We start from the raw sequence: 60,948 nt of genomic DNA, 5'->3' as shown, positions 1-60,948 counted from the left end.
GGGGGCATGGGTTCAATCCCTGGCCTAGAAAGTAACATCCCACGTGTCACGTGGTGTTGCTCACCCCAGCCCCCCCAAAAAAAGCACATCATCTTTGCATTCCAGGAGGTTACAGTTTGCCACCCAGAAAGGAGTAAAAATATGCCAAAATAAATATGCTGAAAGAAATATGCCGAATTGTTAAACAGCAATTAAGTCTAGATTCCCAGGTGGCAGTGTTGTAGCTACGCGTTCTGGGAAACAAACTCACTCAGAAGGACAATGCAGATAGTGGAGTGCAGTTTGTAACACCGGCGGGCCCAAGGCAGAGTCTCCTCTTAGCTAAGGACCAGGACCCTGAGCAGTTTTTGTGAAAACCTCATATACCCTAAGTGTATGTGCTCAAACCCACCTCCCCAAATTCCTTGAAACTAGTCTGGACAAGGTAAAAGGGAGATACAATCAAAGTTAACCCATGATTCATGTGTCACAAGACTAGATAAACAGTGGGTATTTATCAATAGGCCTGTGGTCATATCCAGATAAATGTAATGGAATTTACCACTTTGTTCTATTACAGAGATAATTAGCATGTTCTTCTAGGCAATGGAAAGTCCAGGGTACAAGTGCTAAGGCTCTTTTATCTGGGGGCTCTGGTTTCCATTTGTATGCCATTTCTATAGACACCAGGCACAAAGTTTAGAGTCCATTAGGAGGGTGACCATGCGTGTAGCCTGATGTTCGGAGCCTGGCCTAAGATGGAGTCCGGCTCTGTCTGTTTCCTCCTTCAGCAGTAGTGGTAAAGAACCTGTTTGCCAATGCAGGAGACCTAAAAGATGTGGGTTTGATCCCTGGGTCAGGAAGATCCCCTGGAGAAGGAAATGGTAACCCAATCCAGTATTCTTGTCTGAAGAATCCCCTGGACAGAGGAGCCTGGGGGCCATAGTTCATAGCGTCGCACAGAGTCAGACATCACTGAAGCAACTTAGCATGCACACATGCATGGGTGGAAAATGGAATATGGGTGATACTTTATCTTTTCATACTGTATCTTAGCTTTCAAAAACAAGAATTTAAATATCACGACTTCGTGGTGTTATTAATAGGGGTATAATCAACAAACTGTGGGAGCATGTTTGGGGACCACTACTCGTCCTGTGGGCCCCTGAGAGAGCTCGCCACTCGAGTGTGCTGAGGGCAAGGGCAGGAGAAGGAAGGACTTTACAGTGGAGGAGAGGCTTGTGCCAGGGCAGGAAGCGGGGATGGTAGCCTTGTTTGGGGCTAAGCTTGAGACTCTGTTCTTCAGTCTAAATGTTTAATCAGGGACTTCCTGATTAAAGGAAGTCCCTGATTAAAGGATTAAAGGTGGTCCAGTGGTTTGGACTCTGCATTTCTACTTCAGGGGATACAAATTCAATCCCTGGTCTGGGAACTAAGATCCTGTATGACGTACAATGCGGTAAAAAAAAAAAAAGTCTAGTCACTTGAAGGATCAAACCCAGAGGAATGGGTCTCTAGGCATCAAGGAATAGGATCAGAGACATTTTATGGGGGCTAGACAAGGCATTCAGCAAGTTGAAATCATATCAAGTAGCTTCAGACTTGGTGACTGGGAGGATGTGCTTATGAAGTAGTTGTTTAAAGCTTGGGCTTTTCTGCTTTTCCCTCCTGTTTCTTACAGTACTGAGTGGGCAGAGCCCTGGTCCCCATATAGGGTCCTTGTATTTTGCAGGAGGATTTGTTTCCCTTGCTAGGGGTGGAGTGTTTTTGTTTTTTCTCTCACCAGCACTCGGGGAAATTACTGATAGGGTGACTTCTTTTTTCTACTAACAGTACAGTCATAAAACAGAGCCACTGAATCTCATCCTGTATCCTCCACCCTCCAGGGAGCCGCTCCTTTTCCTGGTCCTCCTAGATCCTGGGGGACTCAGAGGCCTATGTGAGGAATTAAAAACAAAACAAAAAACCCCAATAAAAAACAAAAGCCAGGGATGAGTAAGAACTGTTGTCATGCCCTTATTTCCTTCAAGCATGTGTTTCTTTCTCTTTTTCTCCCTTCTCCGCTCTGGTACTTTCAGGTCAAGTCCTGATCTCTGGCGTAGAACTGTTTTCCCCAATTCTGCTGTGGTTGGGTTCCACCCATGAGAACAATGGGTCTGTTTTTCTTTTGTTTTTTTCTTCTATAGTCAAAGGCCCTCGTGTTTGTCCTCAGGAGTTGCCACCTTGAAACTGGTGCCATGGTTTGAGCTTCCCTGTTCTGCTTCTTCCAGATCACATTAGAATCTGTAGGCTTGTGGGATGGTGTAGGGGGTTCCTGAGTTGTGAGCAGGAGAAGGGGAAGGTTGTGGAAATCCCGGTCAGTTGCACTTGGGAGAGTTTTCTAGGCCCTGTTGGCAGAGCAGAACTGTGGGCCAGGAAACCTGGGCCCTGGGGCTGGTGACTAAGCTCTGATCCTGAATTAGTAGCTTAACTTTTCTAGGCTTTACCTTTGCCTGGAGCTTCCCAGGTCAATCAGTGGTAAAGAATCTCCCTGCCATTGCAGGGAGACACACGAGGCTCAGATTCGGTCCCTGGGTCGGGAAGATCCCCTGGAGGAGGAAATGGCAACCCACTCCAGTATTCTTGCCTGGAGAATCCCACCAGTCTATAGTCCATGGGGTCTCAAAAGAGTTGAATAGGACTGGAGTGACTGAGCATGCATGCATGCTGCAAAATGAGATTTCACTAGATGAACTCAAAGCCTACGGCCTGAACGCCCTGCCAGGCCTTTTCTTTCCTGCTTCTTACTGAAATCTTCCAAGGATCTACTCTGAGATCGAATAAATCTGGCTAATAATATCTGTATGGGAGGGCCCCACTCCCAGCTATTAAGTTGGATGCTGGATTTTTAGAGTAGAGTGAAGGGGGTGGATATCTTGGGCCTGGTCTTATCTGGCACCCTCTTTGATGGCAGGAGGGGTGGGGTCCTTTGAAACTGTGGAAGTCTTGGCTGGCAGCCTAAGGAGTTTAGACTCTTGTGAGAGGGGAACTACACGTGGCCTGGTCAGATCTGCGTTTCAGGACGTGCTCTCTGGCAGCTGTTACGCTGGGAGAACTGTGGCCGTGGAGAGTCCCCATGAGAATCTGAACTGGGGCAGCAGAGGACACAGAGAGCAGGGGCCAGGAGGGTGTTCTGAAGCACTGGCAGGCCTGGGGAGTGACCAGAGAGGAGAGGGTAGTGAGGGCGGAGGTCTGAAGGCAAGCGGGAGCCGCGTCCTGTTTGGGTTCTTGGGTGATCAGCTGTCATGAGCCCCGAGAGAAGGATTAGGGCTGGTTGCCTAGGCACTGAGATGCTAACTCAGAGTCGGGTGTGTTTATTTTTTATTGTTAAACTCACCTTATTTATTTATTTTTAGTTGTGCTGGGTTTTCATTGCTGCTTAGGCTTTTCTCTAGTGAGCAGGGGCTCCTCTCTAGTTGTGGTGCGTGGGCTTCTCATTGCGGTGGCTTCTCGTTGCAGAGTACGGCTGCAGAACACACGGGCTTCAGTAGTTGGGGCACGCAGGCTCTAGAGCACAGGCTCAGTAGTTGTGGCTCGTGGGTTTAGTTGCTCTTAGGCATGTGGGATCTTCCCAGACCAGGGATAAAACCCATGCCCCTGCACTGGCAGGCAAATTCTTTACTGAGCCACCAGGGGACCCCAATTCGGATGTTTAGATGAGATGCCTGTGGCTCGTGCAGGTGGAGATCCCCTATGGGCAGTGGGAAGAAGCTCCCCAGGGAGGCGGGGGCTGCAGCGGGTGTGCGAGGCCAGGGTGGAGAAGAGGGAGCCAGCCCAGAGGCTGGCCTGTGTAGTACAGCTCTCCTCGTCTCCTCGTCACAAGTTCCAGGGCTGCGTTCTATTCTTCATCACCCTTTTTTCTCTGGTCAGGGTGACTTTTCAGAGTTTTGCTTAGATTGGTATTCTTGATGTATGGCAATTAGATAGGTATTCTTAACCTGGGGGTCACATACTAACCACCTGAAAGTCTTTTGGAGAATACGAGCTGTTAATTGATGAAGGGGGAGGCGGAGAGGATGGGGGAAAGGAAGGCCTTCTGGAGAGGATGCAGGAGAGGGCAGCACTCAGCACACACCATGAAGCACTTTAACGTTGGTGATGAAGCGCAGGGCACAGGGTGAATGTCAGGTTTTGTGAGAGCGCCATGTCCAGGGACAGAAGAGAGGGGTGAGACTAAGGCGGGGGTTAGGGGGGTGCCTCAGAAGGATGAAGCTGGTAACTGGGCTACAGGGTCTACAAACCTTGGAAAGCTCCTTTTTGCTTAAAGATTCCTTGACCTGTCAATTCCTTGGGAGTAGTGAGTTTTATGTGCACGCATTGTGTCATGAACTCCTATCAGTCAATAAATTCTGTGATTTATTATTGCTTGCTAATAATGACAGTACAGTTGACAGCTAGTACTGCTAGTCGTGTATGAAGAGAACAGCTAATCATCAACAAACATTGTGTGCTTAATGCAGGCCAGGCACATGCTAAATACTTTAATAATGAGACGAGCTCACTTGATCCTCACAAGGGCGCATGCAGTGGGCACTTTATTAGCCCTTTTTAACAATGAGGGGATTAAGGTGTGGTCTGTTGCGCAGGGTACTGCAGGTACAGGACTTGAGCCAGAACTTGAAGGAAGACACGTCACCGGGGGTGGGGGGGGCAGGTGTGGGGAACTTTCTATTGTAGTTCACTCACTAAGTTGTGTCTGACTCTTTGCGACCCCATGAACTACAGCACACCAGGCTTCCCTGTCCTTCAATATCTCCCAGTTTGCTCAAACATGTGTCCATTGAGTCAGTGATGCCATCCAACCATCTCATCCTCTGTTGCCCCCTTCTCCTCCTGCCCTCAGTCTTTCCCAGCATCAGGATCTTTTCCAATGAGTTGGTTCTTCGCATCAGGTGGGATTTTCTACTTGTGCTCTTCACCTCTCAGCCATCCTGTGGGGAAGTGACGAGGTGGGACCTCTCCTAGGGTGGTCCTCAGACCGTCTGCGTCAGAGTTACCTGGGACGTTTGTCAAAAACTGAGATGTTCAAGTCTCATCTTGGAGCAAACGGAAACAGAATCTCAAACATGGATATTTGCGACTGAGCTGGGGTTGGATGTCTGATTCTGAAAAGTATGGACTCCTGCCTTCTCCAGCTGCCTGCACCCTGGGCTCTTGCCCCTCTTTGAGGTGGACAGGGCAGGCTCTGCTTTCTTTCCTTCTCTGGGCTGCAGGAGGGTGTGTTTCATTTTGAGAGTGGAGGAAATTGTGCTAACATCTACGCTAGAGGAGGCGCTTCGAGACAGTGGCTTTTATTCTCGTTTTCCCTGCACCGTTCATTCGCTTCTCTCCTCTCTGACAGCCCCTCCCCACCCACTCCCTCTCCGGGGTGGGTTTCGCTTCTCTGCCTGTCCCTGGGTGGCTCAGCACCTGACTGGGACAGAACAGGGGGCGGGCGCGGCAGCGTCTGTGTGGTTCCGTGCTCAGGGGGATGAGCACGGGGACGGGAGCAGTGGCCCCGCGGGTCCTTTCAGGCCCAGCCCCACTGGAGGTGGAGGCAGAGGCGGCACTTTCCATGAGGTGCAGCTGTTTCACTCCACGAAGGGCGGGGACGTCTGAGAGCAGTGGCAGGCATGGTGGAGCTGCAGCCTGGCATGTGAAGTGGAAATCCTGTCACCCACACACCAGGCTGCGTGCTCCCCATTTCTTCTGAAATGGAGGGTTAATCTCCCTTCAGGCTCCCAGCCAGTCAGTGCAGATGAACAGAAGGACGTATGAACCTTCCACTACATGTTTAGAGAGCTGATCCAGTTCCACTCCCTGTCTTGAGTGAGGACTCTAGAGTTCAATTGAGGGGATGTTCACACACTGGGTCTCTGGGGACATCCAGAGGTGGGGTAGGGCCCTGGGCTGGGAGAGAGGAGAGAGGAGTTCTTTTTTTTTTGTAATTTTAAATTTTTAACTGAAGGATAATTGCTTTACAGGACTTTCCTGGTGGCTCAGCAGTAAAGAATCTGCCTGCAATGCAGGAGACATGGGTTGAATCCCTGGGTCGGGAAGATCCCCTGGAAAAGGATATGGTAACTTACTCCAGCATTCTTGCCTGGGAAATCCCATGGTCAGAGGAGTCTGGCGGGCTACAGTCCATGGGGTTGCAGAGTACGCCACAACTCAGCGACTAAACAACAGTCGCTCTACAGTGTTGTGCTGGTTTCTCCCGTACAACAATGCAAATCAGTCGTCATTATATATATCCCCTCCCCTCCCCCTCCCATCTCACAGAGTGCCTAGCTGGGCTTCCTGTGCTACGCAGCAGCTTCCCACTCGTTATTTTATATATGGTAGTGTGTGCTGAAGCGCATGCGGTTGCAAAGACTTGGACGTCACTTAGCGACTGAATGACAAGTGTACATTTGTCAGTGCTGCTTTCTCAATTCATCCTACGGGAGAGCTGGTTCTGAGTCAGCTAAGGGACCAGCTCCATTTAGTCACATGCTCACTCTGGACGTGAGTTTGTTGTGTGGAAATTGCTGGGTTTGGGTGAGATGATCTGATCTCAGGTCAGCCGCAGGGGAGTCAGGGCAGGGGTGGAAGGGACCTGCATTCTCCTTTCTTGGGGTCTCACATGCCTGCCTCCCCCCTCGCCCCCCAAGTGAGCAGGTGGTGAGTTCTGTTTGTGCTTCTCCCTCCCCAGCTCTGTGTCTTGGTACCCTGAAGGCGTCGTCCACTGAGGGTGTGGTGAGGAGGGTCTGTGGAGCCCGGAGCCCCTGAGGCTCCTGGGGAAGCAGGGTAGGTTCCCTGCCCTCTCGGAGAGTTGTCCTGTTTGGGGGGGGGGTGATACGACTTCCTTTTCTGTTCTCCCACCTCCTCCCCAACCTACCCCCCTGCACTTCCCCTCTCCAGAGTCTCACATTCAGTTTCCAGAGTGGGCTATGATTGTTGATAACCTTCCCGGCTGTTTCCTGCCTGCGGTTTCCTGTAACAAATAGCAGGAAGTTTATTTCATGGTCCCCAGTCCTCTGCTTCATGTTTTCCTCTTCCCTCATAAGGCCTGAGGGAACACACAGGGGGTGCACAGGCATAGGGCCTGCTCCAGCTCTCTGTATTCCTGTATGCTGAAGGGCGGGCTTATGTTCTTAATGTTGTCCAGGGGCCTGCATAACACATATGTGCAGCCGTGTGGAGTCCTAATGTCTTCTGTGTTGCTGCCACTTAGGAGTGGAGTGTGGGTGCTGTATTTGAGCAGGAGTGTATTACATTACCTATGCCTGGGGCTGTGCATGTGGGTCAGAGTCAGGGGATGGGGGGCAATGGCAGTTGATGGGGAGAAGAAGTGATTCAGGAGCTGGGTTTGCTCTGTTTATGTTTCTGCTTTTTATGCAAATTACTGGTAACTCGTATTATCAGAGGACTGATTAAAAAAATATATGAAATTTCCTTAATATGGTCTGAAATTCACTTTATTTATTTATTTTTGGCCATGCCACATGGCATGTGAAATCTTAGTTCCCCAACCAGGGATCAAACCTGCACCCCTCTGCATTGGTAGGTGAAATCTTAACTGCTGGACCACCCCACTTTGTTTTATTCTTGGATGTGTAAGATGTGAGGGTGTGGAGAGCGGAGGATGAAATGCCAGGCCATCTTGAACAGCCTGAGGTCAGCTCTCAGAAATTAGATGTTGAGTATTTAGCCATCACCACCCATGTCACGACTGAGCTACTGAACTGAACCCATGTATTTGTGGGCTTCCCAGGTTACGCTGGTGGTAAAGAATACCTGCCAGTCCTGCAGACATAAGAGACTTGAGTTCAATCCCTGGGTCGGGAAGATCCCCTGGAGAAGGGCACAGCAGCCCACTCCAGTATTCTTGCCTGGAGAATCCCAATGGACAGAGGAGCCTGGAGGGCCACAGTCCATGAGGCCTCAAAAGAGTTGAACAGGACTGAAGTGACTTAGTATACATGCATACTGCATGGTGTGGCCAAAATTTTTTTTTAAAAAGAAAAGACCACCATAATATTGTAAAGTAATTAGCCTCCAATTAAAATAAATTAAATAATTTTAAAAAAATTGTAGTTTCCTAGAGACAATTCCAGATGTATTAATACAAATTGGGTTTCAAAGAGGCAGAGGAACCAGAAATCAAATTGCCAACATTCCTTGGATCATGGAGAAAGCAAGGGAGTGCCAGAAAAACATCTACTTCTGCTTCATTGACTATGCTAAAGCCTTTGACCGTGTGGATTGCAACAAGCTGTGAAAAATACTTAAAGAGATGGGAATACCAGAGCACCTTACCTGTCTTCTGAGAAACCTGTATGCGGGCCAAGAAGCAACAGTTAGAACCAAACATGGAACAACTGACTGGTTCAAAATTGGGAAAGGAGCATGCCAAGACTCTATATTTCCACCCTGCTTATGTAACTTATATGCATAGTTATTGTTGAGTGGCTCAGTCGTGTCTGATTCTTTATAACTCCGTGGACTGCAGCACTCCAGGCTCCCCTGTCCTCCACTATCTCTCAGAGTTTGCTTAAATTCATGTCCATTGAGTCGGGGATGCTATCTATCCATCTCATCCTCTGGACCACCACAAAAGTCCCATGAACTACAATTTCTTTACCTGTTCTGAACAGGAGTTTGGGCAGGAGTTAAGGATGGAGTAGAGAGAAAGATGCACAAAAATGCTCAGAGCAGCTGTGCCAGTTTTTTCCCCTGAGGCTCCCATACTAAGTTCGGATCCCCTTGACCATACCAAAACACCAGGCCAACTCAGTGGGACTCCATTCTGCTAAGGCTTCGTGGTGTGCCACGTGACTTCTCTTCCCCTTCAACACTGCCTTTGATGTTAGCCTGAAGCACTTGTGTAAGATCACAGGGATTAGGGTGTGTGAAAATTTTTCCAGACCCCACATTCCTAGGGTTGGCTCTGGGCCTTGCACATTTCTGCTTCTCCAGGATGACTCCAGGAACTTAACCAAAACCTGGGTTCTACTGTATCTCTTTCACCACCCAGCTGCTCCCTAAGGACAGTTTACCAAGAGACAGAGACAGACAGAGGCTTCAGGCACTGAGATGTGTCAGGTGTCCATGTACTTCTGGAATCAGGTAGATCAGATCTGGATTTAAATCCATGCTTTGTCTTCCCAGGTGGCTCAGATGGTAGAATCTCCCTGCAATGTAGGAGACCCAGGTTTGATCCCTGGCTCAGGAAGATCCCCTGGAGAAGGGAATGGCTACCCACTCCAGTATCCTTGGCTGGAGAAGTCCATGGACAGAGAAGCCTGGTGGGCTGTAGTCCATGGGGTCGCAAAGAATCAGACACAACTGAGCAGCTGACACACATTGTCTTTCATTAACTGTGTGACCTTGGCAAGTGACTTAAACACTCTCCAAGACTCAGCTGCTACATCCGTCAAACACAGATGATGCCCACGTAATAGTTATTACTGTAGGTGACATGTATTGAGCACTTTATACTTATTGAGTTAATCCTTATATGTTTCTAGGATCTAATTTGTAGGGTAGCCGTCATTTGTCAGATGAGAAACTGAGGTACAGAAAATTTAAGTAGCAGGTCCAAGGTAGTGTAACGCATAAGTAATGGAGCTGGGGTGCTGAGTTTGGGCTGTCTGACCCCAGGGCCTGTGTTTAACTACTGCAATGGACTGTGTAGTTCACAAAATGTTAATAAGAATTAATTGAGAAGAACATTTAAAGCCCCAGGTAGGGACTTCCCTGATTGGTCAAGTGGTTAAGAATCTGCCTTCCAATGCAGGGGACTCTTTTGATTCCTGGTCAGGGAACAAAGATCCCACATGCCACACGGCAACTAAACCCGCGGGCTGCAACTAGAAAGAAGCCGGCATGCTGCAACTAAGACCTGACACAGCCAAAAATAATAAATAAATATTTTTTAAAGTTTAATTACCTCTAATTAAAAAAAAATAAAGCCCTGGGTATAGTGCTTGGCAGGGCTCCCCTGGTGGCTCAAAGAATCTACCTGCCAATGCAGGAGACACAAGGGACTCTGGTTCAATCCCTGGGTCAGGAAGATCCCCTGGAAGAGGAAATGGCAACTCCATTTTTCTTGTCTGGAACATCCCATGGACAGAGGAGCCTGGCGGGCCACAGTCCATGGGGCCCACAAAAGAGTCAGACAAGGACAGCAGCACAGTGGTTGGCACAATAGACACTCAGTAAACGATAGTTGTTGCCAGCAGAGCAGGGCAGTCCGCCTGCACCTGGGCACGTGGAAGACACGGCCCTGGGTCAGGCAGAGAGACACAGGTCCTCCTGCCAACTCGAGGTTTGCATAACGTCAGGGCCTCTTCCAACCTGCTCTGTTACGGCTTTTGGGCACAGTTTGTCCCTGTGCAAAGAAATCCCAAAGTTATCTGACGGGCCCCAAAAGGAAAACACAGGAGCTGAAACTGGGTGGCCATAGGGAGGGGCTCCTGGTGGGGCTCCCCCACAGGGAACCAGCTGCTGGAGAATCACCTTTCTGACTCTGCTTCAGAGGAACGTGGCTTTTCATTTCCGGCCATCTCACTCATTTGGTCAGAGCTCCTAGGTGAGCCACCTGTGAAACAGAGCAGCACAGCTGCCCGGCTTGGCCCCAGGTGAGGAGTTAATGCCAGGAAGCTCGGGGGACCCTGCAAGGACCCTGGGAAACCTGGCTGTGGGCTCAGCAGAGGGGTGTGTCAAACTCCCTCTGTATCTTTTCATGTGTATGTATCTTGGCTTCCTGCCTGACCCAGGACTGACTCTGTTGGCAGCAAGCAGTTCCGGCCCACCCATCCTCTCAAGGCGCCAGCTGGGATGGGGGCAATGTGGTTTATGACTATGCATGCACGTGTTTGGGGCTTCCTGGATGGCTCAGTGGTAAATAATCCACCTGCAATGCAGGAGACACAGGAGATGCAGATTCAATCCCTGGGTTGGGACGATCCCCTGGAGGAGGAAATGGTAACCCACTCCAGCATTCTTGTCTGAAGAATCCCATGGACAGAGGAGCCTGTCAGGCTGCAATCCATGGGGTTGCAAAGAGTCAGACAAGATTGAGCACAGCACACATACACACACACACACACACACACACACATGCACACACACACACACACACACCCCATGTTTATTACAGAAACTTTGCAAAGTTTAAGATTTTCCTGTGTGGGAATGAATGTAAATTGATAAAGCCACTATAGAGAACAGTATGACAGTTCCTTAAAAAACTAGGAATAAAACTACCATGCTTGCATGCTCAGTCGCTCGGTCATATCGACTCGTTGCGACCCCATGGACTATAGCCCACCAGGGTCCTCTGTTCATGAAACTTTCCAGGCAAGACTACTGGAGTGGGTTGCCATTGCCTACTCTAGGCGATCTTCCCCACCCGTGGATCAAACCCATGTCTCCTGCATTGGCAGGTGGATTCTTGACCATTTCGACACCCGGGAAGCCCAAAACTATCATATGACCCAGCAATCCCACTACCAGGCATATACCCTGAGAAAACCATGGTTCAAAAAGACACATGTACCCTGATGTTCATTGTAGCACTATTTACAATAGCCAAGACATGAAACCAACCTAGATGTCCATCAACAGATGAATGGATGAAGAAGTTGCAGTACATGTATACAATGGAATATTACTCAGCCATAAAAAAGAATGAATGTGAGTGAGTCAGTTGAACTGAGGTGGGTACACCTAGAGCCTGTTATACAGAGTGAAGTGAGTCAGAAAGAGAAAAACAAATATCATAGATTAATGCATATATGTGGAATCTAGAAAAATGGTACTGGTGAAGCTATTTGAAGGGTGGGAATAGAGATGCAGACATAGAGAACAGACTTACGGACTCAGTGGGGGAAGGAGAGGGTGGGAGGAATTGAGAGAGCAGAACTGACATATATATACTACCGTGTGTAAAGTAGCTAGCTAGTAGGAAGCTGCTGTTTAGCATAGGAAGCCCGGCTGGGCACACTGTGGACCCAGAGGAGTGTGACGGGTGGGTGGAAGGGAGGTTCAAAAGGGAGGGGATATATGTATACTACTTATGGCTGATTCACCTTGTTGTATGGCAGAAATCAACATGACATTGTAAAGGAATTATCCTCCAATAAAAAAATAAAAAGATTTTCCTCATCATACACCCTGGAGAGACATGGTTGTGTTTAGACTTTCCTTTGCCCATTTTTCTACTTACTGAGATCACACTATGTATACAACTTGGAAAACTGACTTTTTTCAGTCAATATGAATGTTTTCATGTTATTTAAATTTTAACAAACAGTTAAAAGACTGTATATTATATTAATGAATAATTCACAACATACTTAACAGTCTCCCTATGGTTGGGTATTTGGGTTATTTCCAATTTTTTTCTGTTTTAAATATTTCTACCATGAATGTGATTTCATTGTTTGTTTTATATTCTAGTTATTTCCCTGGGCTTTATTTTTGAATGTGAACAGATAATTTGGTCAAAAGAGTTACTTGGGTTCTTGACAGATATTGCCACATCATTTCCCAAAACTTGATAGAATTATCTGTCATCGCATGGGCATTGCATGAGTGCAGCTTGCTGCTGCTGCTGCTGCTAAGTCGCTTCAGTCGTGTCTGACTCTGTGCGACCCCATAGACGGCAGTCCACCAGGTTCTGCCGTCCCTGGGATTTTCCAGGCAAGAACACTGGAGTGGGTTGCCATTTCCTTCTCCAATGCATGAAAGTGAAAAGTGAAACTGAAGTTGCTCAGTCATGTTTGACTCTTAGCGACCCCATGGACTGCAGCCTACCAGGCTCCTCCATCCATGAGATTTTCCAGGCAAGAGTACTGGAGTGGGGTGCCATTGCCTTCTCCAATGAATGCAGCTTAGGGGTTCTGAAATAGGAAAAGAAGCTGTTTTCTATTGTTTTGGCAAGGGTGGCCATGATGGAGACCTCTGAAAGCTGAGCCTGTCGTTGAAGCCTGGCCCTGATCTTGGTGAAAATAGTAAAACACCCTAAAGGGGTGTCCTTGACAAAGATCAGGCTAAGGCATATATTCCACAGAGGTTTTAAAATGTATTTATTTAATTGGAGGATAATTACTTTACAGTACTATGATGGCCTCTGCCATACATCAACATGAATCAGCCATAGGTACACCTGTGTCCCCTCCCTCCTGAACCCCTCTCCCATCTCCCTCCCTACCCTGTCCCTCCAGGTTGTCACAGAGTACCAGCTTTGGGTTCCCTGAGTCACACATAAAACTCCCACTGGCTATCTATTTCACATACGGTAATGTGTATGTTTCAATCCTACTCTCTCAAATCATCCCACCCTCCCCTTCTCCCACTGTGTGCAAAAAGTCCCACTGAGTTTTTTTTTTTTTTTTAATTAAAAAAGAGAAAAGGTGTGTTTCAGGCAGCAGAAGACATTCCAGGGCCTCGAAATTAGAGTGATTTAGAGGTAGAGCAAAGGAAGCTGCTGCCAAGTAGGTTCTGTTGTTGTTCAGTCAGTAAGTCGCATCCAACTCTTTGTGACCCCGTGGACTGCAGCATGCCAGGCTCCTCTGTCCTCCACTATCTCCAGGAGATTGCTCAAATTCATGTCGATTGCCAGGTGGGTTCAGATGAGGCTAAAGTTTAGGAGAGGAGTGCAGAAAACAGAGAGGGTGGCTCTCCTCCCAGGGCTATCAGGACCTGCAAGTTCAGCATCGCCCCGGGGTTAATGAAAGGGAGGGCAAAGTGAGTTGGGCTAATCCCTCGGAACTAGTCGGGAGCCAGATCTGTTTTCCAAGGAAGTTCAGACAAGGCCAGAGGCATCCAGTGAGAAATCTCTGGCTAGGCTTCAGTTATACTTGGCTGACTGTTTTTATCTTAAAAAAAAAAAAAAAAAAATCTCTTGTACTTTTCTTGTTCCTGTTGTTAGCTCCTACTGAAAGGTTAGTCCAGACTTGGCTGAACTAAGTAGAAATTATTCATTCTTGCCCAGACACATTGCCTCAGTTGTGTCTGAATCTTTATGACCCCAAGGACTGTAGCCCATTAGGCTCTTCTGTCCATGGGATTCTCCAGGCAAGAATACTGGAATGGGTCGCCACGCCCTCCTCCAGGGGATCTTTCCAACCCAGGGATCGAACCTGCGTCTTCCTCACTGGCAGGCGGATTCTTCACCACAGAGTCACCAGGGAAGCCCAGCACCATAACTAGAGTGGTTGAAACAGCAACTCTAGAAAACAGGTGGTGGTCCTGTGGTCATACCATAGCCTTGTTTTTTTAAACTTTAATGGCACCTGTTGCATTGTCATTATGCCTTGTTCTTTATCTGAGTACATATTTACCCACTGTCTTCTAAAAGCAGCTTAAGGATAAAAACTACGTCTTTGTTTCTGATTTTTTTTTTTTTTTTGAGATCTATTTACTTTTGTGTTCGGTCTTTGTTGCTGCATGGGCTTTTTCTAGTTGCAGCGAGCAGGAGCTACTCTCTAGTTGCAATGAGTGGGCTTCTCATTGTGGTGGCTTCTCTTGTTGGGCAGTACCGGCTCTAGAGCACAGGCTCAGTAGTTGTGGCACACAGGCTTGCTTGCTCCTCAGCATGTGGAGTCTTCCCGGACCAGGGATCGAACCCATGTCCCCTGCATTGGCAGGCAGATTCCCAACCACTGGACCAACAGGGAATTCTTTAGCAACCGAAGAACTGATGTAAGCAAATTTCTTTACTAATGTAAACTATCCCCCTAAAGGCACAAAGTCTAACATCTCAGTGTAGGGTAATAAAGCCCTTCTTGGGTTTAAATGGAAGTGGAAGCCTTTAGTGTCTGTTTCTGCCCATTTCCACTCCCATTTCACTTCACTGTGGACCACGGTGACAGAGCCGGGGGACAATATTACCCAGAAAAGCTCCAGCTGGGAAAGGGGGCGATTCTCTGATTTTAGTCGCAATTAGCACAGTGCTTTCATCTCTGAAATTTACTGTTCCTTTGTATTCCTCTTTCCTTTGGGGCTTCTTTTTTCTTATCCACACATCTCTGCCACCATCTATACTTCTTCCCTCCCCCCTCCACCCCAGTTTTTCTTTTCTCCTCAAACTCCTGGTTGCATCAAACTGTTTTTTTTCAGTCCTGTGCATAATAAGTTAAAGACAAAGTTATGAGACTCAAATGAGTTTTAGGATTCCTTTTACAAGTATGTCAAATCCAAATAAGTATGGGCACCTTAAAAGTAGTTGTCCTAATATCATATATTAAGGCATATGTATGTAATCTAGAAAAAGGTACTGATAAACCTATTTGCAAGGCAGGAATAGAGACACAGATGTTGAGAAAGGACTTGTGGGCACAGTGGGGGAAGGAGGGTGGGACGAATTGAGAGAGTAGTATTGATATATACGCATCAGCATGTGTAAAATAGATAGCTGGTGGGAAGCTGCTGTAGAGCATCGGGAACTTAGCTCTGTGATGACCTAGAGAAGTGGGAGGGTGCGGAGCGGCTGGGAGGGAGGCTCAAAAAGGGAGGGAATTTATGTATAGTTGTGACTGATTCATGGTGTTGTATGGCAGAAACCACACAGCATTGTTAAGCGATTATCCTCCAATTAAAAACAAAGAAAACAAAAGCAGGAAAAAAAAGTAGCTTTCCTAGCTGACTACCTATTTATTCCAGAAGTTCTGTCATTACTCAAAGATTTCAGTCAGTTATTATGTTGAGCTGCTGAAAGGCCAGTTTCACTTCCTTATAACCACACTGAGTATTTCAGGAGTCTTGCCACTCTGCTTTTCTCATTTGTCTTCCTGTTTCCAGTTCTCTTTTTAATGTGTTGCTCTAGTCCCCAAGCAAGAAGAGTTCTGGGTTCAGTGGGGCTCAAAGTACAGGGCAGGGCTTAAGGTCATAGAGAGCCCAGCAGGGAAGGGAAGTTGGCCTGGGTCAAAAAGCCTTGACCTTTAAACAAAGCATGCTTAAACAGCTCTTTTTAGTCTGTCCTTTCCTATGTCCCATTTCTGCTCTGTGATTCCTCACCCTCCTTTATAACAGATAAGAACCATCAAATCCTAGGGCTGGGTCACAGCCTTGAATTGCCTAACTCTCAGGCGTAACGGGGAGAACCGTAGAGAGAGGCCTTTCTGAGGCTCCCTTTCCTTCTGCCCCTGGGTGGTTAGTTAATGTCCTACCAGCACTTCCTACTTGTTGGGGACCAGGACTGTGCTCCAGCCCCACATCACTGCTCAGGGCAGAGGGCACTTTGTCCAGACAGCCTCTGAGCTTCACACTTCCCCTTAGAGTCTGTGTCCGTTGTGGTCTTGTATCTTCTCAGGTCTCAGGCTCTGGCTCTTCACAGTCTCTTCTTCTCTTCCTCACTGTTCTTGGGGGGTGAAAATGAAGATGTCTGCTAATGGAGGAAAAAGAAATCAGTTTGCACAGCAAATAACAACCTAAAGCTGGGCTCCCTGCCCATTGTGACTCCCTCTCCTTCCCAGAAGTTTCTGAGCACCAAACCCCAGTGAGATGTGAGCTGATTGTACCAATATGTCTTCAGGATCTCCTCGGTGATGAGACTATGTTTGAAGAGTTTATGTTCTGGGTATCCTCAGAACTGGACTAGCACTTTTTGTATATTTTGTTAAATTACTTAGCAATATATTTGTTGGGATATCTGCTCTTGTGTTATAAGCTTCTGGAGAGCAAGGGCTTTTTTGTCTTAAAAATGTCAAATAGATGCAAAAGTAAAGCTAATAATACAGTGAATCTACATGTACTCATCATGTAATTTCAGCAATTATTTCATGGCCAATCTTGTTGCTTCTATACTCCCCTCTCCAACCTGGAATGCTTTATTTTTTTAATTTATTTTTAATTGGAGGGTAATTGCTTTACACGGTTATGTTGGCTTCTGCCACAGGACAGCATGAATCAGCTGTGCACGCATGCGTATGTGCTCTTAGCCACTCGGTCGTTTTGGGACCCCATCCACTGTAGCTTACCAGGCTCCTCTGTCCATGGGATTATCCCAGCAAGAATCCTGGAGCAGGTTGCTATTTCCTCCTCCAGGGGATCTTCCCAACCCAGGGACTGAACTTGAACCTGCATCTCTTGTGGCTCCTGAATTGACAGTCGGATTCTTTACCCCTGAGCCACCTAAGTATACATATATCCCCTCCCTATTGAGCCTCTCTCCCAACTTGCCCCCATCCCACCCACTCATCTTGGTCATCAAAGAGCACAAGACTAAGCTCCCTGTGTTATACAGCAACTTCCCACTAGCTTCCAAGTCTGGATTGTTTTGAAGCAGATCCTAGATATCAAATCATTGCATCTGTAAATATTTCAGTTGTATTACTAAAATGTAAGGGCTCTTTGAAAAATACAATCACAGTACCATTGTCACAGTAAGAAGTCATGCTTCCTCAGTGCCATAAAGTTTTCTGTATTCAAATTTCTGCAATTACCTCATTTCCCCCTTTCATTCCTTGCACATTTTTGTTACTCCTGCATTTGTTTTTGTGTCTCCCCTGCTTTTTCTTTTTCTTTTTTTTTTAGTAGAATTTTTTGAATAACAATCCAAATAAGGGCTTTATTTTGTAATCATCACATTGTTCTCAGCAAGTGACTTCAGTTCAGTTCAGTCGCTCAGTCGTGTCCGACTCTTTGCGACCCCCTGAATCGCAGCATGCCAGGCCTCCCTGTCCATCACCAACTCCTGGAGTTCACTCAGACTCATATCCATCGAGTCAGTGATGCCATCCAGCCATCTCATCCTCTGTCGTCCCCTTCTCTTGCCCCCAATCCCTCTCAGCATCAGAGTCTTTTCCAATGAGTCAACTCTTTGCATGAGGTGGCCAAGATACTGCAGTTTCAGCTTCAGCATCATTCCTTCCAAAGAAATCCCAGGGCTGATCTCCTTCAGAATGGACTGGTTGGATCTCCTTGCAGTCCAAGGGACTCTCAAGACTCTTCTCCAACACCACAGTTCAAAAGCATCAATTCTTCGGCACTCAGCCTTCTTCACAGTCCAACTCTCACATCCATACATGACCACAGGAAAAACCATAGCCTTGATTAGACGAACCTTTGTTGGCAAAGTAATGTCTCTGCTTTTGAATATGCTATCTAGGTTGGTCATAACTTTCCTTCCAAGGAGTAAGCGTCTTTTAATTTCATGGCTGCAGTCACCATCTGCAGTGATTTTGGAGCCCCCAAAAATAAAGTCTGACACTGTTTCCCCATCTATTTGCCATGAAGTGATGGCACCAGATGCCATGATCTTCGTTTTCTGAATGTTGAGCTTTAAGCCAACTTTTCCACTCTCCTCTTTCACTTTCATCAAGATGCTTTTGAGTTCCTCTTCACTTTCTGCCATAAGGGTGGTGTCATCTGCATATCTGAGGTTATTGATATTTCTCCTGGCAATCTTGATTCCAGCTTGTGTTCTTCCAGTCCAACGTTTCTCATGATGTACTCTGCATAGAAGTTAAATAAGCAGGGTGACAATATCCAGCCTTGATGTACTCCTTTTCCTATTTGGAACCAGTCTGTTGTTCCATGTCCCGTTCTAACTGTTGCTTCCTGACCTGCATACAAATTTCTCAAGAGGCAGATCAGGTGGTTTGGTATTCCCATCTCTTTCAGAATTTTCCACAGTTTATTGTGATCCACAAGTGACTTACTGCTTGTCATATAGTAAATCCTCAGTAAATGATGATGAATGAATGAATCATCAGAAGTCTGTAACATCTCATGGTTGAATATAGTGCAGCCTTACTGTCGCTTTTGGTTGGTTTGTCGATGTGGCTTTTGGTTTCTGATGACTTTAGCTAGGAGTTAACTTTGGTGCTCAGAGAAGGCAATGGCAACCCACTCCAGTACTCTTGCCTGGAAAATCCCATGGGCGGAGGAGCCTGGTAGGCTGCAGTCCATGGGGTCGCTGGGAGTCGGACACGATTGAGCGACTTCACTTTCACTTTTCGCTTTCATGCATTGGAGAAGGAAATGGCAACCCACTCCAGTGTTCTTGCCTGGAGAATCCCAGGGACGAGGGAACCTGGTGGGCTGCCGTCTATGGGGTCGCACAAGAGTCGGACACGACTGAAGCGATTTAGCAGCAGCAGCAGCAGGGAAGGGGCCCTTGCTTTCTTATCTCTGTTTTTTGTCTTCAGTGTCTTATAATATCAACTTGACTTTGGACCAAACACATGTGGCTTTTTTTGTTGCTTCTATAGAACAGAGCCCCTGAAGGAGCTCCCTGAGAACAAGAACAGCTTCCGTGTGATGCTGTTGTAGGCAACATTCTAGGATGGAGCCTCAAGACTTACTCCTAATCCCTGGACTGTGAATATGTGATGCGTAATCATGTGGGTGATTGTTACCTTACGTGGCAAAAGGGATTTTGCAGATGTACAGTAAATATGGTTACTCGTCAGTTGACTTTAACAAAAAGAGATGTGATCTAAGTGGGCTTAATGTAATCACAGGAGCACTTTGAAAAACAACTGTTTTTTTCCTAGCTGGTCTCAGAATCGGAAATATAAGAGGGATTAAAGGGTCTTCCCTAGTGACTCAGTGCTAAAGAATCTGCCTGCCAATCCAGGAGACACGTGTTTGACCCCTGGTCTGGGAAAATCCCACATGTCCACATGTGGGGCAGCTAAACCCATGTGCCACAAGTGTTGAACCTGTGCTCTAGAGCCAGGAAACTGCAACTACTGAGCCTGTGCACCTCAACTGCTGAGGCCCAGATGCTCTAGAGCCTGCGCTCTGCAAAAAGAGAAGCTGGACTGCAACTGGAGAGTAGCCCCCCTTGCCGCAACTAGAGAAAAGCCTCCACAGCAATGAAGACCCAGGTCCTCTAGGAACTGCGAGTATTTGTACTAGGGGGATGGGGACCTCAGGCTTATAACTTCAAGGACCTGAATTTGTGAGCTAAAGAATGGGTGTTGTTTTAAGTCACTAAATTTGTTGTAGTTTGGCAAAAGTAGAAAATGAATACAGATGCTTTGTACCTGATAGGTTGAATAAACTGCTCCTTTGTTTATTTTTTAAAATTCAAATAAAATTAAAATCCATAATAGAAGGAACATACCTCAACATAATAAAAGCTATATATGACAAACCCACAGCAAACATTATCCTCAATGGTGAAAAATTGAAAGCATTTCCTCAAAAGTCAGGAACAAGACAAGGGTGCCCACTTTCACCATTACTATTCAACATAGTTTTGGAAGTTTTGGCCATAGCAATCAGAGCAGAAAAAGAAATAAAAGGAATCCAAATTGGAAAAGAAGAAGTAAAACTCTCACTATTTGCAGATGACATGATCCTCTACATAGAAAACCCTAAAGACTCCACCAGAAAATTACTAGAACTAATCAATGACTAATAGTAAAGTTGCAGGATATAAAATCAACACCCAGAAATCCCTTGCATTCCTATACACTAATAATGAGAAAACAGAAAGAGAAATTAAGGAAACAATTCCATTCACCATTGCAACGGAAAGAATAAAATACTTAGGAATATATCTACCTAAAGAAACTAAAGACCTATATATAGAAAACTATAAGACACTGGTGAAAGAAATCAAAGAGGACACTAATAGATGGAGAAATATACCATGTTCATGGATTGGAAGAATCAATATAGTGAAAATGAGTATACTACCCAAAGCAATTTATAGATTCAATGCAATCCCTATCAAGCTACCAACAGTATTCTTCACAGAGCTAGAACAAATAATTTCACAATTTGCATGGAAATACAAAAAACCTCGAATAGCCAAAGCAATCTTGATAAAGAAGAATGGAACTGGAGGAATCAACCTACCTGACTTCAGGCTGTACTACAAAGCCACAGTTATCAAGAAAGTATGGTACTGGCACAAAGACAGAAATATAGATCAATGGAACAAAATAGAAAGCCCAGAGATAAATCCACGCACATATGGACACCTTATCTTTGACAAAGGAGGCAAGAATATACAATGGATTAAAGACAATCTCTTTAACAAGTGGTGCTGGGAAATCTGGTCAACCACTTGTAAAAGAATGAAACTAGAACACTTTCTAACACCATACACAAAAATAAACTCAAAATGGATTAAAGATCTAAACATAAGACCAGAAACTATAAAACTCCTAGAGGAGAACATAGGCAAAACACTCTCTGACGTACATCACAGCAGGATCCTCTATGACCCACCTCCCAGAATATTGGAAATAAAAGCAAAAATAAACAAATGGGACCTAATTAACCTTAAAAGCTTCTGCACATCAAAGGAAACTATTAGCAAGGTGAAAAGACAGCCTTCAGAATGGGAGAAGATAATAGCAAATGAAGCAACTGACAAACAACTAATCTCAAAAATATACAAGCAACTCCTACAGCTCAACTCCAGAAAAATAAATGACCCAACCAAAAAATGGGCCAAAGAACTAAATAGACATTTCTCCAAAGAAGACATACAGATGGCTAACAAACACATGAAAAGATGCTCAACATCACTCATTATCAGAGAAATGCAAATCAAAACCACTATGAGGTACCATTTCACACCAGTCAGAATGGCTGCGATCCAAAAGTCTACAAGTAATAAATGCTGGAGAGGGTGTGGAGAAAAGGGAACCCTCTTACACTGTTGGTGGGAATGCAAACTAGTACAGCCACTATGGAGAACAGTGTGGAGATTCCTTAAAAAACTGGAAATAGAACTGCCTTATGATCCAGCAATCCCACTGCTGGGCATACACACTGAGGAAACCAGAATTGAAAGAGACACGTGTACCCCCATGTTCATCGCAGCACTGTTTATAATAGCCAGGACATGGAAGCAACCTAGATGTCCATCAGCAGATGAATGGATAAGAAAGCTGTGGTACATATACACAATGGAGTATTACTCAGCCATTAAAAAGAATACATTTGAATCAGTTCTAATGAGGTGGATGAAACTGGAGCCTATTATACAGAGTGAAGTAAGCCAGAAAGAAAAACACCAATACAGTATACTAACGCATATATATGGAATTTAGAAAGATGGTAACAATAACCCTGTGTACGAGACAGCAAAAGAGACACTGATGTATAGAACAGTCTTATGGACTCTGTGGGAGAGGGAGAGGGTGGGAAGATTTGGGAGAATGGCATTGAAACATGTAAAATATCATGTATGAAACGAGTTGCCAGTCCAGGTTCGATGCACGATACTGGATGCTTGGGGCTAGTGCACTGGGACGACACAGAGGGATGGTATGGGGAGGGAGGAGGGAGGAGGGTTCAGGGTGGGGAACACATGTATACCTGTGGTGGATTCATTTTTGATATTTGGCAAAACTAATACAATTATGTAAAGTTTAAAAATAAAATAAAATTAAAAAAATAAAATAAAATAAAATCCATGAGAAAGCACACAGATCTTAAGTATATAATTTGATTTTTGGTAACTGTACACGCCCATGTGATCATCACCTGAATTGAGATGTAGAATGTTTCCATTACCCCCAAGAGCCCTCATGTGCACCTTTGTAGTTGATTCTACCCTCTAAGGCGAATTCTCACACCATTGAGTGCATGCGTGCATGTGCGCTAAGTCACTTCAGTCGTGTCTGCCTCTTTGAGACCCTATGAACAGTAGCCCACCAGGCTCCTCTGTCCATGGGATTCTCTAGGCAAGAACACTGGAGTGGGTTGTCATGTCCTCCTCCAGGGGATCTTCCTGACCCAGGGATCAAACCCTTGTCTCTTACATGTCCTGCATTGGTGGTTGGGTTCTTTATACCACTAGCACCACCTGGGAAGTCCAAGGCCATCAATGACTACTGCTAATTAAAAATTAATAAAGTATTTATTTATTTACTTATTTTTGGCTGATCTTCATTGCTTCACGGGCTTTTCTCTAGTTGCGGAGAGTGAGGGCTGTCCCTCTAGTTGTGGTGGGTGGACTTCTCATTGCGGTGGCTTCTCTTGTTGCGGAGCACAGGCTCAGTAGTTGAGGCAGATGGACTTAGTTGCTCCATGCATGTGGGATCTTCTTGGACCAGGGAATCAACCAGTGGCCCCTGCAGTGGAAGGTGGATTCTTTACCGCCAGGGAAGCCCCCTGGGTACTGATTTTAGTGCTGCTTCCAGTGGTCTTGGGAACAAGGCACCACAGCAGAGGGCCAGGGGAAATCAGGGGGTGAGGAGGGGAAAGACAGCACATGTTCCAATTGCTTGGAAGTGAAGGGGAAATGAGAAGACAGGCTAATTCTTGGTGGAATTAATAAAGGAAGGTTATCCTGATTGGAAGAGCTCTGATTCTCTGAGGGGCAGAAAAAGGGACAGGGAACAAGGAGGTTGGACGTGCTGGAGAGATTTCTATACACCTGAGCCCATGGAGACTGTGGGAGTGAACGCTGGATCAGGCATGGGACGCACTGGAGCCATCTGCGTGGGCAGTGCAGTGTGTCCCTAGTGAAGAGCCCAGCAGACCTTTTACTCATGAAATCATCTTCTCTCCTTCTCTCCTCAGAGGAGGACAGGCAGGTCCTTCCAGGCAGGTTGCAGCAGTGGCCTGTGGCTCTAGGTGGACGCACTTTCTCAGCAGGTGTGCACATGAATTTATCGAGCTCTCGGATCCCAGGATCAAATACCTCTGGACTTAGAAACAGGCTCACTCTGACTCCCTGTGGAGCAATTCTATTTCTTCTGCCTGTAAAGAAGGCAATGCAGAAAGCAGTACCAACTGCGAGGCAGCATGTTGATATCTGATATACAATATTTATTATAAATATAGAGCAATTTTTACAAATCATTCAGAAGTGGCCTTAGCCAGGCAAAATTAAATTACACAGAAGTGCTTGCATGAGGGGAGGTGTACACAGTCTGTATCAGGGTGAGAAAACCCTGAAAGAGTTACCTGAGTACAGAGCGCTCCCAGCCACCCCTCTCTGGCGGGCCAGTTCCACACAGCAGGAGGTCCATCATGAAGGTGGAATAAAGCCTTTCTCTCGGCAGCCCAAGGAGGCCCCATCTGTGCAGAAGGCTGGTGGGGAGCAGGCGCACCTCTCCTCCTCCCGTCCTTCCTTTCTATGCGTCCCGTGCACCCCATGGGAAAAGAATTCCAGAGGCTCTTCAAGAAACCCAGGCCTGAATCATAATCTGCACCTTATGTCCTAAGGAGCATGTACACCACTGCGGCTTCCTGGACTGTAAACAATGCTAACAGTGCAAGGGGCCGTGCTCCCTTCAGGGCACTCCTGCTTCTCAAGAAGGCGTCCTGAGAAGGTAAGAGGGGCAGACAGACTGAACAGGCACAGGCGGGAACACGGAAGAGAAGGGGGTTGATGACTGGCCTGAGATGTCTAGAAACGGAGTGAGACCCATTTCTGGCTGTGCCCCTGACACAAAAGGCTTGGGGAGCTCATGGCCAGAGGGACATGAGGGGCTTTGGTAGGTTCTTCTCCCTAAAGTGGTCAGATTGGCTTATGCAGAAAATTAAACAGAACCCCTTTCACATAAACAAGCAGTTACAAAAATTAAAATGGCAGAATGTCTCAGAAGGAAGGGAAAAAACAACCAATACCCCCAAATTGTACATTCTTTGACCATTATTTAAATAATCTCTGCAGGGTAAATTTCTGAGTCCTTTCCCCAATCCCAGCAGATTGTATCTGGTAAGAGCTGACTGCCCCATAAACCGATGACCCCTCAATCTCCGGGCATTGCCTTGAATAAAGCCCATAGCATTATTAAAACAGTATGTGCATTTTTTTTTTTTTTTTGCAGTTTCCATCAAGATACACTTATGAACGCTGAGAAGTTGTTTTCTAGTTACTTCTAGTGGGCTCTCTGAAGGCATGCTTTCAAAGGTTTAGATGGTATTCTAGCTAAATAGTAAGTTTCTTAGTCCCTGATCCTGCAGGTAGACAACCCTGAAAGTGGACAAAGGTGTAGAACTTCCCAGCTCAGAGCTGGTCATGTATGTGTCTTCCTGTGAATGGTGGGTTCACACTGGGCTTCAGAGTGCAGAAGCTCTTCCTTTTCCTTCTCCTTGCTCTTCTTTTCTGGCACAGGCATTTCAGTGGATAAGAAATAATTCTCCAGGTTATGGCAAATTCAAGTTAGACTCCAATAGGACAGGACTAAGGTGGGAAGGAATGAACATGTTCTGAATACACAAGTTTACAACTGGTCTAGGTCAGCAAATGGGGAGGGGCAGAGGTTCTGGCAACTTTCTTCCAAGGTCTGCTTTGCTAGATTTCAATGACCAGGAAGTTTTGGTTTCCTACAGACCTCCTCGTGGATGTGCCTTTTCAGCTGCTGACACTGAAGGAAGGGGCTGTGACCAGGCAGCCTGGAGGAGCCTCATTAAGGGTCGAAGGAGCCGGGGGAAGACTCTCTTCTCATTTTCCCTGAGGGCAGAGGGATCTCCTGGCGATGGGGATGAGAAGCTTGGAATAAGTCAACAGTGCAACAAGCAGGACAGGTTCCATTACTGTTTTTTCACTTCTGAATAAATTGTTTCTGTCTTTGTTGGAGATGGGGAGGCTGAAGTTGCTTTATTTTTTAATTCCTGGGCATTGAAGTTCAGGGAGGAATATTCAACTTCATCAACCTGAAAGGCATGAGCAGCAATCAGTTAAATCAGCATCCATCATAGGCCAGACCCTCACCTTGTCCAGGGTGACTCAGCACCCCATGCTCTTACCACTTTGGAACTTTTAGCTTCAGAAAAGGGCTTTTATTACCTATTCTCTCTGCTTAGTATAATCCTATTGAATAATCATTAGAACATTATGATTATGGAATTCTACAATGGAATATGATGGCATTGCAATAAGAATAAATAGACAATAAAGGCACACAACCATATGAATGAATCTTGCAAAACAATTTTGAATGAAAGAAGCCAGACCCATGTACACAGAGTGTTTTTCAGTTATGTAAGCACATAATCAGGTAAAAGTAATCTAATGCCTTGGAAGTGAAGATAGTCCTTACTCTTCAGAGGGAAGTAACTGGAGCATTGTGTGTGTGTGTGTGTGTGTGTGTGTGTGTGTGTGTATGTATATGTGTTGAGGGGGGTTGATTTTTAAAAAATGATTGGGTACTGTTTACATAGATATGAACAACTTGTGGAAACTTACTGTTAAAATTATTAAGTTGGTCAAAAAGCTCATTCAGGTTTTTCCATAAGATCTCACGAAAAAACTCGAACAAACTTTGGTCAACCCAGTACTTATGATTGAAGCATTTTTCAGTTTATATGTGTATTCTGTTGAAGATTAAGATGAGAAAAATTCAGTAAAAGTATTAGAAGGTAAAGGAATCAAGACCTCAGGTCTCTAAGATTGGAAATGATCATTTGTCAGTAAGAGCAGAGTCAGACTGGAGGCAGAAGAGGGAGAATGATCTAGTGCCTTTCTTGCTCTGGCCACTGTGCTGAGTGCTTTACCTTTGTTATGTCATTTAATTCCTTGACCTCTTCTGTAAAGTATGCAGCACACCCATTTTACAGAGCATTCAGCTGAGGCTCTATGAGGTTGAGTTACTGGTCCATGGTCCCAGCCGGGATCGAGTCCAGTGAGGTGGACTCGTGGGAGTAATGCTTCTTTGTTGCTGCAGTGAGGAACTTTGACCCAAACTTGATTTCACATTTGTGTCTACGAGACTAACCCATTCTACACAGAGATATTTCCATGAGAAAAGGAGTCAGTGAAACTGGCTGTGCTTACCTTTCCAGGTGAACTGTCAGAGTGACCTTGACCTGGGGAAATGAAGGAGAGTCATCAACCCATGAAAATGCAGAGTTGCCTTATGGTCTCAGAACAGGCTGTTCCTAAGCTGATGTGACTTCTAGCTGAAGGAGGTGGCAGGTGGTGGGAGGGTTGGGGGCCCATGATTAAGACTTAAGGATTTCGCCCTCAGTCTGTGGTCCAGACCCCAGTGCATTAGACCGAGGTGGTGGTGGGGCAGGGTAGGGGGATTGAGGGGAGGCCTCAGTGCACTTCTGAAGATTTGTGCCAGTTCACAAGGCCTGAGTTTTGCCCAGGTGTGTCTCACAGGTGTGTGTCTTGGCAGCAGGCTCCAGAGGCAGGAGGGGCTGAAGCCCACAGCACCCAGAGCACCAGAGACAGGGAAAGTCTCACCATAGGAGATGCCCGCATCCATAACAGAGGCAGGAGGGGGAAGGAGGCAGGATGAGGAAAGGGCTCCTGGAAGCTCGGCCATCTCATGGCTGCCTGGCTTCTGTGGCCTCGGAGGGGCCATGTCTCCAGGGACTCTTACATGACCAGGAAGGGTGTGAGGACCTGTGCCAGACTGAGGGTGGGGACTGAGATCACCTCTCATATTTCAGAAGGTAGGGATTCCCTGGTCGGTCAGGGCACGTGGTGGAACAAACCAGCTCTCACTGAGTGAGTGGCTCTACTTACTGTGCTTGTGATCTGAGGATTTGTGCTCTGTGAGATCGCGCTGGTCACTTGCCCTAAATAAATATCAGACACAGTGACTACTATTCTCAGGCACAGGATCTTTGCTCCTTGAATTAGGAAGCGCAATGTCGGCATGATTCCCTGGGGCTCCTCCATGTTCATTTTTACCTTGGTTGGTCCTCTTTCCTCCTAGGACCTCCGTCTTTGATCTACCCATTACCCCTTCTCATGGTTACTCCTCTCTGGTTTACTGGCTCTTCAGAACATTTACAGCCATTCATCTCAACTGCTTCTATTTCCACCCAGACATCTTTTCCCTTTTGTAGGTAGATGCTGGCTATTTCTCACTTTATTTATTGCCCAGGAGGCCTTGGGTTGTTCCTGCTTTTCTTAGGTTCTCTTCCAGTCCTATCCCTCCCTCCTCCTGCTCTTGTGGTTGACAGAGCACAGGACTCCCTTCCTCCTGCTCCTCCTTTCATGTCCTCATTAGTTTTCCTTCGTGGACCTTGGTTTCCCTGCCTGGGACAGAGGAACACAATTGGCTCTGCCCCCTCTAAACCAGATGGAGATGGGAATAGCCATGTCCAAGAGAGAGGGGGGTACAGGAAACATGAAGACCAGGGAAGAGGAGACCCATAAAAATCAGTGCCGAAAGCAGGAAGACTGAGAAGCAGACCTAGGCCAGAGACAGAGACGAAGTCTCCTTCCCTCTCCCAAGCAGGGCAGTCAGCCTCAGAGAAAGTGGAACAAGAGGAAAGGCGGCATACCCTCTAGTACTTATGACGTACACAAAATACACCAGGGCTCCTATCAGAGCCACCCCAGCCATGGCTCCAATCACGATACCGACAATGGCACCAGCTGAGAGGTCAGAGGAGCTTTCTGGTGTCAATTTATCTGTTGTAGAAAGAAAAGAGAAGAATGAATGAATGAAGGCGACATTATTTTACAGTGGGAGAGGCTCTGGGAAATAACTCAATATGAAATAGTCTCTACTTGTTCCTTCAAGGTATAAACTTTCTGTGCAAGGTTGCTGTGAGGTGACTAACCAACTATATCCTTGTGATTTTTTTCCTCTCTGATTGTATTTCTAGGTTGGTGACCACGTTCCTCAATTCCAACCTGGCTTTTCTGCACTCATATTTTTGAAGTCTTTGGAAATGTAAGAAGGACTGATGATGGTTATTTTTGTATGTTATAACTTCCCATCTTTTCATGGTTACATCTTTATCTGGGTACCAGGTATGGCTGCCATGAATATGCACCTGTTAGGTGTCTTATGAAAGTGTTAGTTCCTCAGTCATGTCTGACTCATTGTGACCCCATGTAGCCTGCCAGGCTCCTCTGTCCATGGGATTTTCCAGGCAAGAATACTGGAGTGGGTTGCCATTTCTTTCTCCTGGGGATCTTCCCGACCCGGGGATCTTCCCGACCCAGGGATCAAACCCAGGTCTCCTACGTTGCAGGCGGATACTTTACCATCTGAGCCATAGGAGGTGTTTTATGGTGGGGACTTAATTGATGGAAGGCCCTCTGAATTCACTATCCCTTTGCACAGAGACCATCCTTCACACAGGTTTCCAGCAGGAATATGAACTCAATCCCAATTCTGTGAGAAATAAATTTTTTGTGTGATGGGTGACTTATAATTCAAGGGCTCCTTGCCAGCTTTGCAGATATTCTCTTAGAACTGCACTGCAGCCTGAAACTTCCTCCTTCCTAAGGATCCAACGTGCATCCTGGTCTGAGGACCCTCCCAGGCTCCTCCACTCCTGCCTCACTTTCCTTCATAGGCATTTGCCACAATTAATGTCTTAGATGTCTAATCCTATCTTGGCTGCATCTCATGGAATGAAAACTATGATACTAGACATGAAACCTTGTACTCAGCCCCCCTGTTTCCTCTCTTCCATATTTAGTAAGTAACATGTTCCTGTGGATCTTTATGCTTTCCTTCCCCAAATATATAACACCTTTTGTCTCTTTCTTCTTTTTTACTTCAGTGGTCCTCACCCTTCAACTCAAGACTGAAAATTAATGCTAATGTTAGCTATTGTTATGATGTACATACTCTGTGCCAGGCTCTGTGCTATATATTTCCCAAATATCTCATTTAATTCATATAATAACCCTGTCAGGTAGACATTATTTCCATTTTATAGATGGAAAATCTGAGGTTTACAATGGTGGAAAATCTAAAGCCATATGGCTAATGAGATGTGGATCTAAAGTCAAGTAGTCCTAGAAATACCTGACTTTATATAGCCTAATGAAGTTGAAAAGATCTCCTGGAGCAGGAAATGGCAACCCACTCCAGTATTCTTGCCTGGGAAATCCCATGGACAGTGGAGCCTGGCGAGCTATAGTCCATGGGGCCTCAAAGAGTTGGACAGGACTTAGTAACTAAACAGCAGCAACAATAATGATAATAGTAATACTTGTAGCAGCTAAATTTTTTGGAAAATTTTCCCTGTGTGGGTATTTTGCTAAGGGTTTGGTTGAATATTACACTAAATCTGTGGAAAAAATGCCATAAAAAAGGTTCTTTTATTGCAGTTCTCATTTGAGGAATCTGAGGCTCAGAGAAGTTAAGAATCTCGTGCAAGAATTTATAATTGTAAATGCTTATATTAAAAAAAAGATCTCAAATCAACAACCTAAATTTACAACTTAAGGGACAAGAAAAAAAGCTAAATCCAAAGCTAGCAGAAGGAAGGAAATAATTATAATTAGAATGGAGATAAATAAATTAGAGGATGGAGAAACAGTAGATAGAATCAGTAAAACCAGTATTTTGTTCTTCAAAAAGATTAACAAAATTGACAAATCTTTAACTAGATAGACGAAGAAAAAAAGAGAAGATTCAAATTTTTAAAATCAGAAATGAATGTGGAATCATTACTACTAATTCTACAAAAATAATATAAAGTATAAGAGTACTAGGAATAATCCTATGCCAACAAATTGTATAACTTCTGTGAAATGAACAAATTCCTGGAAACATGAGAGCTACCAAGATGTAATCATAAAGAAAGAGAATATATAACTAGACATATAAAGTAAGGAGGTTAAATAAATAAAATCATTCGACAAAAAACTAACCTTTTATGATACAACACTCAAAACTGGGAAAAAAAGGAAACCAACTCAACATAACAAAGGCCATATGAGATCAGGAGCATGACAACAATGCCAGCTTTTTCCAATTCTATTCAAAATAGTATTGGACGTACTGGCCAGAGCAATTAGGCAAGAAAAAGAACTAAAAGACATCCAAATTGCAAAGGAAGAATAAAATTATTTCTGTTTGGAGATTACATGACCTTATATGTACAAAATGATAAAGATTTCCCAGAAAACTGTTAGAACTAATAAATTCATCAAAGTTGAAGGATACTAAATTAACATGTAAAGACCAGTTGCTTTTATATACAATAAAATATTCAAAAAGGAAGTTAAGAAAATTGTATTCTATTTTGATATTAAAAATAATATCAAAAAGAACAAAATACTTAGGAATTAACAAGGAAGGTGAAAGACTTATACATTTAGGAATTATAAATAAACACTACTGGAAGAAATTAAAGAAGATGTAAACAAGAGGAATGGATAAAGAAGATGTGGTACATACATGTACCATGGAATATTACTCAGATATTAAGAGAATGAAATAATCCCATTTGCAAAAACATGGATGGACCTAGAGAGTCTCATACTAAGTGAACTAAGTTGGACAGAGAAAGACAAATATCATATGCTATCACTCATAAATGGAATCTAATTTTAAAAAGTGATACAAATGAACTTATTTACAAGACTCAAACAGACTCAACATATTTAGAAGACAAACCTATGGTTACCAAAGGGGAAATGTGTGTGTGTGGGAATAAATGAGGAGCATGGGGTTAACATATACATACTGCTGCTGCTACTGCTAAGTCACTTCAGTCATGTCCGACTCTGTGCGACCCCATAGATGGCAGCCCACCAGGCTCCCCCGTCCCTGGGATTCTCCAGGCAAGAACACTATACATACTACTATATATAAAATAGGTAACCAACAAGGACCTACTCTATAGCATGGGGAGCTCTACTCAATATTCTGTAATAATCTATATGGCTAAAGAGTCTGAAAAAGAATGTATATATGTATATGTAAAACTGAATCACTTTACTATACACCTGAAACTGACACGGCATTGTAAAATATACTCCAATAAATTAAAAAAAAAACACAACAGACAAATAGCCAATAAGCACATGAAAAGATGCTCAACACCAACTCTTTGCAACCCCATGGACTGTAGCCTACCAGGCTCCTCTGTCCATGGGATTCTCCAGGCAAGAATACTGGAGTGGGTTGCCATTTCCTTCTCCAGGGGATCTTCCTGACCCACGGATTGAACCCGGGTCTCCCTCATTGCAGGCAGACGCTTTACCCTGTGAACCACCAGGGAAGCCCCACCAGTAATTCAGTTCAGTTCAGTTCAGTGGCTCAGTTGTGTCCGACTTTTTGCGACCCCATGAATCGCAGCACGCCAGGCCTCCCTGTCCATCACCAACTCCCGGAGTTCACCCAGACACACATCCATCGAGTCAGTGATGCCATCCGGCCATCTCATCCTCTGTCGTCCCCTTCTCCTCCTGCCCCCAATCCCTCCCAGCATCAGAGTCTTTTCCAATGAGTCAACTCTTCACATGAGGTGGCCAAAGTACTGGAGTTTCAGCTTTAGCATCATTCCTTCCAAAGAAATCCCAGGGCTGATCTCCTTCAGAATGGACTGGTTGGATCTCCTTGCAGTCCAAGGGACACTCAAGAGTCTTCTCCAACACCACAGTTCAAAAGCATCAATTCTTCGGCACTCAGCCTTCTTTCACATCCATACATGACCACTGGGAAAACCATAGCCTTGACTAGACGAACCTTTGTTGGCAAAGTAATGTCTCTGCTTTTGAATATGCTATCTAGGTTGGTCATAACTTTCCTTCCAAGGAGTAAGCATCTTTTAATTTCATGGCTGCAGTCACCATCTGCAGTGATTTTGGAGCCCCCCAAAATAAAGTCTGACCCTGTTTCCACTGTTTCCCCATCTATTTCCCATGAAGTGATGGGACCAGATGCCATGATCTTCATTTTCTGAATGTTGAGCTTTAAGCCCACTTTTTCACTCTCCACTTTCACTTGTATCAAGAGGCTTTTGAGTTCCTCTTCACTTTCTGCCATAAGGGTGGTGTCATCTGCATATCTGAGGTTATTGATATTTCTCCCAGCAATCTTGATTCCAGCTTGTGTTTCTTCCAGTCCAGCGTTTCTCATGATGTACTCTGCATAGAAGTTAAATAAGCAGGGTGACAATATCCAGCCTTGACGTACTCCTTTTCCTATTTGGAACCAGTCTGTTGTTCCATGTCCAGTTCTAACTGTTGCTTCCTGACCTGCATACAAATTTCTCAAGAGGCAGATCAGGTGGTCTGGTATTCCCATCTCTTTCAGAATTTTCCACAGTTGATTGTGATCCACACAGTCAAAGGCTTTGGCATAGTCAATAAAGCAGAAATAGATGTTTTTCTGGAACTCTCTTGCTTTTTCCATGATCCAGCGGATGTTGGCAATTTCATCTCTGGTTCCTCTGCCTTTTCTAAAAGCAGCTTGAACATCAGGAAGTTCACGGTTCACATATTGCTGAAGCCTGGCTTGGAGAATTTTGAGCATTACTAGCATGTGAGATGAGTGCAATTGTGTGGTAGTTTGAGCATTCTTTGGCATTGCCTTTCTTTGGGATTGGAATGAAAACTGACCTTTTCCAGTCCTGTGGCCACTGCTGAGTTTTCCAAATTTGCTGGCATATTGAGTGCAGCACTTTAGCAGCAGCATCTTTCAGGATTTGGAATAGCTCAACTGGAATTCCATCACCTCCACTAGCTTTGTTCGTAGTGCTGCTTTCTGAGGCCCACTTGACTTCACATTCCAGGATGTCTGACTCTAGGTCAGTGATCACACCATCGTGATTATCTGGGTCATGAAGATCTTTTTTGTACAGTTCTGTGTATTCTTGCCATCTCTTCTTAATATCTTCTGCTTCTGTTAGGTCCATACCATTTCTGTCCTTTATCGAGCCCATCTTTGCATGAAATGTTCCCTTGGTATCTCTAATTTTCTTGAAGAGATCTCTAGTCTTTCCCATTCTGTTGTTTTCCTCTCTTTCTTTGCATTGATTGCTGAAGAAGGCTTTATTTTCTCTTCTTGCTATTCTTTGGAACTCTGCATTCAGATGCTTTTATCTTTCCTTTTCTCCTGCTTTTCGCTTCTCTTTTTTTCACAGCTATTTGTAAGGCCTCCCCAGACAGCCATTTTGCTTTTTTGCATTCTTTTCCATGGGGATGGTCTTGATCCCTGTCTCCTGTACAATGTCATGAACCTCAGTCCATAGTTCATCAGGCACTCTATCTATCAGATCTAGGCCCTTAAATCTATTTCTCACTTCCACTGTATAATCATAAGGGATTTGATTTAGGTCATACCTGAATGGTCTAGTGGTTTTCCCTACTTTCTTCAATTTCAGTCTGAATTTGGCAATAAGGAGTTCACGATCTGAGCCACAGTCAGCTCCTGGTCTAACCCTAATCACCAGTAATTAGGGGAATGCAAATCGAAACCACAGTGAGATATCACTTCTTACCCTTTAGAATGGTTATTGGGGGAAAAAAAAAAAAGCAAACAGAAACAAGAAGTGTTTGCAAGGATGTGTAAAAATGGAAACTTTTGTGCATTGCTGGTGAGAATGCAAATGATGCAACCACCGTGGAAAACTACATGGCTGTTCATCAAACAGTTGGACAAACAATTGCCATTTGATCCAGTGATTCCACTTCTAGTTGTGTGCCCAAAAGATTGAAAGCAGGAACTTCCCTAGTGCTCCAGTGGTTAAGAATCCACCTTCTAATGCAGGGGACATGGGTTCAATCCTTGGTCAGGGAACTAAGGTCCCAGGTGCTTCAGAGCAGCTAAGCCCATGTGCCACAACAGGAGAATCCATGTGCCACAGCAAGAGAGGCCATCGCGCTGCAACTAAAGAAAGCCTGCACACCACAATAAAGAGTCCGCATGCTGCAATTAAGACCCAGTGCAGCCAAAATAAAAAGGATTGAAAGCAGTGACTGAACAGATACTTATACACCCATTCATGGTAGCATATTCACAACAGCCAAAAGGGGGAAGCAGTTTAAAAGACAATCAACTTATGAATGATAAAATGTTGTATATACATACAAGGGAATATACTTCAGCCTTTCAAAGGAATGACATTCAGATATATGCTATAATATGGATGGGACCTTGAAGACATAATGCTAATAAGTGAAATAAATCAGACCCAAAGAGATAATTATATGATTCCACTACTTTGGCCATCTGATGCAAAGAGCCAACTCATTGGAAAAGACCCTGATGCTGGGAGGAGGGCAGGAGGAGAAGGGGATGACAGAGGATGAAATGCATGGATGGCAGCATCGAACTCAATGGACATGAGTTTAAGCAATCTCTGGGAGATGGTGAAGGACAGGGAAGCCTGGTGTGCTACAGTCCATGAGGTTGCAAAGAGCTGGACATGACTGAGCGACTGAGCTATAACATGATTCCACTTATACAAAATAACTATCATAATCAAATTCACAGAGACAAAGAAAGTAGAATGGTGTTTGCCAGGGTTTGAGGTGGGGGACTTCTAGAAGTTATTGGTTAAGGAATACAGAGTTTTTAATAAGATGAAAAAGTTCTAAATGGATAGTGGCAATGTGAATGTTCTTAATGCTACTGAGCTGCAGCCTTAAAAATGGCTAAAATTATATATTTTATGTATTCTTCACGTTAAAAATGAAGAAGGAAATGGCAACCCACTCCAGTGTTCTTGCCTAGAGAATCCCAGGGACGGAGGAGCCTGGTGGGCTGCCATCTATGGGGTCGCACAGAGTTGGACACGACTGAAGTGACTTAGCAGCAGTAGCAGCATGTTAAAAAAATGGTAACAGGAGAAAAAAAAAACAACAACGAATCTTGTGAAAGTTATACTAAAATGCTAAACCCAGGAGAAGAAACTATTTGATTTAGAGATTGAGCTGTTATTCATTCTGCCACCTGTTTACTATGTGCATGTATTCAGTTGCTCAGTTGTGTCTGACCCTTTGCAACCCCATGGGCTGTAGTCCGGCAGGCTCCTCTGTCCATGGGATTTCCCAGGCAAGAATACTGGAGTGGGTTGCCATTTCCTCCTCCAGGGGATCTTCCCGACCCAGGGATCGAACCTTCGTCTCCTGCATTGCAGGCGGATTCTTTACCACTGAGCCATCTCGGAAGACCTGTAGTGGTCTCATTTGATATTCTGCCCACTGTGACCTCTCTCCATTTTGCACATAATTGTTAGAATAATCTTCCCAGAAAGATATAGCATAAGGCAAATGGTCACTTACATTTCACATGCAGCCTGAGGGGGTCGCTTCTGCTGGAGTTGCCCCTGTTGGAGACCTCACACTGATAATCCCCGGTGTCCTCTCTGCTGACGGGGTCTATGGTGAGGGTGCTGTTGTCTGAGGACAGTGTCATCCTCTGTGCGAGGAGGAGACTCTGACCTTTGAAGAGCCAGCGTATGGAGACCCCAGTCTCATCTGTGAGGCAGGTCAGGACCACGGGGCCCTCATGTTCTGGGACTGTGGTGTTGCTGGCTTGGAGGGAGGGCCGTGCCACTGGGTCTGTGGAGAGACAGGGGGTGACTGCTGAGAGTGGGTCAGGGGCCTGGGCCTTGCTCCCTCTCAGAGATCTCAGCCAGCCCCGGGCCCCAGTGACCTCTGTAAAGGTGACCCAGAGGATGGCCCTGAGTCTGTGATCAAGGTATGGAGTCGCTCTTCATTGATGATCTGTAAGGAGAGGACTGTGCCTCCTCTCTGACCCCCAGGTACCCTGGGACGACCCCTGACCGGTCTCCCTGGATATCTCTGTAGGATCAGCACCGGGACCCTCTTCTCAGCCCATATGTCTAACATCCTCATCATCAAGTGGAGTGTTTTTTTTTTTAATTAACTGTCCTTGACTTTTTCCCACAGTTTTCTTTGACTATAAAAAATTCAGGGACTTCCCTGGTGGTCCCCTGGCTAAGACATCACACTCCCAATGCAAGGGGCCCGGGTTTGGTCCTTGGTCCGGGATCTAGATCCCACATCCTGAAACTAAGAGTTTTCGTGCCACAACTAGAAGATCTCACATGCCGCAACTAAGACCTAGTGCAGCCAAATAAGTAAATAAAAATACATAAATTGAAAAAAAATTCAGTCCCCAATATGTAAAATAGCTAGCTAGTGGGAAGTTGCTGTATAAGACAGGGAGCTCAGCCTGGTGCTCTGTGACAACCTGGGTGGGGGATGGGGGTTGGTAGGGAGACCGAAGAAAGAGGGGACCTTATGTATACTAACGGCCGATGCACATTGCTGTATGGCAGAAACCAGCACAACATTGTAAAGCAATTATCCTCCAGTTAAAAAAAAAAATCAAGTCCCATTCCTTATTTACACTTCTGTGAAGGCAGGCCCGCCAGCTCTGTGTATCTCTGGGGCCAAGGGGACTTTCCAGAAAGTGGGGGAGGCATTCACTTTCTGTTACATAATTTCTTATGCCCCAACTCAGTCTTCCTGGACTGTGTAGAAGAGTTAAATCTCTCTCAGCCAGGGACAGTCTTGTTTTACAGTTTCCCAACAATAACTACCCCTTCATTTTCACTCATCCTGAGTCTGAGACATTAACCTGTTTCTCCCATCACAGGCTGGTGACCCTGAGCCTCTCAAGACAGAGCAGTCCATCCCCTCCCAGTCTTGGCTCAAGGCTGGGCCTGCCTGGGCTTGCCTGGGACAGGAAGTCATGGCCAGCCTGGGTGTCCAAAGGTGAGGGTCCATGCACTTGGACCTGAGAGGGATGGGTACGGCCTGGCTTCTGGCACTGTAGATTCAGCCAGGAGGCCTGGACCACGTAGGAACAGAGGTTACTCACAGAGGACATTCAGGGTGAATGGGTCACTGCAGCTGACACTCACTGGGTTCCGGGCTTCGCACACATAGGGTCCTGTGTCATTCCTTGTCACATTGAACACAGTGAGAGTCCTCTTGTCCTCAGACAGTTCCAGCCTGGTGCTGTTGGGGAGGCTCTGATTGCTGATCCACCACATGTAGGAGGTGTTCTGGGTCTCAGGTCCACATGTTAACACCACAGTGTCCTCATGCTCCCAGGGGTTGGAGTTGTTGCTGGTGATGACGGGTCTGGGTAGCACCGCTGTGCAGATAACAGAGAGAACATTGCCCCTTTTATATACTGGGTTCCTCTAAAAGCATTTTCAATCAGGGTTGCCATCTTTCTCCTCTCAGCCAGACTGAACCCTTAAAGAATAAGGCAGGTCTGTGTATCACAAGACAAATGCATGAACATCTGAGCTCAGAGAGTGTGAGGCCATCTGCTCTTATGTCTGGAAGAAGCACAGACTTCCTCAAGTATCAGTCAAGTATCAGAGTTTGATAGCAGAATCCCAGGCCTGCAAGTCTGGGACCACTTGCTTCCTCTTTTAGTTTTTCACTGACCATGTGACTGCCTGCCTGGCCCTGGGGTGCTCACCTGGACTGTGCAGGTCCTGAGTCCCTTCAAGCTGCACAGACCTGATGGGGACATTGCCTGATGGAGACATGTCTTCACCATCTCCTCAATTCCCAAGGTTTCCTAGAGATGGGTAACGATGGGCCTTCCCCTAGTCCTTAAACCCCAAGAAGACTGGGCAGCACAGCCTGGAACTGGGTGTTTGAGCAGAAATAACACACGGGGACGTCCCTGGTGGCTCAGTGGTAAAGAATCTGCCTGCCAGTGCAGGAGACATGGGTTTGATCCCTGACATGGGAAGATCCCACATGCCATGGGGCAACTAAGCCCGTGCTCCACAACTACTGAGCCTGGCCTCTAGTACCTGGGTGCTGCAACCACTGAGGCCCATGCACCCTAGAGCCCATGCCCCGCAACAAGAGAACCTGCCACAGTGAGAAGCCTGTGTACTGCAACGAAGCATAGCCCCCACTCCCTGCAGCTAGAGAAAGCTCATGTGCAGCAATGAAGACCCAGCAGAGCCACAAATACATAAATAAATGGACATTAAAGTTTAAAGAACAAGAGGACAGAATGAATCAGAGGGCAAGTCTGAGTCTCTGTTTTATAAAGGGAGGGATGATCTAAATGAGCAGAAATGATATGTGCTCAGTCGTTCAGTCTTGTCCGACTCTTTGCGACCCCATGGACTGCAGCCCTCCAGGCTCCTCTGTCCATGGGATTCTCTAGGCAAAAACACTGGAGTGGGTTGCCATGCCCTCCTCCAGGGGACCTTCCCAACCAGGGGGCTGAACCCAGGTCTCCTGTATCATAGGCAGATTCTTTACTGTCTGAGCCAGCAAGGAAGCCCAGAAATGATACGTGTTCTATTAATAAAGTTAGAGGAAGAGGTCCCTCTCCCAGTTTCCACAGCAAATTAGGCAAATGGGAAGGGGGCCCACCACAGGCGTGTGGCATGCTTTTTTTTTTTTTCTGCCTCAGAAAACACAACTAAGTGATCAAATTTGTCTGAATTGGGCAAAGGCTAAGTGAAAAGACAGTGGCTCGGGCCCCTCATCATCAGAGGACATCCCACCCTATGATAAAGGTGACATCCTGAGGACACATGGGTGATGAAGTAGGCAGTAAAGCAACCAGACAGCACAGGTGTGTCAGTCCCATCCTAGGAAGGTCTCGGAAACCCCTGAGAGGAATGTGAGGGTCACATCAGGACAAGGTTGTGAGTCACAAGTCAAAGAGGTGAAGTGAGCCCGTGAGCCCCTGGGGACTGCAGACCTGTCTTTCTGCCTTTGGCTTCCTGCTTGAGTCATGTTAGGGAATAGATCAGTGAGGGGGGGCTACATATCCTTGTCACGTGGCATGATTCCACTGGCTGGCACCATGGGGGGAAAGACCCCTGGACCAAGGCAAAGCTGAAGCTCATTCTCCTGGTGACCTGGGGAAAGTGGCTTGTGTTGGAGCCCCACAGAGGCTGCTGCTCCCAGATTTCTGAGTTCTTTACTATCGCCTGGGAGGGTGCGCCTGGCCACAAGCCAGGATGGGCACAGGGTAGTCAGTTATTTGGGGAAATATCTGTGGAAGGCTTAAGGGTTTGGGGTGGGGGTGCTTCCCCTGTGGCTCAGCTGGTAAAGAACCTGTCTGCCAATGCAGGAAACGTGAGAAACATGAGTTTGGGAAGATTCCCTGGAAAAGGAAATGTCAACCTGCTCCAGTATTCTTGCCTGGAGAGTTCCACGGACAGAGGAACCTGGCAGGCTACAGCCCATCGGGTCACAAAGAGTCAGATATGACTGAGCAACTAACACTTTCACTTTCACTTGCCAGTATTCTTGCCTGAAAAAAATTCTATGGACAGAACAGCCTTGCGAGCTCCCACAGGCCATAAGGTTGCAAAGAGTCAGATACGACTAAGTGAATGAACAAGTGTGGGGTTCAGGGGCTTCCTCAGCGGCTCAGCTGGGAAAGAACCTGCCTGCCAATGCAGGAGATGCAAGAGACGAGTTTGATCCCCGAGTTGGGAAGATTCCCGGAAGGAAATGGCAACTGGCTCCAGTATTCTTATCTGGAAAATTCCACGGACAGAGGAGCAAACAGTCAAACATGACTGAGAGTGCACGCACGAATCTAAGGGCGGGGTGCTGTGCAGAGCAGGGCCAGTCCCGGCTGAAATGAAGGAGGAAGGTGAGAGACATGTAAAGAGCAGAGAGTGAGAAATGTCCGTTTACAAGCGACTTCAAAGCAGGGGTTTCAAGTGACTTCAAACATCCAGAGGTCCAAGAGCCCCACCACTGCCCAGAAGCAGGACCCCTGCCCCCAACCCCTGGAAACCCTCCCACGGGGGAGCAGCCCCACAGTCGCCATGAAACTCGGCTCCCAGTGCACTTTAGGGGCAGGTGGTCAGAGGATGAAACACGGCTCCCCTCCCTGGAGAGACAGGCGCAGGCATGGCCAGAGCCTCCTAGGACTCTGCATCCAGATTCCAGCGCCTAAAGAGATTACAGATCATTCATCTGTCCTTATTCTTTCTGCCCTTCCCTCCCCAAAGAGACACTGAGAGCCTGTTGCCTGTCAGGCCCTGCGCTGGCTGCAGGTATAGACTGGGAAGTGAGGAACTGAGTCCTTTCCATTTCACTCCAGTGGGAGTGACACCCAGCACCTCCAGTAACCAGCAAGTAAATGATCTCTGCTTCACTCAGTGCAAGGAGCTTGTCCATCGGCTGCCTAAGGAGGGGAGGGGAGGCCTGGACATTCCTGTCACTGATTTGATTGTTGATGCAGGTAATTTGCAAGAATACTGGACTGGGTTGCCATACCCTCCTCCAGGGCATTTTCCTGACCCCGTGATTGAACCCGTGTCTCTTACATCTCCTGTATTGGCAGGTGGGTTCTTTACCACTAGAGGCCACCTGGGAAGCTCTAGTTCCAGAGTAAACGGGATTAATTGTCCATTTCCCTTGACTTTTCACACTAGAATCTCCCTCTAGTTGAGGATGCCCAAGAGGAAAGGATCTGAACCAACACTTGGTTTCTGGGTTCCTAGATAAGGCCCCTGGGAGGGAGGAGAGGGTGGAGCTGTGATGTTGGCCTGACCCTTCCACACATATTTCCCCTGACTGGCCTCTCATGGTCTGTGTGACTCTGATTCACTGACTATAGCTCCTTGTATTTTACTGAGCTTGTCTTCAGTAAAACAGAATAAATGGTAAATGGTGTCAGGAGCACCATGTTGTCTGTGTATTAACCTTAAATCATTAATAATTAGCTGATCTAAAGCTGGACATAGAAACTGTGTCTAGGGACTTCCTGGTAGTCCAGTGGTTAAGAATCTGCCCTGCCATGCTAGAGATGTGGGTTCCGCTGGTTTCGGAACTAAGATCCCACAGGCCTCAGAGTAACTAAGTGGAGCAACAAAGCCCACAAACCACAACGAAAGATCCTGTATGATGTAATGAAGACCCGATGCAGCCTAATAAATAAATAAATAAATATATTTTAAAAAAGAAAACCCTGCCTCTACTATTATTTGCGTCCGCAGGAGAGGGCTCCCTGGGCTGCCCACTGCAGGGTGAGGAGCTGCCGGGAGCGTCTTCTCTCCTCTGGTCCTTCTTGGGGACGTTGACCTTCCTCTGGAGTCTCCTCTGACCCCCAGGGGGTCGGCTAACGGCGTGGGGACCCAGCCTAGCCTGCTCTCCATGTTGAGTCTCAGGGGAAGGACTAGACTCCACCCCTGCTTGATGTGGCTCTTGGGGCTGAGCCCTGCTGAGAAACCTTGGCCTCGGAGCTGGGGAATCATCCGCCCCAGTCAGCCCTGCCTGGGAGGCCAACACCCACCAGCAGCACAGGTTCCCATGGTCACTGGAGCCAGGACCCTGGGATGGGGTCTGGGAGGGGCTTCCCCATGGGCCTGAGCTTCTCTGTGGATCCCTCAGGCCAGGGCCCTGCTGGTCCTGCAGGGTCTTCCTCAGGGTCATGGTCGCAGAGAGGGAGCCAGGGGGGCTGGACTGAGAGTGCCTCCCTCTGCTGAGTCCCTCCCATCAGACCGTCCTCCTCTCTGCAGTGTCTGCAGGGTCCAGATCCCCTGAGTGGAATTCGGACCCTTTGGAGTTTGTCTCGATAGTGTGTGCCCTGCACTGAATGTTCAAACCCCAACACGGGGACATAATGCAGAGCGAGATGGAGGCGCCATCCGGGTCAGTCAGTCCTGCGAGTGTGAACAGAATTCACCTCACCCAACACCCCGAGGTCAGAGAGGAAGCACTCACGGAGTATGTGGAGGTGTCCAGTTTGTCTTTCTGTCTGTAAATCATCCTTTGTAACGAGCAGGGTGTAGGATCCTGTGTCTTTCTGGGTGACGCTCTGGATCAGCAGGGTTCCGTTGGGGTAAAGTGTCTCCCGTCCGCTGTGTGCAGGCCCTTTGGTAGTTAAATTAGTGGCTACCCTATATGATGCAATTAGCTGGGTGTTCTCTACCCTTTCTCCTCTGTGCCAGGCATAACCTAGAGGATTCTCTGTCACGTTGTGGGCAAGTAGTAGAACATCCGAACCTTCTGCAGCAAGGGGGGGCACCGTTTCAATAGTGAGCTGGGCAGTGGTGGGCGGGGTCCAGAAAGTTAAGAGTGAGACTAGGAGGGAAGAGAGAGAAATCAGTTAATATTGTGACCTGTGTGGGGGATGGGAAAATGGTGCCCCGGGTCCTGAGCAGGTCTCTTCATCCCTCAGCCTTAGTGTGGGTGTGTGTGCATGTATGTGTGTGTGTGGTTCAAGGTCAGCAGCATCAGCCCCATCACTTCAGCCCCTCTGGGCTCGTTTTTTTTCTCTGTTTCCCCTGCTGTCTACCTGGCTCACTCCCTTGCTGCCCTCACACGCCTGCTCACACTCAGGGCCTCTTGGGAGATGCCCCTCCTCCTGACCAGCTGCTGTAAAGACCCTCCGTGCTCACTTGCTGACCCTTCCCCGTCCCTTTCCTGCGTGACGTCTGCAGCACCTGCCAGCACGCTCTCCATCTCTCTGCTCGTCTGTCTTCCTCCCCACAGAGCGCGGGCTCCGTGAGGGCAGGGGCTTGTCTGATCCTGCTTGAAACCCAGGGCCAGGACCAGGCTCCAGACATTAGTACCTGGGGATGAAGGAAGGAGAGTTCCCAGGAATTCCACAGCCTGGTGTTTATTTGTCAATTTCTAAGGGTGCCGGGTAAGGACGGTATTTAGTGTTCCAGTTAAGTGTTTTTCTGTAGTGACACCCAGACATGAATTATTATTATCGTCATCAGTCTTCAACAGTTACTGCTTAGTGAAGAATAACTGATAAAACCTACAGCAGTTGAGGTCTTCCCGCTCCTCACCAGCTCTAGTTCATGGAGAGTCTCCTGTGGCTGAGCCCCCCACCCTCCCCTGCTCCCCTGTCCTCTGCCCTCAGATCTGAACAGAAGCCCTCTGTCCACTCTCAGAGCCCTGTCTCCCCCAGAGACCTCACCCAGTTTCTTGTTCTCCCTGAAAACTGTCTCTGCCCACTCCCTGAAAATTATCCCCTCTCACCTGCCAGCAGGAGCCTGTTCCAGGGGATGCACCGTCTGCGGGAAGGGCCTGAGGGGGTCCCCATGGTGTCTGCTGTCTGCTGTGTCCCTCTCTCTGTGAGGAGAACTTCTGCTCCAGAAACGCTCACGAGCACTGCAGTCTGTAGTGTGAGCTCAGCTGTCCTTCCTCCTCTGTGCTGGGCCTGCCCCGGGGCAGGAGCACTTCGCTGAGTCACGTGGCTCAGTCCCATGGGGCGGGGTCTCTGCCCAGAGGCCACACTCTCCCCTCCCCTCTCATTCCCGCCTGCCTTTTCTCTTCTTCGTGCTTCCCTTTCTGTTACCTTTCATTTGCCTTCGAACTGCTGCTGTTTCTGCCTTTTGCAGCTTGACTTCTCACCCTAAACACGCACACACGTACACAATTTCCCCCATTGTTGGAGAGAGCACCACCCTGGGGCTCAGTGTCCTGGGTGTTCCCCCATAGGTCTCATTTGGGGGGTGCACAGTCAGCCTCCCCGCTTCCACAGTCTCCAGTCTCATCTTCCCCTTCTGGCTTTCCCCTTCAGAGCAGGAGCCTGAGGGGTGGGGAGGAGGTGCATCAGGAACTCTTGTTACAGGGACATTATCCCCACGGTGCATGGGAATCACCTGTGGAGCTTCATGAAGACTTTGAGCCCCCCCAGGAGGCACCTAAGAAAAGCTGCTTCAACAGCCGCAGAGGTTACATGGTTGTCCAGCGTGGCTGAGACTCCAGAATGTGGGGTGGGAGCAGCCTCTCCTGAACTTCTATGCACAGGGAGGGGCAGCAGATCCTATTAAAATGCAGAGCCTGACTTCTGGGAGTCTGCATCTAACAAGCTCTCAGGTGATGCTGACCATACTGGACTGTGGGGCACACTTTCATTAGCAAGGATGGTGACAAGTCAAATGAGAGGCCCACCCACCCCCCAGTGTCCGCCTCTGCCGTGTTCTGGTCTGGGGTCTGTCAGCACAACACAGAGACCCTGGGGTCTGCAAACCAGGATATTATGTCCCTTTGTAACATTGGGGGCTTCCCTGGTGGCTCAGCTGGTAAAGAATCCATCTGCAATGCAGGAGACCAGGGTTCAATCCCTGGGTGGGGAAGATTCCCTGGAGGAGGGCATAACAACCCACTCCAGTATTCTTGCCTGGAGAATCCCACGGACAGAGGAGCCTGGCAGGCCACAGTCCATGGGGTCGCAGAGTCAGACACGACTGTCACGTTGAGGGTCTTCCCAGGGTTCTCAAAGGCTGTGAGAAGGTTGTGTTCTATTCCCACCGGAAGGCTCCAGAAAAGGACTGAGGGGCTGGAAAGGGGGCGTGAGTAATGCCTGGTGAGAGGGATCCTCCTCCTTTCTCCTTGGGGGTCTAGTGGGGCCACCGCTTCCAGGGACACACATTGAAGACCCGAAGGAATAGTAGTTCCTAATGGTGTGAAGTGGGCCCACTCCTGGCTAGTTGGAGGAGGTGATGGAGTCCAGTGTCGGGGGGCGAGGAGGACTGTAAACTGGGACACCGGTGAGGGTCCGACTCTGCTGGGCCGAGGGAGATCTGAGGCCCTTGGGGAGACTCGAGGCTGTGGAATAACTCTGCTGCCCTCTGGTGGACAGTGGAGGAAATGCAGCAGTCCCCACCCCGCTGTTCTGCCTAACGTCCTGTGCACGGCCTTTCTCTAGTTGTGGTGCGTGGGCTTCTCATTGTGGTGGCTTCTCTTGTTGCGGAGTTCCCTGCCTGAAGTTCCTTAGTATTATTAAAAAATGATATATTTTTTTCTACTTCTGGTTGCGCTGGGTCTTTGTGGCCGCACTCAGGTTTTCTCTAGCGGCCGTGAGCAGGGGCTACTCTTCGGTGCACATTGCCGTGGCTCCTGTTGTGGAGCAGAGGCTCCAGGGCATGCGGGCTTCCGTAGCTGTGGCTCTAGGGCTCAGTAGCTGTAACACGTAAGCTTAGTTGCTTTGAGGCGTGTGGGAGCTTCCCAGGGCCAGGGATCAAATCCGTGTCTTCTGCATTGGTGGGTGGATTCCCAACCTCTGGACCACCAAGGCAGCCATGGATGTTTGGGCCAAGACATTTGCTTGCAGAGAAGGCAGATCTATATCCAGAGTACCTGCTTGTCCCAGTACCTGCCTGTCCCAGTAAGAACAGAATGCTGCCCTTTTATCATGGAGATGGTTCACCGTAATCAGCCTGCCACCAGGTAACTGGCTGATCACCCTGGGGAGCAGTGCCCTACCTGAGGCCCGGTGGGTCTGAGGGCTGGCAGACTGGGCCCTCAGCGGTGGCTGTAGCCAGGTCAGCCTTGGTGAGTGGAAGTCCGTGTTGCTGAGTCCACGTATGACTCCCATCCTCACTGCCGTGGCCACTACATTCGTGAGCCCACCAGTCGAAGGCAGGGGTAGCTGGGGGAAGAGGCTGACTGGGGCTTCCCTGGTGGTCCTGCTGTTGAAAATCCGCCTGCCAGTGCAGGGGATGTGGGTTCGATCCCTGGTCTGGGGAGATCCCACATGCCACAGGGGCAACTAAGCACGTGTGCCACAGCTACTGACCTGGGCTCTAGAGCCCACGGGCTGCAACTGCTGGAGACTGCACACCCTAGAGCTTGTGCTCTGCAATAAGAGAAGCCACTGCAGTGAAGAGTAGCCCCCACTCACTGCAACTAGAGAAAGCCCGCGCACGGCAATGAGGACCCAGCACGGCCAAAAATAAGTAAATAAATGTTAAAAAAAAAGAGGCTGACGGCTGTCCACAGAACAGGTCATTCAATCCACTTGATTATTTAAATCTCCTTCTGCTGAGGTGAACGGTGAGCATTCAGAGAGGTTTACTTATCCATATATTTCTTCCCCAGATCTCCTTGACACCAATTTTCCAATCATGTTCTCAACCAAATCCCTGACGGCCCAGCCAAAGCCATTGGCCACAGCCCGTGAATCAGTGTATAATCATACCTCTGGCCATTTCTCTTTGCAAGTGAAATGGACAGTCAGGTGCCCTGCCTGAAGTTCCTTCCCCTGCCCCCGCCCCCCTGGAGGATTTCTCTTCACTCTGGCTTTCAGGGAAGTTTCAGAAAGGGTCTAGCGTGCTGCAATTTTTCCCTTTCACGTGGTGTCTGGATATCAAGCAGAACTCTCTGTAAACTAGCCGCAAGTTTTCTCTTTTTCCATTTATTGATCAGCGGGAATTCCCCGGGGCGGGGGGCACAGGTGTGGCTCAGAGAGAGAGGCCATGCAACAGGAGAGGGCTCAGTGGTATCTGGCTACTACTTCTCTGTTAATTAATTTCTGGCCGTGCTGGGTCTTTGTTGCTGTGCACGGCCTTCCTCTAGTGGTGCACGGGCTTCTCATTGTGGCGGCTTCTTGTTTTGGAGTACAGGCTCCAGGCACTCGGGCTTCGGTACTTGGGGCACACAGGTCTAATTGCTCTGAGGCATGTGGGATCTTCTCATATCAGGGATTGAACTCACGTTCAACTCATTCTTAACCACTGGACTACCAGGGAACTCTTGGGATTCTTATTAAAAGATATAACTCAGGAACAGGCTTTCCAGGTGGTGCTAGTGGTAAAGAACCCACCTGTCAATACAGGAGACATTAAGAGACGCAGGTTCGATCTCTGGGTCAGGAAGATGCCCTGGAGAAGGGCATGGCAACCCATCCCAGTATTCTTGCCTGGAGAATCCCATGGACAGAGGAACCCAGCGGGCCACAGTCTGTAGGGTCACAAAGAGTCAGACACAACTGAAGTGACTTTGCATGCATGCATGCATAACTTGAGAACAGCCAGATGGAAAGAGGTATGGGGACAAGAGGACGAGTATGGGGGAAAGAGTCAGACACAACTTAGTGACTAAACAACCAAAATATTCCATTCTATGTATGTTCTACATCTTCTTTATCCATTCTGCTGTTGATGGACACTGAGGTTGCTTCCATGTCCTGGCTATTGTAAGCAGTGCTGAAAAAGATACATACACCCCAAGGATTCTGGGTCTTTAAGCTAGGAATTGACTGAGGGAGACTGACTCTTTTTTTTCTTGATTTTATTAGACTTTTGTTTACTTGATTTAACTCTTTCATGTATACGGATCAAGTAAGAATTTGTCAGACTTCCCGTTTCTTTCATTTCTAGGAACACCATGATCAATTAGCAGTGCCATTGTTCTCTGTTGAGTCAGACTGTTCTGATTGCAGCTTTGACTTTACTGTCCGTTATGGTGAGCATGGCCCACCTTGCCTTTGGTGATTGAGTTCCGACTCAATAGACATGAATTTGAGCAAACTTCGGGAAATAGTGGAGGACAGAGGAGCCAGGCGTGCTGCAGTCCATGGGGTCACAAAGACTTGGACACGACTTAGCAACGGAGCGACAAAAGCCTCTTAGGCCTGCTGCCTCTGGATCCAGTTACCCCCATTGCACTGAGATGTCCCACTTCTGTGGCAGCGGTTCCCATTGTAATTTCCGAGCTCCAGAGAAGAACCATCGCAGAGCTAGCTCTTCAAGTCTGCTGGGGCTTCCCTACAAAGTCATATTTCACAGTTGTGGTGAAAGCTGTGTGTTCTGAACTCTCCCAGGGTATTGGTGAGCAGGTCTCAAATGATAAATCCATACAGCATTCCAATATAAGTCTTTGAATCCCTTTCTCTGAGTAAACGGTCTCTTCTCTGGTGCAGAGAGCTCCTTGTGTTTCTGTCGAGATAAACACAGACAGGTGGAAAACTTAGCAGTGACCTAGTGAGCGGAGTGGAAAAAACTCAGAGATATTCTTCTCTGAGAAGGCCTTTCAGGTGTCTCAACCTGTGGAGCCCCAGAGGAGGGAGAAAATACCTCACACAGAGTCCCAGGTGCTCCTGGAATAACTGTGGGGAGTAAGCCAGATAAGGAGATGCTCCTGGACTTCTGGTCAGGCCTGACACAGTCGGTCTGGAGGGTCCCCCTCTGGGGTGTCTGTTTTCCTTAGGAATAGCCTAAGCCATGAGGTCTTGTGTGTGTGTGTGTGTGTTTTAAACCAAGTATGTTTTATTTATTTATTCATTTTTGGCTGTGCTGGGGCTTCATTGCTCAGGTTTTTCTCTAGATGTGGTACTTGGCCTTCTCCCTGCAGTGGCTCCTCTTGGTGCAGACCATGGGCTCTGGGGCACTTGGGCTCAGTAGCTGTGACTCCCGGGCTCTAGAGCACAGGTCAATAGTTGCGCAGCGCATGCTTGGTTGCCCCACGGCACATGGGATCTTTCCTGATCAGGGATCAAACCCATGTCTCCTGCAATGGCAGGTGGATTCTTTACTACTGAACCATCAGGGAAGACCAGGATCATTTTAAAGCAAAGGCACGTCTATCATTTTCTCTAAGGATGGTGGTTACTCTTCTCCCCAAATTCTGTCTCCACGCCTGGAAAATTCCATGGTGGGTGATCCATGGGATCACAGAGAATCGGACATGACTGAGCGACTGAGCACACCATGCTCATGGTGCTGCTGCCTCTAAGTCACTTCAGTCCTGTTTGACTCTTTGTGACCCCATGGACTGTGGCCCACCAGGCTCCCCCATCCCTGGGATTCTCCAGGCAAGAACACTGGAGTGGGTTGCCATTTCCTTCTCCAGGGGATCTTCCTGACCCAGGGATCGAAGCTCCATCTCCTGTGTCTCCTGCATGGCAGGCGGATTCTTTACCGCTGAGCCACCAGGGAAGCCGCCCCCTCTCAGGGTCCTTGGGACATTTTTGGGCAGAGGGAGTCTAGCAGCTCCTGCAGTGAGGGTGTAGTGTGGTGTGAGAGACACCTTTATGTGCCCTGATGTCACCATCTGGCTCAGATTAGTGCTCTGGACACCAACTCCTAGGCAAAGATGGGCTCTGACGTGCCTGCTGGGCAGTCAGTGCAGGATGCCTGCAGCCCAGGAGAACTCTGGGAGGACGGGATGCGCCACATTCCCCTTGGTCCCACACTTCCAAAGGGTTAAAATGGTGAATGTCAGCTTATGTGAATTTTATCTCAAAACAACAAATTTAGGAGAGGATCCTACCACTTACCTTGTGTAAAGCTGGTGCCAAAACACCGCTGGGAGTGTACGTGAATGTCCATTTCTTCACTTCCTAAGCACTCCCGTAGTAATTACACAGGGGCCGAAGCAGGCGTCCACCCATCTACCCATTGTTCTTTCCTTTATTCCTACTCCGAGCACTTGCAGTGCCAATTCCTCGAGGAGTGGCGGCACCACTGACAAGCGCAACTAGACCCATCCTGCCTGCCTGTCAGGCACTCAAGGATCCACAGGACACACGACGTGAGCACAGGAACCAGTCCTGAGCATGTGGTTACATCACGAAGGAGGAGCGAGTCAGGGGTGGGGCTTCAGAGGGGGACCCTGGGTTCACCTGCGGAGGTTGGGACGGACTGTGGCGGATGGCCAGTGAGTTTGGCTCTAAGAGGGGAAGGAGCACGTTGATGGGGAAAGGGGAAGAGGCCATCCCATGCAGGGACTGCGTAGGCAGATACAGGGAGGCGAGCAAGTCCCAGTGGACCAAGAGTGATGAGGGGATGGAACATGTGGAAATGAGACAACAAGGAGCAGGGGAGAGGGAGCTCTTGGGGGAAGGTTAGACGAAAGAGACGGTAGCTTTTTTGAAGAGTTGGTGTGTTCTGTGGTACCTTTTGGGGTTCCCAGGTGGCGCTTGTGGTAAAGAACCCATCTGCCCATGCAGGAGACATAAGAGATGTGGGTTTGATCCCTGGGTGAGGAAGATCCCCTGGAGGAGGGCATGGCAACCCACTCAGTATTCTTGCCTGGAGAATTCCCATGGACAGAGGAGCCTGGTGGGCTATAGTCCATGGGGTCACAAAGAGTCGGACACAGCTGAAGCGACTTAGTATGCATGCACAGACGCACATGGTGTCTTTCTCCCCAGAGCCTGGACTGAAGAGGCCAGGAGGGCTCAGGGCACTGGAAGGGAACAAGAAGTAACTGTTCATAATGTGTCTACCACCTGTGGTTGCTTCTTCCTGCTCATATTTGTGTGGACATCAGCCAGCCCCATTTTCCCACGTCCCTTCCTGCGTTTGCAAAGGAAAGAAGTTTGAGAGCTAGCCATGATCCCTCGGTCCTCAGGGCAGCAGGAGCGCAGCCCAGAGCCCTTGGTTGGACAAGGGCTTCCCCCTCCCCTTTTTTAAAGCTCTCCTGTAATATTCTACTCTTAAAATTTTACTTATTTAATTTGGCTGTGCCAAGTCTTAGGTGCAGCACCGGGATCTTCCATCTTCATTGCGGCTTTCAAGATCTTTAGCTGCAGCGCACAAACTCTTAGCTGTGGCGTGAGGGATCTGGTTCCCTGACCAAGGTTGGAACCCAGGTCCCCTGCACTGGGAGTGAGGCGTCTTAGCCACTGGACCTCCAGGGAGAGTCCCAGGGTAAAGATTCTTGTGAATGTCATCCTTTCCTGTTAATATCATACCCACCACGTTCTGCCACCAGAACTTCTCTCTCCCAGGAAACAGTGATGGAGGTTAGGATAATTTAGATATGATATTTTTCTGTGTACCCCTGTGCCCCCAGGATAGAGTGGACTCAGAGTTACGGGTGAATTTCTGCTACGAGACTATTCCCCCAAGCAAAATACGGACAAATGAGGGCCTTCCGCCATAAAGCCCCGTCGGTGGTCCCGCGTGAATGGGTTGACCAGACTATTTCCAGGTGAAAAAAGCTAATTTTTAGGGATGGGCGGATTTGAGGTGCTTGCCATGGGCATACATGGGAGCCAGAGCCGGAGCCAGCTGCTCGGCTTCCTAACTAAAAAGCAGAAGAAGGATCTTTGAGATTTCGGCGAGGAGCATCCCTTCTACGACAAGGTTTCCAGAAAGGAAGCAAAACCACAGACTTGTCAACTGTCAGAGAGTTCAGATACTTCAGGTTCTGAAAGTGAAGCAGAGAGTGAACCAGAACAAGTGTCTGGTTACCATCAATTACTCACCACATTAAAGAATGTTTCCAAGGAAGATGAGGAGGAGGAGGAAGAAGAGAGTGTTATGGATGAGACAGAAATGAATCTTGAAGCTGGCGATAGTGACATCAGTGAGGAGGAACAAGTGGCAGCAGAGTCTGCTGACATGCAGAGGAGTGTGGCCTTACCTGCAGACCCTGAGGGAAAAGATGGGCACGGGCCACCAGGCACATCAGAGGAATCCCCTGAGGAGTTTCAGTTCAGTTCAGTTCATTTCAGTCGCTCAGTTGTGTCCGACTCTTTGCGACCCCATGGACTGCAGCACGCCAGGCCTCCCTGTCCATCACCAACTCCCAGAGTTCACCCAAACTCATGTCCATTGAGTCGGTGATGCCATCCAACCATCTCATCCTCTGTCATCCCCTTCTTCTCCTGCCCTCAATCTTTCCCAGCATCAGGGTCTTTTCCAATGAGTCAGTTCTTCGTATCAGGTGGCCAAAGTATTGGAATTTCAGCTTCAGCATCAGTCTTTCCAGTGAATATTCAGGACTGATTTCCTTTAGGATGGACTGGTTGGATCTCCTTGCAGTCCAAGGGACTCTCAAGAGTCTTCTCTAACACCATAGTTCAAAAGCATCAATTCTTCGGCACTCAACTTTCTTTATGATCCAACTCTCACATCCGTACATGACTACTGGAAAAACCACAGCTTTGACTAGACAGACCTTTGTTGGCAAAGTAATGTCTCTGCTTTTTAATATGCTGTCTACGTTGGTCATAACTTTTCTTCCAAGGAGTAAGTGTCTTTTATTTTATTTTATTTTTTTAATTTTATTTTTTTGTTGTTTTTTACTTATTTATTTATTTTTTAAATTTTATTTTATTTTTAAACTTTACATAATTGTATTAGTTTTGCCAAATATCAAAATGAATCCACCACAGGTATACATGTGTTCCCCATCCTGAACCCTCCTCCCTCCTCCCTCCCCATTCCATCCCTCTGGGTCGTCCCAGTGCACCAGCCCCAAGCATCCAGTATCGTGCATTGAACCTGGACTGGCAACTCGTTTCATACATGATATTTTACATGTTTCAATGCCATTCTCCCAAATCTTCCCACCCTCTCCCTCTCCCACAGAGTCCATAAGACTGTTCTGTACATCAGTGTCTCTTTTGCTGTCTCGTACACAGGGTTATTGTTACCATCTTTCTAAATTCCATATATATGCGTTAGTATACTGTATTGGTGTTTTTCTTTCTGGCTTACTTCACTCTGTATAATAGGCTCCAGTTTCATCCACCTCATTAGAACTGATTCAAATGTATTCTTTTTAATGGCTGAGTAATACTCCATTGTGTATATGTACCATAGCTTTCTTATCCATTCATCTGCTGATGGACATCTAGGTTGCTTCCATGTCCTGGCTATTATAAACAGTGCTGCAATGAACATGGGGGTACACGTGTCTCTTTCCCTTCTGGTTTCCTCAGTGTGTATGCCCAGCAGTGGGATTGCTGGATCATAAGGCAGGTCTATTTCCATTTTTTTAAGGAATCTCCACACTGTTCTCCATAGTGGCTGTACTAGTTTGCATTCCCACCAACAGTGTAAGAGGGTTCCCTTTTCCCAAGGAGTAAGTGTCTTTTAATTTCATGGCTACAGTCACCATCTGTAGTGATTTTGGAGCCCCCCAAAATAAAGTCTGTCACTGTTTCCCCCTCTATTTGCCAAGAAGTGATGAGACCAGATGCCATGATCTTAGTTTTCTGAATGTTCAGCTTTAAGCCAACTTTTTCACTCTCCTCTTTCACTTTCATCAAGAGGCTCTTTAGTTCTTCTTCACTTTCTGCCATGAGGGTGGTGTCACCTGCATATCTGAGGTTATTGATATTTCTCCTGGCAATCTTGATTCCAGCTTGTGCTTCATCCAGTCTGGCATTTCTCATGATGTACTCTGCATAGAAGTTAAATAAACAGGGTGACAATATACAGCCTTGACGGACTCTTTTCCCAATTTGGAACCAGTCTGTTGTTCCATGTCCCGTTCTAACTGTTGCTTCTTGATCTGCCTACAGATTTCTCAGGAGGCAGGTCAGGTGGTCTGATATCCCCATCTCTTGAAGAATCTTCCACAGTTTGTTGTGATCCACACAGTCAAAGGCTTTGGCATAGTCCATAAAGCAGAAGTTGATGTTTTTCTGGAACTCTCTTGCTTTTTCAATGATCCAACGGATGCTCGCAATTTGATCTCTGGTTCCTCTGCCTTTTCTAAATCCAGCTTGAACATCAGGAAGTTCATAGTTCACATACTGATGAAGCCTGACTTGCAGAATTTTGAGCATTCCTTTGCTAGCGTGTGAGATGAGTGCAAGTGTGCTGTAGTTTGAGCATTCTTTGGCATTGCCTTTCTTTGGGATTGGAATGAAAACTGACCTTTTTCAGTCCTGTGGCCACTGCTGAGTTTTCCAAATTTGCTGGCATATTGAGTGCAGCACTTTCACAGCATCACCTTTCAGGATTTGAAATAGCTCAACTGGAATTCCATCACCTCCACTAGCTTTGTTCGTAGTGATGCTTCCTAAGGCCCACTTGACTTTGCATTCCAGGATGCCTGGCTCTAGGTGAGTAATCACACCAGCATGGGGGATAGATTCATCCTTAAGGAATGATGCCAAGGTACATGATTCTGAAAATCAAAAGAAATTCTTTCTCTTTCCTACTTACTTCTCTCTGTACAATATGCTCTAGGTTCTTCCACCTCATTAAGACTGATTCAAATGCATTCTTTTGTAAAGCTGAGTAACATTCCATTGTATATATGTACCACAATTTCTGTATCCATTCTTGTCACTGGATATCTAGGCTGCTTCCATGTCCTAGCTAGTGTGAAAAATGCTGCAATGGACACTGGGTGATGGGAGGGAGGTTCAAGAGGGAGGGGACACATGTACACCTGTGGCTGGTTCATGTTGATGTATGGCAGAAATCAGCACAATATTGTAAAGCAAATACCTTGCAGAAAAAAAAAGAAATTCCTATAACTTCTTCTTAGTAAGATATTTCTTCCAAACGATAAGGGGTCTTGTATTCATTGCTAAGACCTCTCTTCAGATGGCAATATCAGAATAGCCTGTCTAATGACAATGCATATGGATTTATTATGTATCGTTTCTTTCCAATGTCTACAGAATCGCCCTCATCGTACTTTCAGTATAACCCAGTGGGTGACATTCTGTCTTGTGGTTACCCGCTTTGGAAAACTAGTCTTCCCGCTTGGGAGCTACAGGTAGCCATATGTTTATCCCCCCTAAATATGCCTCCTGAACCCGAATGTGCCCTTTGTCCAAGACCAACCCCAGTCTCTCAACTCCCCAGAGCCCTCTTTGCTCCTCTTCTAGCACGATCAGTCCACTAGAGGGCACTCAAGCTCCTCTTTTGCCATCAGTTCAGTACAGTTCAGTCGCTCAGTCGTGTCTGACTCTGCGACCCCATGGACTGCAGCACGCCAGGCCTCCCTGTCCATCACCAACTCCCAGAGTTTACTCAAACTCATGTCCATAGAGTCGGTGATGCCATCCAGCCATCTCATCCTCTGTCGTTCCTTTCTCCTCCTGCCCCCAATCCCTCCCAGCATCAGGGTCTTTTCCAAAGAGTCAGTTCTTCGTATCAGGTGGCCAAAGTATTGGAGTTTCAGCTTTAGCATCAGTCTTTGCAATGAACACCCAGGACTGATCTCCTTTAGGATGGACTGGTTGGATTTCCTTGCAGTCCAAGGGACTCTCAAGAGTCTTTTGCCATCACCTGAGACAAATGCCCGTGTGTTCATTGCCACAACCACCAGCCCTCAAACACTCTCTAGATTTGCTCTGGGCGAAGCTCCTGGGACAGACATCAGGGTCCTCCAGGAAGAACCTCACATGGAGGAGGTGGCAGGATGGACTGGTGACCTGGAACCCACCCCAGGACCCAAGTCACTGCTGAGGGGGACGGCTCCAGGCACAGTGGGCAGTGTGGGCTGAACACAGGTGCCCAGACACCTAGGCCACCAGCATGGGCACTGGGGAAATGGCTGTGAACCTGCGGCCCCGTCACTCAGGATCTGTGCACGTGCCCTTAGCTGGGCTACTGAGGAACCTTCCAGAATGGACCCTCCACGCAGGAGACGAGTCCTCCTGGGCACTTCAGGAGGCCTTGTGCTGGGAAGGGTCAGGGGAGATGCGTCCATCACTGCAGCACAGGTTCTCCTGGAGCCTGAGGGGGCAGGTGGGGTCCCAGGTTCACCGTCAACCCCAGATCAGGACCCGGGGTGCTGGGACGGGGATGTCCTGCCACCCCACCTCTCAGGACCATTCCTGTGCTTGACACCCCTTCCCACTCCCTGCAGTGCAGGAAAAGAGATCCCAGAGTCCCTTCAAGTAGATCGGACAATGTAGGCACACAGGTGAGATTCAGCAGGTGGACGTGAGGAGAGGCTGGTGTTCCTGAAGGGGGAGCAGTTAGATGATGGACAGACACCCATGCACTGTCCACCCAACTGCTGCCGCTGAACCAGTGGGTGGGCGGTTTTCCTCGGAGACTCCAGCCGTGTCCCGGCAAACATCTGAGAACTTCTCACTTCATTCCTGTGCTTCCCTGGTGACTCAGATGGTAAAGAATCCACCTGCCAATACAGGAGTCCCGGGTTCAATCCCTGGGTCAGGAAGATCCCCTGGAGAAGGAAATGGCAACCCACTCCAGTATTCTTGCCTGGAGAATTCCATGGACTGAGGAGCCTGGCGAGCTACATAGTCCATCGGGTCGCAAAGAGTCAGACACGACAGAGCAACTAAACAACCACACTTCATTGCTTCTAGCCGAGGGGCCTTAACTCTGTTCCCCCACCCAGTCCTGCTTCAAGTCTGTGTCCTGACCACGCTTGGGCAACTCAGTTTGACGGCCTCAGTTTTCCAGATACACCCAGATCATCAGAATGGTCATTGCCACCTCTGACCCCACCAGGATGGAGGCTGAGTCCTGCCCTCCTGGTGGGCTGTGTGACCAGGCTCTCAGCCTCCATATCCTGCTTATCAACCATCTCCCAGGATGATTGCAGCAACTGAGCTGCAGAGGAAAGAGGCAGGGACAATTGTTATCCATCCCTTGTGTCTGCAAGACCTGTGGGGGAGGAAGCCAGGAAATGACTGAACTTCCTGTCATTTGGATGTGGTAGCGCTGCCTCGGAGAAGGCAATGGCACCCCACTCCAGTACTTTTGCCTGGAAAATCCCATGGATGGAGGAGCCTGGTAGGCTGCATTCCATGGGATCGCTAGAGTCGGACACGACTGAGCGACTTCACTTTCACTTTTCACTTTCATGCATTGGAGAAGGAAATGGCAACCCACTCCAGTGTTCTTGCCTGGAGAATCCCAGGGACGGCGGAGCCTGGTGGGCTGCCGTCTCTGGGGTCTCACAGAGTCGGACACGACTGAAGTGACTTAGAAGAAGAAGAAGCGCTGCCTGGGAAATTTAACATGGAACACACGGGTGTTGTCCTGTTTTGCAGACACAAGATTTTGAGTGTGGAATCATAGGTTTCTGTTGGGTGTCACCATCAACAACAATCCTACCCATTTGGGGCACAGACTGAAAATTCCTCACCCCAGGAAAAGGTTGGTGTGGGGGCCAAGGCACTGCCAGGCTCGTCAGGGCGACCCTTTGTAGGGGCAGCTGCTGCAGAGACGTGGTCTCTGTTGGGAATAGCAGTGCTTCCTCCCTGGACATCAGTACCCAGCTCCCTCCCCCTCCCTGCAGTCCCCAGGCCATCTGCCCTTCACAATCCCATCTCAACCCTCACAGCAGACTCCCAGCGACTGTCCCTGGGACATCACCTGGCTCGTTCCCTCTCTTCAATTTTCTCCTGATGCCTGCCTGGTGCTGTGCAGGGTCCTGTAGGTGCCCTGAAGGGTGTCTGTATGTGATTGGCCCCTGCACATGGATAATATTTCAAGCTGAAGGAATTTGACAGTCATTTTGAAATGTTTATTTTAAATGCAAGAATTCACGATTAGGACTTCTACGTGGAATCAACCAGGGTCTGTCTGGGAGACTGGATCACTCTTGTTTTTTTTAAAGTATGTATTTATTTTATACCTACTTTTGGCTGCACTGGGTCTTCATTGCCGCGCACAGGCTTTCTCTAGTTACAGCGAGAGAGGGCTACTCTCTAGTTGCAGTGTGCAGGCTTCTCGTTGCAATGATTTCTCTTGTTTCAGAGCACAGGCTCCAGGGTGTGTGGTTTTTAGCAGTTGCTGCATGGCTTAGTTGCCCCATGACAAGCGGGATCTTCCCAGACCAGGGATCAAACTTGTGTCCCCTGCACCTGCAGGTGGATTCTTAACCACTGGATCACCAGGGAAGTCTGATCCCATGACCCTTGATTGAACAAGCAGGTGGATGGAAAGAACAGGACGCGATGTATGAGGAGGGAGCCTGTGTGGAGACCAGAAAGAAACCTTTTAATTGTGTGCAGAGAAGGTGGCTGAGAGTGAAGGGTCTGACTGGTGAAGTATGGGCCCAGCTTAGATGAGAGGCCAGCGAGGAGTGCTGGGCGCAAGTGCAGCCAGAGTGATACGATCTTACAGTGTGGACCTGGATTGAGGTCTTCAGGCTTCCAAGGTGTGGACGAAATCGAGTGGGCAGTGGGACAGCTAACAGGGCACACAGACTCGAGATCCGGCCTCCACCAGGGACTTCCTGTGCCGGCCTGTCACAGTTTCCTGGCTGCCCTGCTGGTGGCCAGCACTGTCCTGTACGTGACAGCTAAGGACTCGCAGAGACACTGGTCAGGCCATTATTGACCACCGCATGCCCTCATCGTCCTTGTTTTCCTTGTTAAATTGTGACTAGCTGCATACGTGTACTTTGGTGGCCCCAAAGTGAAACTAATTTAAAGGGCGATTTGTTTTTATTTTATTTATTTATTTTCGGCTGTTCTGGGTCTTCGTGCCGACTTCTCATTGCGGTGGCTTCTCCTCTTACGGAGCACAGGCTCTAGAGCATTTGGGCTTCAGTAGTTGTGGCACGTGGGCTCGGTGATTACGGCTTCCAGGTTCTCGGGCACAGGCTCAACAGTTGTGGTGCACGGGCTTAGTTGCTCCGCGGCATGTGGGATCTGCCCGGATCAAGGACCGAACCTGTGTCTCCTGCATTGGCAGGCAGATTCCTTACCACTGAGCCACCAGGGAAGCCCTCCTTAAAATTTAATATTTATCTTATTTTGTATTGGGGTATAGCTCGGTGAGGAGATACCCCTCATCCAAGGTAAGGAGCAATGGCTGCGCTGTGCTGGAGCATCCGTGAAGAGATACCCCACGCCCAAGGTAAGAGAAACCCAAGTAAGACGGTAGGTGTTGCAAGAGGGCATCAGAGGGCAGACACACTGAAACCATACTCACAGAAAATTAGTCAATCTGATCACACTAGGACCGCGGCCTTGTCTAACTCAGTGAAACTAAGCCATGCCCGTGGGGCAACCCAAGATGAGCGGGTCATGGTGGAGAGATCTGGCAGAATGTGGTCCACTGGAGAAGGGAATAGCAAACCACTTCAGTATTCTTGCCTTGAGAATCCCATGAACAGTATGAAAAGGCAAAATGATAGGATACTGAAAGAGGAACTCCCCAGGTCAGTAGGTGCCCAATATGCTACTGGAGATCAGTGGAGAAATAACTCCAGAAAGAATGAAGGGATGGAGCCAAAGCAAAAACAATACCCAGCTGTGCATGTGACTGGTGATAGAAGCAAGGTCCGATGCTGTAAAGAGCAATATTGCATAGGAACCTGGAATGTCAGGTCCATGAATTAAGGCAAATTGGAAGTGGTCAAACAAGAGATGGCAAGAGTGAATGTCAACATTCTAGGAATCAGCGAACTGAAATCGACTGGAATGGGTGACTTTAACTCAGATGACCATTATATCTACTACTGTGGGCAGGAGTCCCTCAGAAGAAATGGAGTAGCCATCATGGTCAACAAAAGAGTCCAAAATGCAGTACTTGGATGCAATCTCAAAAACGACAGAATGATCTCTGTTCATTTCCAAGGCAAACCATTCAATATCACAGTAATCCAAGTCTATGCCCCAACCAGTAACGCTGAAGAAGCTGAAGTTGAACGGTTCTATGAAGACCTACAAGACCTTTTAGAACTAACAACCAAAAAAGATGTCCTTTTCATTATAGGGGACTGGAATGCTAAAGTAGGAAGTCAAGAAACACCTGGAGTAACAGGCAAATTTGGCCTTGGAATATGGAATGAAGCAGGGCAAAGACTAATAGAGTTTTGCCAAGAAAATGCACTGGTCATAACAAACACCCTCTTCCAACAACACAAGAGAAGACTCTATACATGGACATCACCAGATGGTCAACACCAAAATCAGATTGATTATATTCTTTGCAGCCAAAGATGGAGAAGCTCTATACAGTCAGCAAAAACAAGACCAGGAGCTGACTGTGGCTCAGACCATGAACTCCTTATTGCCAAATTCAGACTGAAATTGAAGAAAGTAGGGAAAACCACTAGACCATTCGGATATGACCTAAATCAAATCCCTTATGATTATACAGTGGAAGTGAGAAATAGATTTCAGGGCCTAGATCTGATAGATAGAGTGCCTGATGAACTATGGACTGAGGTTCATGACATCGTACAGGAGACAGGGATCAAGACCATCCCCATGGAAAAGAATGCAAAAAAGCAAAATGGCTGTCTGGGGAGGCCTTACAAATAGCTGTGAAAAGAAGAGAAGCGAAAAGCAAAGAAGAAAAGGAAAGATATAAACATCTGAATGCAGAGTTACAAAGAATAGCAAGAAGAGAAAATAAAGCCTTCTTCAGCGATCAATGCAAAGAAATAGAGGAAAACAACAGAATGGGAAAGACTAGAGATCTCTTCAAGAAAATCAGAGATACCAAAGGAACATTTCATGCAAAGATGGGCTCGATAAAGGACAGAAATGGTATGGACCTAACAGAAGCAGAAGATATTAAGAAGAGGTGGCAAGAATACATAGAAGAACTGTACAAAAAAGATCTTCACAACCCAGATAATCACGATGGTGTGATCACTGACCTAGAGCCAGACATTCTGGAATGTGAAGTCAAGTGGGCCTTAGAAAGCATCACTACGAACAAAGCTAGTGGAGGTGATGGAATTCCAGTTGAGCTATTCCAAATTCTGAAAGATGATGCTGTGAAAGTGCTGCACTCAATATGCCAGCAAATTTGGAAAACTCAGCAGTGGCCACAGGACTGGAAGATGTCAGTTTTCATTCCAATCCCAAAGAAAGGCAATGCCAAAGAATGCTCAAACTACTGCACAATTGCACTCATCTCACATGCTAGTAAAGAAATGTTCAAAATTCTCCAAGCCAGGCTTCAGCAGTATGTGAACCATGAACTTCCTGATGTTCAAGCTGGTTTTAGAAAAGG

The 60,948-nt window shown here is 47.3% G+C and overlaps 1 protein-coding gene across 6 annotated transcripts; it reads right to left on the bottom strand.

Annotated features, from left to right (window-relative positions):
• Positions 1–24,201: 24,201 nt before the first annotated feature.
• Positions 24,202–43,710, bottom strand: CEACAM1 (CEA cell adhesion molecule 1). Of its 6 annotated transcripts, none has more exons than XM_055551361.1 (9): positions 43,547–43,710; positions 43,000–43,128; positions 42,278–42,637; positions 37,422–37,700; positions 35,855–36,133; positions 28,156–28,285; positions 27,389–27,441; positions 26,690–26,721; positions 24,202–25,569 (listed from the first exon to the last, which is right to left on the bottom strand). In XM_055551361.1, exons 1-9 carry the CDS (start codon positions 43,608–43,610, stop codon positions 25,447–25,449), a joined length of 1,449 nt encoding a protein of 482 aa, XP_055407336.1. In that variant the 5' UTR covers positions 43,611–43,710; the 3' UTR covers positions 24,202–25,446. The 6 variants fall into 6 exon arrangements, with proteins under 6 accessions (XP_055407336.1, XP_055407337.1, XP_055407339.1 ...); XM_055551362.1 differs by having other exon boundaries at positions 28,177–28,285; XM_055551364.1 differs by lacking the exon at positions 27,389–27,441.
• Positions 43,711–60,948: the final 17,238 nt, after the last annotated feature.

Source organism: Bubalus kerabau, chromosome 17, assembly GCF_029407905.1.
Source record: "Bubalus kerabau isolate K-KA32 ecotype Philippines breed swamp buffalo chromosome 17, PCC_UOA_SB_1v2, whole genome shotgun sequence".
Taxonomy (NCBI): domain Eukaryota; kingdom Metazoa; phylum Chordata; class Mammalia; order Artiodactyla; family Bovidae; genus Bubalus; species Bubalus kerabau.
The sequence above is the reverse complement of the archived record's forward strand: the minus strand, read 5'-3'. Positions and strand labels throughout refer to the sequence as shown.

Coding starts and splice junctions, on each gene's coding strand:
- CEACAM1 (XM_055551361.1), bottom strand. CDS start 43,610: ATGGGGACCCCCTCAGGCCCTTCCCGCAGACGGTGCATCCCCTGGAAC. Junction 42,638..42,999: donor GATGGAGAGCGTGCTGGCAG/GTGCTGCAGACG, acceptor CTTCCCTCCTAG/TCTCACTCTTAACTTTCTGG. Junction 27,442..28,155: donor TACGTCATAAGTACTAGAGG/GTATGCCGCCTT, acceptor ATATTTATTTAG/GGCAAGTGACCAGCGCGATC.